The following is a 72,089-nucleotide window of genomic DNA, read 5'->3' on the forward strand; positions in this document are numbered from 1 at the left end:
ATTTGCTCCATACATTATGATGGAGCAGTCACATTACACGACAATACACACTCACGAGACATAGTTTGATTTTTTTAACACAAAGTTTGTATGAAGTTCACCTTATCAGCTGAAAATATTAAAGCCAGAACTTACAACATCAAAAACCTTCTACTTCATGTACAGGGTTTCCAAGAAAGTTTTATTGGATGCAACGGTTTTCCATAAACAATTTATTTGATGTCATGAAACCAATAGATTTGAACGGGGTAAAACAAATAACGAGATTGATTCTTGCAGTGCTTTTCCAAGAAAGTTTTATTTGATGTAATGAGTTTCCAAAATTATTTTATTCGATGTCATGAAACCAATAGATTTGATTCAAGTAAAACAAATAATTACATGGATTCTTGCAATGCTTTTCCAAGAAAGTTTTATTTGATGCAACGGTTTTCCATAAACAATTTATTTGATGTAATGAAACCAATAGATTTGAACGGGGTAAAACAAATAACGAGATTGATTCTTGCAATGCTTTTCCAAGAAAGTTTTGTTTGATGCAACGGGTTTCCAAAAATATTTTATTTGATGTAATGAAAAACATTACACTTTGATTCTAGTGAAAACAAAATTAATGAGTTTGATTCTTGCAATGCTTTTCCAAGAAAGTTTTATTTGATGTAACGGTTTTCCAAAAAAGTTTTATTTCAGATATATAAACCAATAGATTTGAACGGGGTAAAACAAATAACGAGATTGATTCTTGCAATGCTTTTCCAAGAAAGTTTTATTTGATGTAACGGGTTTCCAAAAATATTTTATTTGATGTAATGAAACCAATACATTTGATTCAAGTAAAACAAATAATTACATGGATTCTTGCAATCCTTTTCCAAGAAAGTTTTGACTGGCAACAACGCTCACCTGCTAAATCCAACAGAACACCACTGGGACCTTATGTTTCACTCCATCTGACTGTGCAGGAGCTCAGTGTTGGGTACACTGAAAAAAGGGATTGGCCAACTCTTGGATTTACGTAAGCATCTTGCGTGTATTTAACATAAGTGCATCATGCTTTAAAGTTAAGTGTAACTATATAGTCTAGAAACTACATGATATGCAGAGAGACTAGATTAAATTGTTCATTTCATGTTCGAGTGAAGTAAGTCAATAACTTTCAGTCTCGTGCGCTTTGGATCGTGGTTTCAGGAAGGCATCCATCTCAGTCAAATCGAGCAGCCGCTTCTACTTTTTTTTTTGGTATACCGAAAAAAGTAAATTGGGTGGTTGTTACATTAAAAAAGTCTAACTTGTAATTTAAACACAATAATTTCATGTTTCTATGAACATAATTAAATCATCAAGGATCTGTACGAAATTCAGCAACTAACCACTCTTACTAGATTGTATCATGTCATCTCAACAAGGACAAATTAAGTTGTTGAATTTCGTACAGATCCTTCATGATTATATTTCCAAACATAGATGCAAGCTGTGAGAGATGTAGAAATCCCTCTGCAGATTTAACACATATGTTTTGGTCATGTCCTACTTTAAAAGCCTACTGGTCAACAATATTCAACAGTTTGTCCGAAGCATTGAACATTGAGCTTCAACCCAATGCAGTTATGGGTATATTTGGTGTCACAGATAGAGGACATAGAACATTAAGGAAGAGTCATAAAAACATAATTGCTTTCACTACACTGCTTGCACGCAGAAGGATATTGTTGCATTGGAAGTCACAAAAGCCACCCAAAGCGGCTTTGTGGTTCAGTGACCTGACACAATTTATACAGCTGGAAAAGATAAAGTACGCTCTCAAGGGGTCGAAGGAGAGATTCTTTGTTGTTTGGGATACATTCCTAAAACATTTAGAGAAAATTAAAATCATACCCACCTGAAAGAGGCTTGACAGCTGCCAAAAATGCTTTTTTTTTTATTTTTATTTTTTTTGTGTGTGTGTGATTGGGATTAATTTTGTGCAAAATATCGCCCTTTAAGTGCACATCTTTAAATATGGTGAATTTCCTTGTACCTCATTTAAATTCACTTTATTTATTAATTAATTAAATTATTTTTATATTGTTTTATATATTTTTTTTTTTAATTTCTTTTCTTTTCTTTTTTTTTTTCTTCTTTTTTCTTCTTTTTTTTTGTTATTTTTTTATTTTTCTATTTTTTTTTTGTTGTTGTTGTTTTTTTTGGATCGGTGTCCGGCATGTTTTTGGGGTGGGATAAATATGTAAAAAAAAAGGAGCACTGTGGCCTTCCTATATGTATATCTCTGTATGACATTGTTGATGCTCAATAAAAAAAAGTTAAAAAAAACAAAAACAAACAAACAAAAAAAAAAAAAACATAGATCAACCCTGTTTTTGGCATTAGGTGTTACATTGTGACCGTTTCAATAAAGCTGCAAGTTCTTGCATTTATATTGGAGAGCAAAGAAAAATTAATTGCTACTTGTACTATGGAAAATCAGTTTTATAAAAGCTACATAAACAGACCTGAAGAAGACTGTGTTTGTAAAACTAGCGGCGGTAGCTAACATTCTTTAATCAAGAGAAAGAACAGAAATCAAGCTTGGTGAGGGACTGCCATCGCTGGGGCAGAGGGTGAGCATGGCTCTCAGTTAAATACCTCCTACAGGAACAAAAGGCAGTACACAGCTGTTTTCACACCTTTGGTCTTTCCCCCAAAGAAAGTTTCACACTCCCTTGCTATCTCTTACAGTGGAGAAAAGACAAAAAGACTCTTCCTGTGGAGTTGTCTGCTTCCCCCAACTTCCTTACTAGACCCCCACCGTGTGTCTAACTGTTTGAATGGAGTATGAGGCAGACATGCTAAAACAGTGACCTAAAAGCATTACCAATAAACAAAGTGATCAATACATAAATGAAAGAAATTCCTCTAGAAGGTGATTGCCAGTTTGGTTGGGTTTTTTAGAGGCACAGAGATCCTGTTCTGCATTACTTTAAAAAAAAAAAGGGGGATTTTCAAAGCTGTTGATATATGAATCAGTGTTCATAGAAGCATGGATCAACCCTGTTTTTGGCATTGAGTGTTACATTTGTGACAGTTTCAATAAAGCTGCAAGTTCTTGCATTTATATTGGAGAGCAAAGAAAAATTAATTGCTACTTGTACTATGGAAAATCAGTTTCATAAAAGCTACATAAACAGAGCTGAAGAAGACTGTGCTTGTAAAACTAGTGGTAACGTATGAGAACTATAAGACAGACTGTTTCTGCTATCGAAACAATTTGTGTTGTTAATCCTGAATGATTGATGGTGACAACATCATAAGAAGAAGGTTATTTTACTCCACACACACACACACACACACACACACACATTTGGAAAATCACATAGTTTGACCATAAAAATTCCCAGCATAATTAGTATTTGAGATTGCTGAAGCAACATCACTAAAGAAAAATATCCTTGCATGTCACTTTCATTTAAAAATATAAAAATGTGAAGTTTTTTGTGTAAAACATAAAAACAACAAAAACTTAAGACCATAAGAATCTCCTGATGAAATTTGTGAATATCTAGATCATTGGTGTTTCCATGTGAGAGTCTATAGGGCATAGACTGAGGCTGGGTATTAGAAATACATGATGGTAACATGAGACATGTTAACTTTGAGAACACTAACATCTAGATTAAGGTGTGAGAAGTAAATACATCACAGAAGCTAAAAAGGAGTTCCTTGTCTCTAGATTAGTTAATATGAATTGAAAATAAACTGATTTGAACAGGTTTGATGCATTATACAAAAAAGGTTGATGAAATTGTTCACATGATCTAAGCAAGAGTCACTCGGAATCTCAAATGTTAAAGTACACTTACTGATTGTACTTTTACTACATGAGCTAATGTAGATGCTCTAAAAGCACGCTGACTGAAAAAGAAGCACACATTTGGAGAAACTGTGCTGTAACTTCTCATACTGTGAAGTTTTCTGACAAAAGTGAATTGAAAACTTATGCTGTACAGCTTACTAAGGGGCTTTGTGATGGGCCATGTGCAATTACACAAAAGAACAAGTTTAAATTTCACCATAACACTGAGTAGAGAAAAGCCAGTTTGGAATTCTAATTGACATTACAACTGTTGCACATTACTGTAAAATCAGTGCTGTGATAGTTAGTTTAAGATCACAACCTGATTTAAAACACAGTCTAACATGAACATTGTTGTCCCTGAAAATAGGTGAGGATATTTTCTTTCGTTTCATTGGAACAGTAGAGTACCATAACAAAGAAATTAGTACACCTTTGTAAGAACAAATATCCCAGATATGGAGTTTTTCATGTTTTACATAAAGACATAGGGCTGCTAGTTTCCTAGTGGCAATTTCTCATTTAAACCTTGGTGACTTAAAGTTTAGCAGCAAGACACTTGTTTACTTTGTTCCATCAAACATTTCTTTCAGCCATCTGTGTTTATCAGAGCGATATGTGACTAATTTTTTATTGAATCACCAGAAAGTACACAAATACAGGATTAAATATTTTATTTATTTATCAAAGATACATAATTACACATTGATACAATGAACAAGGTGTGAATGAAAATTACACATGGTGTAAGAAAAACATTATAACATACAAATAAGTGTTTTATGATAATCTGACATAGTTTAAAAGCATAAGAATGAGTGTTTTTAAAAAGAACATGTTCTTTGATGATCACATTACATGTATCAAATTTTAAAAGCATAACGTAGGGAGCAAAGTGTTCACAAAAAACAGTTTTAGAAGACTTACACACAATTACTTTTTCCACAGTGCTTGTATGCCTCTTGCAAAACTACTCACCATAAGACACAATAACTCACGATTATCTAAGACCAGCCATGAAATGTCCGTCGCTTCATTACAATCATTTGTCCCCGCTGCTGCCCTCAGATCCAGTCTTGTGTACTGGGGGGTAAAATGGCTCTTTTTGGTGGTTCATAAAAAATATCTCAAAAAGGCGATGTTGGTGAGGGGACCAGAAACACTGGGTTGCAGAGCAGTTGATAAGGACTTGTACATTTCTGGAGAGTCTGCAAAAGCTGTCTTGCTCGTTGTCCTGATTGGATATGTGGAGCCCGGCTCTGATATCTCACTGGTGGCAGCTAAAGGTAGGCACGCCTTGGAGGCGGAGTTGGTCTCCGGCGCAATCTTTCAAACGAGCCTCACGGCATTTCAGGCAACCTCAGGCCGGAAACAACATCCGGTCACTCGCGGTCAAAATCCACGGAGAGCTGGTGTTTCGCAGGGATCAGGTTAACACATCTGCCTTAAATCAGAGTCTAAAAATATAAAGAAAAACAAAAAGAGTTTTAAAACATGCAAACTAGCAAAATATCAAAGGAGCATAACATGATACCTGATGAGGAAATGATAGGTGATGTAGAGATGTAATGTATAAGCTTTCACGGGAGTTAAAGTCGAGCTTATATATATTTTTAAAGTGTATTGTACGTGGGATAGGCTCCAGCGCACCGCGTGAGCCTGAAAAAAGGATAAGCGGAAACGATTGGATGGACTGATGGTGTATTGTACGTGTTACAAACCATTGTGATATTTTTTTAAATGAAAGGATTGAAAGAATCGTAAAAAGGAAAGTACAAAAATGTAGTTAGAAAGCAAGAGTAACACTTACCGATTGATATGCACATAGGGAAAGTGAGGCGAGTTGTTGTTGATCCCTGGTTCACGGTTGTTGCGAGCTCGTCCCGCAGGCTCTTCTGCACTTCGGGCGTAGCGATGAGGCTCAAAACATCCCAGTCAGACGAAGTAAAGGCGATCCGCGGTGTTAATGGGCCAAAACCTTAACCCGCTTTTAGCTGGTAGAAATAGATTTCTCTAAGGCTGAAAGCATAGCCCCAAAACCCACCGGTGTTGAGCCTGAATCTCTCCTCCAAAGGGATAGCAGATGCAGGTTGGACCCGGCAAAGATGCATTCGTCTGAGTTGCGCTGGCGTGGCAGAGGCTCTGTAGCTGGTTACGGGGGTCTGAGAGACCACAGTGAGGTTGGTAGGTCTGGTGGCCATGTTGTTTGTGAAAAAAGGAGAAAACTTGTTTTTCTGAGAGAGAAAAACAGTTAAATTTAGGCCTAAATGTTAAATTATTTAACCTGAGTGAGAGCCAGCTGTCCATGCTTCCGAAGTCAGATGGCTTGTGAGACACCGTTGCAAGTTTTAACATCGGCGGGAGATCATAAAAATCCGAGCTGAGTGCGATTGGCTAACCGAGGTGCGAGTGGAGCCGCCCCTTTGTTATGTGATTGGCAGCGGGGCAGTAAGGTTTACCTGGGGAGGCGGAGTGGATCTCCGGCGCAAATTTCAAAGGAAGACCCAGAATCATTAAGCAGTAGATGGTGGAGCGAACAATAAGGAAAAAGAGACTGCTCTGGTTGCGGGCCGGTGCGGCTCGGAGCGAAGGGAGAACTTAGACTCTGAGCGGAATTTGAGAAAAAAGACTAAGGATTTGGTTTCAGGATTTTCCCCTGTTATCGAGTATAAGGTTTTGGGTATACGGGGGTTCCCTACAGGTTATTTCTAGGGGTTTTTTGTTTTGTTTTTCAGGAGGATTCGCCGGTTATGTGCCTAAGGATCGCGAGTAAGAACTTAGACACGGAGCTAGTGATAGGGCTGTTTTTTGAGAAAAAAAGACTAAGGATTTGGTTTCAGGATTTCCCCTGTTATCGAGTATAAGGTTTTGGGTATACGGGGGGTTCCCTACAGGTTATTTCTAGGGTTTTGGAGAAAAAACGCGGAGGGTTTTTGAGGAGTTTCTCCCTGCTAATTTGCCTAAGGATCGGGTGGGACCCGCGGAGATCGCGAGTGTTTTTTTGTAACTCTGAGTTTGATTTTAAATTTCTTTGTTTGGATTAAACAAATGCATATAAATTGAAATAAACTTTTCCCACAAGGCATGCACCCTGTATGTCTGGCCATACTGAACATTACAAAAGCACAAGTTAAACTAAGCATTTTTACTCTGTTTTAACACATTTTCACACACAAACATGGCACGGTCCGAGAAACACACAAGCACGACCCAGACACAGGCACGCGCACAATTGCGCACAGGCGCAGGGGTGCGCGCTCTGCGCACTCATGCGCTGTCATGCGCTGACCCACCACCAGATGGCGTTTCTTTAGGAAAAAAGGAAAAGTTTTTAACGGATTAAAAATAAAAGAATGCTATTTGATATAAAACTTTTCTAAAATAATCAATTAGTTCTTATTTTGGGGGGAAGAAAAGCAATGAACTAGCATATTTTGGATGAATATCATAATTTTATGAAAATCATAATTTTTATGAATATCATATTTTTATGAATATCATAATTTAATTATTATCATAATTTAATTACTTCCTGAGCTCATGAATAATTCATTAGAACCTAACACTCAAAAAGCTCATGAATATTTTTGACAGAAGGGGTATAATATCACTCTCTACGGTCCCACGGTAAAATCATAACCTTAGTTTGGTAGAAACTTCTACCAACAAGCTAGGCTGCCCCCCCCCCAGTCTCCCCCTAATCTGAAAGGCCACATGGGATTAGACAGGGACGGCTAACTGCAATGCCATGGGGGAAAATCCTCAACGTAAGGAATGATGATAGACGGCGTATCCTTTACTGCAGGGTTAGGTTAGGGTTAGGTTGAATTTTTATCCACAGTTAAATTAAATGCAAATGCCCAACATATTAATTCTCTAAAAAGCTGTGGAATCATCACTGATGATCTACTTCACAGGTGTCGAACTCCAGGCCTCGAGGGCCGGTGTCCCTGCAGGTTTTACATGTGTCCTTGAACCAACACAGCTGATTTAAATGGCTAAATTATCTCCTCAACATGTCCTGATGTTCTCCAGAGGCCTGGTAACGAACTAATCATGTGATTCAGGTGTGTTGACCCAAGGTGAGATCTAAAACCTGCAGGGACACCGGCCCTCGGGGCCTGGAATTGCCCACCCCTGCTTTACTGCGTGGAGATGCACGATCTGGCCATGACCAACACATTCTTTAAGAAGCAGCCATCGCACCAGCGGCGGCCATGCGACTCCGTTTGATTATTGGATATTGTGGCGGCGAGACCTATATGGGATGACGGACACTAAAGTAATTCTGTATGAATCCGTGGCTCCCCAGCACCGCCTAATCATCATGGACATGAACATTGCCAAGCCAAAGTTGCCCAGGCCAAAACAATTCAAATGGTGGAAGGTGAAGGAGCATACGGAGGATCTGACAGTTGCACTCATTTCACTTGCAGCAAACACCGACCAACCCGCCGAGAAGATGTGGACTGTCAGTGCGCCCCAGGGTGGCTGTGGCTACAACGTAGCTTGCCATCATCAGTGTGTGAATGTGTGTGTGAATGGGTGGATGACTGGATATGTAAAGCGCTTTGGGGTCCTTAGGGACTACAAAAGCGCTATATAAATACAGGCCATTTACCATTTACCACTGAAGCGGCGGTCGAGCGAATCCATGAAATTGTGGAGGACACACTTGGCTCGACAAAATCGGGAAGAAAATACATTGACAAAGAAGTGGAAGGAGGAGGTACAAGAAGCAATAAAAGTGAAGGAGCTGGCCTTTAAGACTTGGTGGCGGTTGCGAACACACAAACACTTTGCTCGATACCACTCGCTGAAATTGGCAGCAAATAGGGTGCTGGCCTCCGCAAAAATCAGACAAAATCAGGGTTGCACATAACGTGAGCCTATCAGAAACAAAAGACCGCCCAGACTTGCAAACCCAAACACAAGCGTGGAATGATCGTCTCTCCAAAAATGGCATGCGCCTGAACAAGAAGATTTAGTACCTCCAATGAACGACGGTACCATCACCATTGACGGCGAGCCACTGACCAAAGTCACTCAATTCAAATACCTTGGGTCCCTCATCACCTTGTACTGCGAAACCCTGTACGTTGAGCCCATGTCAGCGTAGTGTGGATGAGGTGGCTTCAGGTCACTGGAGTCCTGTGCAACAAGAGAATTCAAATCTACCTCAAGGCGAAAGTCTAAAAGTCGATTGAGCGTCTAGTGGCATTCTACGGGTCAGAGTGCTGGCCAGTGATGACCAAGCATGAGCAAGTTCTTCACACCATGGAGATGAAAACGCTGAGGTCCCACATGACTCGACCGAGTAATGGATGAAGACGTCAGGAAACAATTGGGAGTGGTGCAGATCACGGACAAGATGCAAGAGGTACACTGAACAGCTCAACAATTAGACCTGGGTGGCAACACACCACAAGGAAGACCAAAAAAAAAGCACTGGATGGACCAAATCAAAGACAATATGAAGGCTGTGAAAGTCACACCGGAAGGCGCTCTGAATTGGAAGAAGAGGAGAAAAGCGTGCAAAACAGCGGACCCTGCATCGAACAGGACATGAACCGCTAAGAAAGAGAGATGTGTTCAGGATGGTAATGATCGGACTTGGAAGACTGTGAGTGTTTGAGAGAAGAATAATAAAATATAAACTGAAGAAGAACACATTTATACAGATTACAGAGAACATAGTAAGGAGGAAAAACTACTCTCTGCTTAAAGTATCTACTCTGCTTATCAACCCAACATAAGCAATGTTAATTGTGTGGATGCCCTAAAAGGGCTTCCACACTATTGAGTTCCTGTTTTAAACTTTATTCTTCAAGTTGCTGCCCCGTTTTTTGGCACTGAACTACTCCCTCAGTTTTCAGCCGATTTTCTCCGTTCAAACTCTAAACTGTTCTGCTATTTCTGCTAATTCCGGCTATATCTTTTGGTGTTTATTACTATTATACTTTTTAAAATATTACACTTTTTTCCTTTAATTTGTCCCATTGAAATGAATGGGAAACTTCCACAATTCTGCTAAAACTTGCTTGTCTTTGAAACTTAACTACGTCCTCATGCTTTCACCTAGAAACTCCATTCAAACTTTAAAATGTTCTCAGATTATTGGGCTAATCCTGTCTGATTCAGCTTTTTCAGATCTTCTACCGTTTTAATCTTATCTCTCTTTAAGTTTTCAGTTGCAAAATTGTGATTTTTCAGAAAATACATGCGTTGCTATGGTTGCTATGCAATTAAGTCAGAGTGAGTGCTGGTCCGTTCTGAATTTTCTCTTCATGTCTAAACAACTTCTTGCTACTCACTCAATTTCCACTCAACCCCCACAAATTATACATCAAAACGTAGGTATTTTTGCTGGCTTTCAGACAATGTCACTATCTTTATTGTGAGGTTTACCGTTTTTTCGCAATTTGCCTCGGAGTGACACAAGGTCTGACAAGTCCCCATTCAAAGTCTATGGGGAGGTTTTGAAATTCAGAGCTGAAATTCTGTAACGGGAGGCATTTTCAAATTGCCATATCTCTTTAACAAAGCAAAGTTAGGACATGAGGCTTGTGCCAATATATCTTCAGACACTGCTGACACTCACAGTGGAAGCAGTTTTTACAATTATCTTACCGTTGAGCAATGAATTACGTTTGTTTGAGGGGTGGAAATCTGTCCTCTCAGTTTTCAAACTCCGAAAATGAAGCCGTTTCTTCTCTCGTCATATCTCCGTGATGGAGGCACAAAGAGCTATGAATATCGCAGTGAAAGTACACCAAAGTCCGCTGATTCACCCAGTACAAGAATTATGCTGCTAGCCCTCCTAGTTTTTGAGTTACACGACGTTTTGTAACTCCAAAAAACGGCGTTTTTCGCCTCTCACCGCGATCTATTTTCTGACTGCCCAAGTATCTGTCTTTCATACCGCCGCCCCCTTTCCAGCTGGCGCAATCGGTAATGACACGGCTCTGCAGCTCAAAGGTCGTGGGTTCAATCCCACCTTGGTCCACATGTTTTTTTTTCACTACAAATTTATACACTATCACAGACCTGTAATTTATATTGCTAATTTTTTTCACTACAAATGAGTAGTGCAAAAACATACTATGTCTGCAACATCGCAGTATATCTGTTATGTTATAGTATTACTACTAAATCACAGTATTTCTGCCAATTCAAGGAGGCTGACTGTTACTAAGTGCATCAGTGTACATAGGTCATCTCTTGTGTTGGAGTGCCCTCTTGTGGCGCCTTTTGGGTAGTGCCTTAGTAAACGTGAACACTGCAAAGAAGTGGTATCAGACTGGTTTGTAGTGGAGGAATTTGTTGCCAGTTTCTTTCATCTTTAATCCGTATTCATGTTGTAATGTAGTAGTACCACAATATGGCAGAAACACTATGTTTTGGCACAAATACTTTGATTTGGTATACTTTAGCTTCTTCACCCCTTTTCAGCAAAATTTTCATTTTTTTCACCCCTCTTCAGCACAAATTCCAGCTTTTTTGGCTGTTTTCAGAAAAAAAAAAACACTCTTTTCAGCAGAAACTCTGCTGATTCATCTCTTTTCAGCGCAAGTTTTATGATTTTAGCAGCTTTTCTAATATGGACCTCAGATTCTTGTTAACGCTCCATGGCAGAAATACATACAAGTACCCACCTGATGAAGCAGACAGAGGCAGTACCTCTGATTGGTGAATTTGAGCAGAAACAGGTTGTTTTGCCTCTTCTTCAGCAGCAATTTCTTTTCAGCAGAAATTCTGCTGATTCACCTCTTTTTAGCGCAACGTTCTGCTTCTTTGCCTCTTTTCTGCAGAAATTCTGCTGATTCACCTCTTTTCTGCAAAATTTTCAACCATTTCACCTCTTATCAGCGCAATTCTCAGCAGTTTCTGCTCATTTCACCATAATTGTCAGTCTCTCCATCGATTACCTTGTGAGAGTGAATTTGGCACAGTGAGATGAGTAGCTGCTTTGCACCCAGGAGGTCCAGGTTCAAATCCTGCTCAGGGTGACATTTTTTTTTTCCACCACCATACAACTTTTTGCAACTTTTCATCTTTTTCAGCTTTTCAGCAGACAGCTTCAGCGTTAAGGCATCCACACAGCATTTTCGCAGGAAATGCAAATTTTTCTAGTGTTAAGTTATTGTCACAGCTGGGGCAGCAGTTGTGTGGTGGAGTGAATGAGGACCCAAGTAGCAGACAGCGGCGGAGGTGCGAGTGAGTTTTATTTACAGTGAACAATAACCAAGGTTAGGGCAGAACTGAACATAAAGCTAAACTGGGGAAAACTAAGAAACAAACCTGAAAACATAAGGACAGCAGGAGATACACAGAGATGACAGATGAAGAAGGCTGGGCAGAGAGACACGGAGAAACACTGACTGACACGGAGTAACACAGAGTAATGCAGACGATGCGACAAGGAGCACAGACTGACACCCACTATATACACACACACACACACAAGGTAATCAGGAAATGGCACACAGGAGGGGACACAGCTGGAACTAATGGGCATAACGAGACACAGACCTACAAAGTAAAACAGGAAACACACAGACTGTTTTACAACACAAAACTCGGGGACACGAACAGAGCACAGAGGGAAGACACGGCTAAGGATAAAAAGACACAAGAACCAAACCCAAAGAATTAGCACAAAACATAAGCTGACACCAAAATGAAACACAAAACGCTCGGTCAACGACCCAGGACCATGACAGTCATATTAACTAAACATTTAACCATTGAACTGAAATTCTTTAAATATGTGATTTATTCAAATGTTAGGCAGGTGGTTATAGATGTAAGACTAATATATACGGAAGTGACGGGTAAGGTCAGCGACCCATGTTGTAGGTGACGTCAGACGCCGGAGATTTGGCGGAAAAAAAGCGAATGGTAGCGTAGAATTTAACAAAGTTGCTTTAAGCTTCAGGATTACCAAATATACTAATCAATTGTCATATAACTAACAACATCTGTCCTATCATCTCTAACACCCTGGAGGACAATGGGGAGAGTTTAGACGCTCTCCAAGATTACATTGACCAGTGTTTCCAAGATTTAGTCATGAAGAAGGCTCAGAGTGCATCTTCCCCGGCCAAAATTGAGACACCGTCATTGAAGAGATGTCGCCCGGCAGACTCACAACATCACAACGTCATCGCCTGCCGGCAAAGACATTGCAGACATCCTGGAGTCAATCGACAAGCGATTGTCCAGTTTCGATGCGAGGCTGTCCCTGGTGGAGATTTTACACCGGGAATTTAAATCTCTGCGAGAATCCCTGGAGTTCAGCCAGCAGCAGGTGGAAACGCTTGCCGCTGAAAATGCCACGCTACAGGAGTCGGTCAAATCTCTCACTGATAACGTGACCCAGCTAAACATAGAAAATTAAAAAATAAAAGAGTCCATTATCGATCTACAAGCCCGTAGCATGCGAGACAACCTTTTGTTTTCTGGTATTCCAGAATCTGCCGGAGAGGACGCGGAGGCAACGGTGAAAAGCTTCATTAAAATCCACCTGAAGCTGCCGGAGGACACCGTGAAGAGCATCGACTTCGATAGAGTGCATCGCTTGGGGGCCGTGAGGTCGCCGACCGGGAGACCACGTCCAATTGTGGCCAAATTCGATCAATTCAAACAGAAGGAACAGGTGAAGAGTAGTGGCAGGGAGCTGAAAGGAACGGACTTCAGCGTGAACGACCAGTTCCCCAAAGAAATCCTGGAACAACGCAAGGTCCTGTTCCTAGCTCGACGTAGCTTCATCCAGAGAGGCTCCCGTGCTGTCATCGCCGTGGACCGGCTCTACGTGGACGGACAGCTCTACCGCAATCCTGGCACCACTCCGTGGTTATATTGATTGCACTCCAGATAAGAACCCGCTACACTCTTTTCATATTCACTCACACTCTCTCCTTTAACATGTGTTTAACCTAGTAATATCAGTATGATGTCATAGCAGATATAACACCGTCACCCTCCGTCATTGCTTTAATTGGAATGTTTCCATTTCTTTTCTTTTTTTTTGTTGTCGCTCACAGTTCACGTGGTTTCTTTCTTTCTCTTTTCTTTCACTGCTGTGATCACCTACTTCCCCACTCACCTAAAAACAACACCCTCTATTTCTGCATATTCCTACACCACGATCACGCAAACACTTGCGCTCAACGGCAGCACATTTACAACAGCCTCACAGCGCACACAGACTTACAAGACACATACGCAAGCCACGCTTGTTCATATTAGTTAATATATACACACATAGTCAGACTTATGGAGCCTCTCACCACACATTTTTTTTTACTCTTTCTATTCACAAACAAGTGATGTTTCCACATTCTCTTCACCCGTCTAAAGGAAACACCCAGCGTACATCGTTAGACATACACACACAATTATGGGCACACTAAGGTTTGTCACATGGAATGTAAATGGAGCTGGCACCAGAGGAAAGAGGTTAAAGATATTTAACCAGCTTAAAAAACTACAGGCAGATGTTGTTTTATTACAGGCGACTCACAGACCTGTCACAGGTTTAAACGAACTAAAAACACCTGAGTTTCCTAATGTGTTTGCAGCCTGTTATAATTCTAGCCCTCTGATGCATAGTGGTCACTGGAGTGGACAGCTACTAAAACGTACATATCTCTTTAATGCATTGGTTTCTATGGTGGAACTGCATATTAGCCTCTAGAGTGCTCTCTGCTGCCATGCTCCATTGAGGTCAATTCAGTTGTTCAGTTAGTGCAACTGCAAGTAAATTTCCTCTGAATCAAAGATGGCAGACAAACTGTCACCCCTGCCGACCACTGCTGGCATATCCTGTCAATCCTTCAATGCTAAAAGAGCCCAACAGGTAAAAAAAATATGATGATATGCAGTAACATCTAGGGAAGGATATTATCTGTTTGGAACAAGAAATTGTTATGTCTAATATGTAGAAAACTACGATTAACCATGTGTCCAATGAAGTGGACATCATGCATTACCCACTATATTTTTTTAACATAAGTCATAAATTGCTTCACTGTTTCTTGGGAATGTTTTGGTTATAAGTAAGCATATAATTGTTAAATTTATAAGCTACTCATTTAAAATATATATTTTTGTGCAGATCAGCTGTAGTTTGAGTTACTATAATAATTATTTTATCATATTTTGTAGACTTCAAATGCAGCAAAGAATAAGGCAGCATACAGAATAGTCCAGGAAATTCCATCCAACTCCAGTGATGATGATTTCATTGATGAGTGCAGTGATGGTGAGTTCAGTGATAAGTCCAGGGAGTGAAGGTATGGGTGAGAGCAGGAACCTCAGGCTATATGACAGGCTATATGGTTCAACAGTTCTGTCATCCACATGGTCTCGTCCTGTGCTGGCCAATCCCCTGAAGATGCTTCCAACAGATGGGTCAAGAAGGAAAAAAAGATGATGATGATCCAAAAGCCCTTCTCTGTGGCCCTTTACAATCAACACATGGGTGGGGTTGATCTTGTTGACCAATGTCTGGCAATGTACCCCCACAGACGTCGAAACAAGAGGTGGTACATCTGAGTGTTTTTTCATTTTTTGGATGTGACCATTGTAAATGCCTGGGGCTTCTACCAGATGTCTGGTTTGGAAAAGATGAGACTCCTCTTCTTCAAAGCATCTGTGGCTCATGCACTGATAAATAGTGGCAGCCTCCAGCAATGCAAAAGAGGAAGACCCAGTGGGACCCCACAACCCGTGAAGTGGAGAGCAGTCACCAAAGTAGCCTGTGAGGTCAGGTTTGCCACAGGATATCACTGGCCCCAACTGACTGAGGTGAAAAATGCAAACAGATGCCATGATGTTGCGTGCACACGGAAGACCAAATACATCTGCATGCAATGCTGTGTGCTATTGTGGCCTGGATGCTTTGTAAATTTTCACACAGCCTAGGTATGATGAACATAGAAGTGTTCGGAGATGCAGAGACTAAGATGTCAGTTTGTATTTTCTTCCAGCATGCTAATAAGGGCTTGGTAATACTGTCCTGCATCGTTATAGAACTGTGTAGTGTTAGGATGCCTGGGTCATTGACCCAGGGTTTTGAGTTTATTGTATTATCATTTCTATTCTTTGGTTTCTTTGAGTTATGTCTTATGGTTTGTCTCTGTGTAATCCTTAGTGGCTGTCTCCCCTGTCTGCTATATCCCCGTGTCCAGTCAGTGTCTGTGTCTGCCCTGGTCCCACGTCTGTTTCCTCAGTTGCAGTGCCTGCGTGTGAGTCTGTGCCTTTAGTTCAGTCTGTGTTATGTTTCCTGTTTTATTTTGAAGGTCCATGTCTGATGTTATTGTATCTGGTTTTGCTTCCCCTTGTCTCGTTAGGCCTGATTTGCCCCAGTTGTGTTTCCCTCCTGTTACTCATTCCCTGATTGCTCCCTCTATGTATTTAAGCCCTGTGTTTTCATCCGTCCTTGTCGCGATCTACCCTTATCTAGCTGTGTGTTCTGTCTGTGTAAGTGTATTTTGTATTCCTAGTTTTGTTACACTTTTGAGTTCAGCATTAAAGCTGTATTTAAGTTCACCTTTCATCTCTGAGTGTCTGCACTTTGGGTCCTCCTTGCCACCACTCCTGCCTGCACACAGCCCTAACCTAACAGAAGATCGCGACCAGAACATGGACCCAGCAGCACTCGCCCCGTCTGATGAGCTCAGGGAGGATATAATTTATTCAGTGGATAAATTATGTGACCTGTGGCTGAATCATCCAGGGGAGGAATTTCAGCGTGCTGTAGCGAACCGGCTACAGCGACTGGTTTCTGGTCTCCCCTGGCTTTTGGACTCACTTCACCCACTCATACAGGAGTTTTTCCTTAATGAGCTTCATCTGCATCCCCCTGTTGCTACCGCTCACCTACCCAACTCGGAGAAAGATGTGCTGCCCAGCCCGCTGGACTTGGAGTTGCCCGGCCCATTGGAGCCATCACCGAGGAGGAAGCGGCGGCCGCGCCACCGGCGTGTCACCCCACAGCCGGACTTCGGGATGTCAAAACAGCCGGCTGTGGTGAGTGAAAAGAACACTTTTTCTGTTTCTTCAGGCCATGGGACTATTTATTCTGGGGCTATATTTTTTGCATCAGCTGCCCAGCCTTTGTTAGTCTCCGCTGGAGGGTCCGAAGGGCCCGTCCAGCCTTCTGTTCCCGCTGGGGGTTCTGGAGAACCGCACCAGCCTTCTGCCTCCGCTGGAGGGTCCGAGGGGCCCGTCCAGCCTTCTGTTCCCGCTGGGGGTTCTGGAGAACCGCACCAGCCTTTGTTCGTCTCCGCTGGAGGGCCCGTCCAGCCTTCTGTTCCCGCTGGAGGGTCCGAGGGGCCCGTCCAGCCACAGCAACCAGCCTCCGCTGGAGGGTCCGAGGGGCCCGTCCAGCCTTCGTTGCCACCACCTGCAGCTCCCACGCGGTCGCCTGCAGTGCCACCATCTGTTTCGTCGCCTGCAGCTCCATCCTCGCCTGGTCCGGCCTCCGAGTCATCGTCCTCACCTGGTCCAGCTTCAGACTCTTCATCATTGCCTGCAACATTAGTCTCCTGCTAAAACCAGGCAGAGACCCTTTATTTCCCTCAAGCTATCGTCCAATATCTCTTATAAATGTAGACCTCAAAATAATCTGCAAACCTCTCTCGAAGAGACTAGAGAAAATAACCCCCCTCTTAATTCATCCTGACCAAACAGGTTTCATAAAAGGTAGGCACTCATCAACAAACACACGTAGATTACTTAATTTAATAGACTACTCACACAGTAAAAACATTGAAACCACAATATTATCTCTAGATGCAGAAAAAGCGTTTGACAGAGTTAACTGGAAATTTTTATTTGCCACTTTACACAAATTTGGTTTTGGAAACTCTTTCATAAACTGGAAAAGAATATTATATAATTCCCCAACAGCTCGTATCAGAACAAATGACCAGACATCCTCCAGCTTCTGTCTCCTGAGGGGTACCAGGCAGGGATTCCCACTCTCCCCTTCACTTTTTGCAATTTTTATCGAACACTAGCAGCAGCATTTAGACAGGCTACAACAATTAAGGGCATAAAATGTAAGAACGTAGAACATAATATCAATCTCTATGCGGATGATATGTTGCTTTTTCTGCAAAACTCACAAACCAACCTTTCTGAGGTAATTACTCTAATAAACTGGTTTTCAAGAGTTTCAGATTATTCAATTAACTGGCCAAAATCTACAGTTCTTCCCATTAACTGCTCCTTCCATAATTCTTCTTCTGCCCCACTACAATCTGGAAATATTAAATATTTAGGTATTAATGTCTCTCCTAAGCTTTCAGACTTAACTAAATTAAACCACATCCCACTTCTAAAGAAAGTAGAAGGCGATTTGACTAGATGGAAATCTCTACCTATATCACTCATGGGAAGGGTCGCCACTATAAAAATGATGATCTTGCCAAAGATAAATTGCTTATTTTTAATGATCCCTAACAAACCATCACAAGATTGGTTCAGATCTCTGGATTCATATATTTCTAAATTCCTTTGGAAAGATAAACCCCCGTGTATCAGCTTAAAAACGCTACAAAGAACCAAGGATAAAGGAGGATTAGATATGCCTAATTTTCAACAATACTTCTTAGCCAACAGGCTTCAGTTCATCTCAGAATGGTTTAAACATACCTTCTTAGATGAGCCCTGGCTAGATGTTGAACAGGCACTATGCAATGATCTAGAGATTTCAGATCTACCATTTATCAGCTCAAACATCAAAAGACATGAATGCTTTAAAAGCATCAACATCAGCTCTTCTCTGACAGCATGGTGGGAGTTTCTAAAAATAACGGAGTCTTCATTAATCCCATGCAAACGTACACCTATCTGGAATAACCCTGACATATTACAAAACAATAATATGATTAATTTTCCAGAATGGAGTGGTAAAGGAATTAAATACTTAGAACATATATTAGAAGGAACAGAATTTATTCCATTTGACAGACTAGTTACACAATATGGTATCAACAAGAAAAGATTTTTAGAATATCAACACATTAAATCCATAGTAAAAAAGAGATTTAACCTCAGTCAAGTTGAACAAACACCACCAAGTGCGGTACATTTTCTTACTCTTAAATCCCCCAAATTATTATCTAAAATATAGAGATGGACCGATCCGATATTACGTATCGGTATCGGTCCGATACTGACGTGAATTACTGGATCGGATATCGGAGGGAAATAAAAAATGTAATCCGATTCATTAAATATCAAAAAAGCACCTCAAAAAACTTGCGACATGGCGTAACTCGGCTCATAACCGTAGCGTGTTGGAGCGGCTGTGCGTATTTGTAGCCTCGCTAGCAATCCGGCATTTCATCTCTGAGGAAGTTATCCCAGAGAGAAGTAAAGCAAGTGTGTAAGTTCATCTCTGAATGTTTGTAAAGCATTCCCGCGTTAAGCTTAACAACCGATATATGGAGCGACTGCCTCTTCTCTCCCCCTCCCTCTCCTGCCGCTACTTCAATCATGAAACTGATCAATGATCAGCTGATCGGCTTTTCTGTCGCAAGTCCGTCTCTCTTGTTTGTTTATTGCCCACTTCGCGCCAGATAGAGGAAACCAGCGGCTGAACAACAGCAGCACGTTTAAGCTTGATAAGCTGTTGTTAGAATTTATTTAATATTGCTTTCTACACCAGGATCCTTTTCTATGTAGCGAACGGCTGGTAACTGTGCAGGGGCGGATCTAGCAAAGTTTAGCCAGGGGGGCAGGTAGGGCATGAACAGGGAAAAGGGGGGCACAAAGACATACTTTTCTTTCTTATTCTCATTTAAAATGTCTAGCTTTTAATAAATAATTATCCAAATCTTACACCCAAAGTTTTAATCTGATGTAAAATGTATAGAAGTCCATTACTGAATAACTGTTAAGTCTAATATACCCTAGTAAGCTATAGTACTTTTTCCTTTGGGAAGGTACGATCTGTGCAGTCTGCAATTCTGTTGAAGAAAGATGTTGAATCTATTTAATTATTCTTGAAAAATAATTGATTTCTGTGCATTTTTTTTCACACTGCATCAAATTAAAGTTGATTACGTCGATTAAGCATCACAAAGTGGAGGGTGGATGTTTTTGTTTGTTTTTTTTTTGCTGGGAGTTGTGTATACTGTTTGTGATTGCTGGTTTTAGAACCCTATTAGTGAGGTTGCTTACTCTTTAAAATACCAGAATAGGGAGGATGGTGTAGGTTTAAGTTTATTAGATTGATCAGTATTGCTGAACTATGAAATATTTTGGGTGCAGTGTATTTTTTGCATACAGGTATAACAGAATAGCTTTAGTGGGGGTTTTTTTAACTTGAGTATGAACTTATACAAAAAGCAACAAGATATAAAAAACAGTTTTATTAATTAAAAAACACACTATCGGATTCATATCGGTATCGGCAGATATCCAAATTTATGGTATCGGTATCGGACATAAAAAAGTGGTATCGTGCCATCTCTACTAAAATATACAGAACACTTTCTAAAATAGATGAATCAATATCCCTTCCTATTGCAAAGTGGGAAGCAGATTTATCAGTCAGCTTAGACCAAAGCTTCTGGTCTCAGGTATGCATAAAAACCTTTCATTTAATTAGAAATCCCAGTCTTCAATTAATACAATACAAAATACTACATAGAGTGCACTATACAGGTCATCGGATGTTCAAGATGGGCTTTACATCTTCGAACAACTGCTCACACTGTCAAGGCAATACACCAGACAATTACGTCCACGCTCTTTGGTTCTGTCCACCAGTGCAGAAGTTTTGGCGCGAGATATGTGAAGACTTATCAAAGTGTCTGAAATGTAAAATTCCAACCTCCCCTTTAGTGTGCTTGTTGGGAAAATTGGATGATGTCACTACAGAAACTAATACAGTCCACATGGTTTTTACTGCCCTATGCATCGCCAAGAAAACGGTCCTCATGAACTGGAAAAATAAAAATAATCTTAATTCTAGCCAATATAGAAACCATCTAATAATAATAATAATAATAATAATAATAATAATAATAATAATAATGGATTGGATTTATATAGCGCTTTTCAAGGCACCCAAAGCGCTTTACAATGCCATTATTCATTCACTCTCACATTCATACACTGGTGGAGGCAAGCTACAGTTGTAGCCACAGCTGCCCTGGGGCAGACTGACAGAAGCGAGGCTGCCATATCGCGCCATCGGCCCCTCTGGTCAACACCAGTAGGCGGGAGGGTAAAGTGTCTTGCCCAAGGACACAACGACCAGGACAGAGAGCCCAGGGATCGAACCGGTGACCTTCCGGTTACAGATGCGCTACAGAAGCGCATAACATTAGTTAACATTAGATAACATTAGTCTCGATACAGCCTCTGCCACCACATTAGATCAATCCCTCTGGGCTCCTTTGATCGGCTCCATCACCTAGCGGGGGTGGGGGGTCGTGGTTTGGTCCCGCCTTAGCTATTGTGGTTGATGTGGAGGTTGGGACGGGCTTAGGGCGTCTGGAGAATCCCTAGGGACGTTATCCCTGGAGGGCTTAACCCGGGGGTTGTGGTCATATCCTGGTTAGTGGCTCTGGTCGCTCTTAGAGGGTGTTCTCCTCGTGGCTGCGTGCAGCGGGGCTGGGGGAGGGTCTATGCTGGCGGACGTAGGTTACTGGCCTGGTAGCCTGGCTGCCCCTGAGTGGATCCGGGGCAGGCGTGGGGGCTTGGGGTTCGGGGGTGCTTCGCCTCCGTGCTGGGGCTCTGGCTGGGCCTTGGGGGCTTCGGTCCTCGTCGGTGTGCTGCCGAGGTTGTGGGCGGGCAGGTGCATGGGGGCTCAGCCCTGGCGCAGGGGGCCTCTGGTGCATCGGCCTAACTGGGGGGCTCTTCAACTGGCAGGGAGGTTGTTCCATCCTTGCAGGAGTCCACTCTGCAGGTGGGGGAGAGACATAGGAGAGGTGGAGAATAAACTTAACCTGGGTGTCTGTTTTCTTGTGTAGTCTGGGAGATGATTAAATGTTGGGGTGGGTACAGTTTCCTCTGCGGTGGGGCTTGGCGGGCTGCCCCGGGTCCTGTGGGGCTTGGCGGTGCTGCTGCCGTAGGCCCAGGTCTGGATGGGCCTGGGTTCCCTTGCCTTGGTGGGTACCAGAGGACGGGGGTGCCTACTGGCGTCAGCGGGGGAGCTGACCCCAGTAGATGCCCCTCCCTTCTTTTCCTCCCCATCCCCGGCTGCCTCCCTCTTCCTGCTCCACCACACCCACCCACACAGGTAGGGTCTTGGGGTGCGGGAGTGTCACCAGGGTGCAGGGGAGGCATCCCCCCCCCCCGTCCCCTTCTGGCCACCTGTGCCTCAATTTTATTCCACAACTTAGACATCCACATTACTCACACTCTCATAACACACACATATATATATATAGGGCCTTGAGGGTGGCCACGCGCCGGCGTCCAGTGGACGGTCTGTGTATTCAACCCTACCTCTGGCGCCGGTGCCCACCTCTCAATTTTAAATCCATGTAGACATTGAGGGTTCTTGGGAGGGGCCGTGCTAACACCTGATGCTCTCTGGCAGCAGCACCATGCCCTCCCTTGTTTTAAATGCACTTTAGAACAACACGCAGCAACACTACACATGAGCGGGAGGAGGGAGGTATGGGCTCTTCACACACCCCCGTTCTCTGCTAGCCACCGGGGCGGGGAGGAGGTGTTGGCTGTCCAATTGGCCTCCCTGCTGCTGCGGAGCCTGGGGCGGTCTGCTTGCCTCCACCCCGGGGGAAAGGGTAACATCTCCTGGGTCTAGGTGCCGTTTCCCCCTCTGGTGGCGAGGGTACCTGGACCCTCGCCACCAGAGTGTGTTTGTGCACACAATCACACTCCCCAATGTCCATTTGTGTCTATCTTTACGTTGGGTGAGTGCTGAGTATTTGTATATGCGTGGATGAGGGTGGGAATACATATTTGTGTCTGTGTGTGCCTGTTTGTCTGTGTTTATATGTCAGGTCGGGTCATAGACTCCACCTCTCTGGGAACTCCCAGGCCCTCCAAAGTGTGGAGGCCTATCTCCCCTCACCACACTCCCTGCCGGTGACTGATGCCCTCAGGGGTCGGTGCATTGGTGGTTCTTGGTGTCCGGGGCTGGGCGCTCAGGTATGTACCAGCTCACTCCCGGTGGCTACTTGGCGGGGCCTGGCGCCTGTTGCTCGGTCAATTCAATTCAATTTCAATTCAATTTTATTTATATAGCGCCAAATCACAACAAAAGTCGCCTCAAGGCGCTTTATATTGTACAGTAGATCGCACAATAATAAATACAGAGAAAAACCCAACAATCATATGCCCCCCTTATGAGCAAGCACTTTGGCGACAGTGGGAAGGAAAAACTCCCTTTTAACAGGAAGAAACCTCCGGCAGAACCAGGCTCAGGGAGGGGCGGCCATCTGCTGCGACCGGTTGGGGTGAGAGAAGGAAAACAGGATAAAGACATGCTGTGGAAGAGAGACAGAGATTAACCCTTTAAAGCCAGTCGGAGCGGGCACGCTCCGTTTTGCGTAACTATTTTTAAATCCCAGTAGCTCTGCAACCACGTAAGCTAGAGCAATAATTTTTTTTGCATATGAAACCGGAGGAGTTGTACTTACATCTTATGCCATCAGCTTGTCCTAGGTCACGGTTTCCTTCCACATATAGCTTTGCAAAAACTTCATAAAAAGCGCTTGCAGCAACAAAAACATAATATTCCAGAAACACGCTTTGCCGATCCGATCAGCTGTTCGTAAAACACTTCCTACGCTGGAATAGACGTCAGCGCGCCATTACCATGTCCGCCATTACCTGCCCGAAACCGGAAGTGACGTCATTTTCGTGGAACTGTAGTTTTTTTTTACTATCAGGGCCTCATGAGCCTATACTGGTGTTTTTAAAAGTTATCTTTGACTTTATGACTTTCTGTGTCGTTTCTGGGATGCTTAGAACTCAAATTGCACTGCTGGAAATAGTTTATTTTGATGCATATGCTGCTTTTTTGCAAATTTGCATTATAATATTTATTTTCGTTTTTCCTGCAGTATATAAACATTGGTGTATTTCAAAAATAAAACTATGAAGACACTCAAAATAAATTTCCTGTGGTGGGAAACTATTTTGTGCAACTTTTTTGTATTTACAGTTTTGAGGGATAAGCCTCTTAAATTTCTCTAACTAGAAATATATGTTAAAAAAAAACAAAAATGATTTTCAATTGTTTTGTAGTTTATTGCACTTTTTTGCAATTTATGTAATTACTATGCACTTAATGCATACATATTATTAAAATGTGGGCTATAATGGTTGTATTGATGTATATCAACTTGAAATGCTCCCAAAAATGGCACTACAGCATGTAAAAATATAATATAAGCTCTGGCGGACTTGGTTCTATGGTAGATCTTAAAGGGTTAATAACAGATATGATTCGATGCAGAGAGGTCTATTAACACATAGTGAGTGAGAAAGGTGACTGGAAAGGAAAAACTCAATGCATCATGGGAATCCCCGGCAGCCTACGTCTATTGCAGCATAACTAAGGGAGGATTCAGGGTCACCTGGTCCAGCCCTAACTATATGCTTTACCAAAAAGGAAAGTTTGAAGCCTAATCTTGAAAGTAGAGATAGTGTCTGTCTCCCGAATCCAAACTGGAAGCTGGTTCCACAGAAGAGGGGCCTGAAAACTGAAGGCTCTGCCTCCCATTCTACGAAGTGCTCTAATAGGGTGATATGGTACTACAAGGTCATTAAGATAAGATGGGGCCTGATTATTTAAGACCTTGTATGTGAGGAGCAGGATTTTGAATTCAATTCTGGATTTAACAGGAAGCCAATGAAGGGAAGCCAAAACAGGAGAAATATGCTCACTCTTTCTAGTCCCTGTCAGTACTCTTGCTGCAGCATTTTGGATCAGCTGAAGGCTTTTCAGCGAGTTTTTAGGACATCCTGATAATAATGAATTACAGTAGTCCAGCCTGGAAGTAATGAATGCATGAACTAGTTTTTCAGCGTCACTCTGAGACAGGATATTTCTAATTTTAGAGATGTTGCGCAAATGGAAGAAAGCAGTCTTACATATTTGTTTAATATGTGCGTTGAAGGACATGTCCTGGTCAAAAATGACTCCAAGGTTCCTCACAGCCTTACTGGAGGACAAGGTAATGCCATCCAGAGTAAGAATCTGGTTAGATACCATATTTCTAAGATTTTCAGGGCCGAGTACAATAACCTCAGTTTTATCTGAATTAAGAAGCAGAAAGTTAGCGGCCATCCAGCTCTTTATGTCTTTAAGACATTCCTGCAGTTTAACTAAATAGTGTGTGTTACCTGGCTTCATGGATAGATAGAGCTGCGTGTCATCTGCATAGCAGTGAAAATTTATGCTATGTCTTCTAATGATGCTGCCTAGGGGAAGCATGTATAATGTAAATAGAATTGGTCCTAGCGCCGAACCCTGTGGAACTCCATAATTGACCTTAGTGTGTGAAGAGGACTCTCCATTTACATGTACAAATTGGAGTCTATTAGATATGATACAAACCACTGCAGTGCAGTACCTGTAATACCTACAGCATGTTCTAATCGCTCTAATAGGATATTATGGTCAACAGTATCAAACGCTGCACTGAGGTCTAGCAGGACAAGCACAGAGATGAGTCCACTGTCAGAGGCCATAAGAAGATCATTTGTAACCTTCACTAAAGCTGTTTCTGTGCTGTGATGAGCTCTGAAACCTGACTGAAACTCTTCAAATATGCCATTCCTCTGCAGATGATCTGTTAGCTGTTTGACAACTACTCTTTCAAGGATTTTTGATATGAAAGGAAGGTTGGAGATTGGCCTATAATTAGCTAAGACAGCTGGGTCTAGAGATGGCTTTTTAAGTAAAGGTTTAACTACAGCCACCTTGAAGGCCTGTGTTGCATAGCCGATTATTAGAGATAGGTTGATCATATTTAAGATTGAAGAATTAATTAATGGCAGGACTTCTTTGAGCAGTTTTGTAGGAATGGGGTCTAAAAGACACGTTGATGGTTTGGAGGAATTAATTATTGAAGTTAACTCAGAAAGATCAATTGGAGAAAAAGAGTCTAACTTAACACTGATGGTACTAAAAGTAGCTGTAAATAATATTACATCTGTGGGATGATTATTGGTAATTTTTTCTCTAATGATAAAAATTTTATTTGTGAAGAAGTTCATGAAGTCATTACTAGTTAACGTTAAAGGGATGGTTGGCTCAGTAGAGCTCTGACTTTTTGTCAGCCTGGCTACAGTGCTGAAGAGAAACCTGGGGTTGTTCTTATTTTCTTCAATCAGTGACGAATAGTAAGATGTTCTGGCTTTGCGGAGGGCTTTCTTATAAAGCAGCAAACTATTTCTCCAGGCTAAGTGATGATCCTCTAAATTTGTGACACGCCATTTCCTCTCCAGCTTACGAGTTATCTGCTTTAGGCTACGTGTTTGAGAATTATACCACGGAGTCAGGTACTTCAGATTTGAGACCTTAGTTTTCACAGGAGCTACAGTATCCAGAGTCGTACGTAGTGAGGAGGTAAAATTTTTAACAAGATAAAAAGAGGTCAGGCCTCTTCCGGGGCGCGGGGGGCCCTCGGGCCTATCTGTGGAGCAGTTTCGGCGGTAAGCAAACTTTAGCGGGTCCAGATTCTGTGGAAGCTGAGTTTTCATGTGCCTCAATACCAACCTCTCAAAGCACTTAGTGATGATGGGCATAAGTGCCACAGGATGGTAGTCATTGAGGCAGGACACAGTGGACTTCGTTGGCACTGGGATGAATTTTGCGGTTTTGGGCATGCAGATACCACGGCTGAGCTAATTGATGTATTTAAGATGTCCATGAAGATGCCTGCGAGCCGGTCAGCACACTCCCGTAGCGACCGGCCAGGTATGTTGTCATTGTAAGGTCCTGCAGGCTTTCGTGGGTTTACTCTGCAAAGTGTCATCCTAACATCTACTGTGGTCAGACAGAGTCATTGGGGGAGGGGGGCATCCTCCTTGCTGGCTCTTTGTTCTCTGTCTCAAAATGTGCAAAGAAGTCATTCAGTTTCTCAGGCAGGGAGGGATCACTGCTGCATGCCGGAGGCATTGGCTTGAAGCCCGTGATTGTTTGAATGCCCTGCCACATGCGCTGAGTGTCCTTTGAACTTGTGAAGTGTGTGTTGGTCTTTTCTGCATACTCCCACTTTGCCTTTTGGATGGCCTGTAATAGGTCTGCTCTGGCTGTAGTTTTTCTAACTGTTGTTTTCATTGGGCTACATAGCTTTGCAGAGAACCAGGGTTTATAGTTTTCATAGGTGATGTCGGTCTTGAAAACAGTAACATACTCAATCCTTTTGCCGATGTAGCTGGTCACTGAGGTTGTTCCTCCAGGTCTATGGTGTCTGTGTATGTAGCAGCTTCTTTAAACATATCCCAGTCTGTGCATTCAAAGTTATCTTGCAGAACAGGTATGGCCCCCTCTGGCCATGTTCTCACCTCTCTGAAGGTTGGTCTGATCTGTTTGTTGATGGGTCTGTAGACTGGGGTGAGAAGTATAGAGATGTAGTCAGATTGTCCAATGTGGCGGACGGGTGACGTCTTATATGCATGTGTTTTGTGTAAACAATGTCTAACATGTTGTCCCCTCTTGTTGCAAAGTCAATGTTCTGATGAAATTTGGGAAGAACTGATTTAAGTGTGTTAAGTGTAATAAGTGTGTGTCTTCTAGCTTATCCGGCTGAGAGATCCAATCGCTCAAGTGAGTCCTGCATAAGCCTCACAGGCTTTCCCTGTAGGATTTCCCCAAAACACCTCACCCAGGAGACATCTTAGTCAGATGTCCAAACCACCTTACACCTCACATTAAAACATATTAAACACACAGAAGAAGAAGAAGCAGTTGCTTTACTCCAAGTCCGTCTCCGATGACTGAGCTCCTTATCCTATCTCTAAGACATAGCCAAGCCCCCCTTTGAACTCATTGCTGCTGCTTGGACATGTGAATTTATTCTTTTACTAACTACAATCAACAGCTTCGTTTTTATGCTAACTTTCCTCTTCACCACGACAGATTGGTACTGCTCCCTCATAAACAATATCCTGAGATACTTAAATGCCACCACTTGGGCAGCAACTCCTCACAGTCTTTGACGTGCTAACTCTGTTCCCCCCACTTCACACTTGGCTGTGCTCAAGCTAAAGATTACCTCCATCGTGGTGAAGAGGCAGCTTAGTGTAAAAGTGAAGCTCTCAATTTTATTTTTTTTTGGTCACTGTGGGTAGTGACCAAAAGAACGAGATTACGGATACAGGCGGCGGAAATGGGCTTCCTCTGAAGGGTGGCTGGCTACTCCCTTAGAGATAGGGTGATAAGTTAGACATCCGGGACAGGCTCAGAGTAGAGCTGCTGCTCCTCCACATCAAACGGAGCCAGTTGAGGTGGTTTGGGCATTTGACAAGGATGCCTCCTGGCTGCCTACGGGATGAGGTGTTCTGGGTGTCCCACCGGGAGGAGGCCCCGTGCCAGACCCAGGCCATGCTGAAGAGATTATATCTCTCAGCTGACCTGGGAACGCCTTCGTGTTCCCCCGGATAAGCTAGAGGAGGTGGCTTGGGAGAGGGAGGCCTGGGCTTCTCTGCTTAGGCTGCTGCCCCCGCGACCCATCCCCAGACATGCGGAAGAAGATCGATGGATATTTATGTGTATTTCTTTATGTTCAACATGACAGTGTTGCGAAATTTAGCATATTTAAGCCTCAGTGAAACAACATACAAATTCTGATAACTAGCACATATTTATGTTTAATATGTTGGGTTATATTTTGATCAGTGTTAAGTGATTACGCTATTAAGCATCAGTAAAACCACATATAAATTGTGGTTCTGTGTTAAAGAATTACACACTAAATGCTTATTTCCTGATTCTGGGTTATTCGTATGATGAGTTGGTGACACAGTATCTTCGTACATTCCTCCAGACAAAAAACTGTGAAGTTTTTAAGACCTTTTAACCTCTTAGCTAAGTGGCAAGGCAGTTAGGGGGAAGTTCTTTCTACCCCAGGTCACATGACATGTTTCATCCCAGTACAATATGATCACTTCTAGTTTTAAAGAAGAGAATGTGACTTAAGACTTGTTCCATCATCTGTGATGGAGGCCACTAAAGCCCAAGGAGCACATCATCACTAAAAATCAGGGATTTTTGTTTCTTTCAACAAGTCCACTCATTGGTTAAATCGTATGGAACATTGGCATTCCATAAAATCGAACAGCCACTGGTAAATAATCTGAACAGGCACAAACCATTATGTGTACCTGGAGTGCTTCTTGGTTCCTGAACCACCATCCCTGTTCTCTGTTGAAATCACAGGTTCAGAGCAGTAACATCACTTACATTTTTCAGAGCAGATTCAAAACACCTTTCCACTAAAAATCATCTTGTTTCTTGTTACAGGAACAGTCACAAAGTTTTATCTCTGTCTGATGCAGTTAAAGCAGGGGTGTCAAACTCAATTGCACGGGGGGGCCAAAACTCAAAGCACGCTTTAGGTCATGGGCCAAACAGGTTAAATATTTACTGAATACACTATAACAATGTTTTTTGGACATAAATATGAATAGAAACAAACAGGAATATTATTCCTGAATAAATAAACTTATAATAAAGAATAACTTTAATTTTAACTTTAAATATTTTGCTCTCCATAAAACTATATCCTGTCAAAATTAAACAAGAACATGCTGCAAAAAACCCCCAGAAAAAATATATAAAATTTGTGCTTTTTTAAACAAAGCTTGACCACCCACTGTCGAAGCTTTGAAAATCTTCTCATCCAAAGTTATTTCCTGGAAGAGGCGATAACTGGTTATGACTTTGTGTTTTTTCTTTTCTGTCCCCTTGCCTTGTGACCAATGTTTCCTTTGCTAGTGCAGTTTACAGTTGTGCTGTATATGTCTGTTATGTCAGCCAGAAACGCCAACAAACATTTTCACTTGTCATCCCGAAAAACTGTGGAGTCTTTTCCTTTACTGTCCATGAACTGACAGATTTCCTTGCTCTGCTCAAAAACTCTATTGAGAACTTTTCTTCGACTCAGCCAATGGACCTCTGTATGATAAGGAATGTCTGTAAACTCTGAATCTATTTCCCAAACCAAGAGAGTATGCAATAAAGTTTTTGCTTCTTTCACTCAACTGTGTTCTTAAATCAGTGGCCATCTCACAAACCTGATCAGCAACCGTATTTGTACTCAGGCTCACATTTGCCAAAATTTGCGCTTTGTCTAGATACAGGACGTCGGTACATGGCTGGGCTGATTTGGCTGTCTCCTCTGCTACAATAAAACTTGCTTTCACAACAGCTTCACTTTGTCATTTTGCTCTGGTGAAAAACGTCTGCTGAAATGTCAGATTCTTCTTTAGCTCTTCTACTTTCTGTAGTTTCTGCTCTGCATTTAGGTTTTTCAGCTTATCCTGATGTTTTGTCTCGTAGTGCCGTCTTAACTTAAATTCCTTCATTACACCCACATTAGCTCCACTAATAAGACACACGGGTTTACCAGCAATATCTGTAAACATATATTCAGTCTCCCACTGGCGCTGAAAGACTCTGTTTTCAGAATCAACTTTTCTCTTCGCCATTGTGAGCGGCTAGCTTCGCAATAACAGCAGCTTGACTTGACACGGGAATGTTCCCAGGTAGCCTAGCGTTCAACAAGGAGGCTGCAGCGCTGCATTGTGGGATCTGTAGTTTGTGTTGTTATTAGCGTGTCATGCATAACAACGATAATAAATCTATATAAATTGATCTTGCGGGCTGGATATAATTGTACGTCGAGCCAGATGTGGCCCGTGGGCCTTGAGTTTGACACATATGACTTAAAGAGTGTCTAGATTATTTTATTATGTATTATTGGAATCTAGCTGAGATAGAAATCTGCATCAGCTTCTCCAGAAATAAAACAGAACAGTTACAGCCACAAAAAACACATGAAAAGACTGAATTAACACAACAATAGAGTCCTAGTTTTGTTTTTTGTTTTTTATTAGCAAAAACGGTAAAAAGCAAAAAGAGTAAAATGAAACACTACAAATGTAACAACATCTTGAAATATTTAAACTGAAATAACACCCAGAAAACAAACAACCAAAGAGTCGTTCATGGAATGAAAAGTTCAATAAAGCTTCACAGATCAGAGGAAACATCTAATACATAAACTATTCGTAGCTTTGGTTTCATGACACTGTCAAAATGACTGTTACTGTCTTTGATCTCCACATGAGGATCAGTCTGTGTGGTTCAAACCTCTCAGAATGAGTTTGATCTCACAGATAACTGAACCTAAAGATGAAACAAAGAAGCTCACTGGTTCTGATTGTGTAACATTCTGGGCACTGAGCTCATGGATACTGACTGAAGAAAATAAGAACAACCCCAGGTTTCTCTTCAGCACTGTAGCCAGGCTGACAGAAAGTCAGAGCTCTACTGAGCCAACAATCCCTTTAACGTTAACTAGTAATGACTTCATGAACTTCTTCACAAATAAAATTTTTATCATTAGAGAAAAAATTACCAATAATCATCCCACAGATGTAATATTATCTACAGCTACTTTTAGTACCATCAGTGTTAAGTTAGACTCTTTTTCTCCAATTGACCTTTCTGAGTTAACTTCAATAATTAATTCCTCCAAACCATCAACGTGTCTTTTAGACCCCATTCCTACAAAACTGCTCAAAGAAGTCCTGCCATTAATTAATTCTTCAATCTTAAATATGATCAACCTATCTCTAATAATCGGCTATGTACCACAGGCCTTCAAGGTGGCTGTAGTTAAACCTTTACTTAAAAAGCCATCTCTAGACCCAGCTGTCTCAGATAATTATAGGCCAATCTCCAACCTTCCTTTCATATCAAAAATCCTTGAAAGAGTAGTTGTCAAACAGCTAACAGATCATCTGCAGAGGAATGGCTTATCTGAAGAGTTTCAGTCAGGTTTCAGAGCTCATCACAGCACAGAAACAGCTTTAGTGAAGGTTACAAATGATCTTCTTATGGCCTCTGACAGTGGACTCATCTCTGTGCTTGTCCTGCTAGACCTCAGTGCTGCGTTCGATACTGTTGATCATAATATCCTATTAGAGCGATTAGAACATGCTGTAGGCAGAGATGGGCAGTAACGCGTTACTTGTAACGCGTAATGTAAGGGATTACCATTGCAAAAACGGTAATTAGATTACCGTTACTTTCCCGTAGGAACGCTGCGTTACTGCGTTACTAAAACCGTGATTTTTTGCGAGAATGTCTCATGACAATGACGTAAGCGAGTGCGACGTTCGTGACAACAGCTGTTCACAGATCAACAATGGATAATATATCGAGTGCGGGAGAGAGTATGAGCGTGCAGCGTTTAAAGCGTGGAAGTACTGACCTTATTTTGAGTTTGATTCCATAAAAAGTGACAAAAACATTACTGTCCATTGTGCGTGGGAAGAAAACTTCTTTTTACAGCGAAAAAAACCCCTAAACTTCCAAGCAAGCAGCAAGTGCGCTACGACTGTAATGGGAAATTCACAGAGAAACTCGCGGATTCTTCCACTGACCGCTGCGGCACACCTGCACCAGGGTAAACCTCCGCCTACCCCAGTCCTGCTTTACAGGTGAAAATAGAGCAACAGGACCGCTAGTCTTTGACTTTATTTATTTTCTGCTGTGTTTTACTTGCATCTATTTGAAAGAGTGAGTGTAAACACAAAAAATATTTTATTTTATGTGCTGGAATGTGCAGAAAATAGGTTTAAATGTTAAACAAATTTCTTCCAGTCAGAGAATGTTGCATATAATTAAGTTTTTGCTTGATGCATAAAGTTAAAAGATTTAACGTTTTAAAAAGAGACGTTTCCATTTGATTACATTTTGTATGATGGATTATGCAGAAAAAGTAGAATTGGGCTGAAAGATCTATCGCTTTACCACCTATTCAGGTTGTAAATTGTGTTTTTAAAAAGTAACTAAGTAACTAAGTAACTAAGTAATTAATTACTTTTGAAAATAAGTAATCAGTAAAGTAACGGGATTACTTTTTGGAGGAGGTAATCAGTAATTAGTAACTGATTACTTTTTTCAAGTAACTTGACCAACACTGGCTGTAGGTATTACAGGTACTGTGCTGCAGTGGTTTGTATCATTTCTATCTAATAGACTCCAATTTGTGCATGTAAATGGAGAGTCCTCTTTATACACTAAGGTCAATTATGGTGTTCCACAGGGTTCAGTGCTAGGACCAGTTCTATTTACATTATACATGCTTCCCCTAGGCAGCATCATTAGAAGACATAGCATAAATTTTCACTGCTATGCAGATGACACACAGCTCTATCTATCCATGAAGCCAGGTAACACACACCAATTAGTCAAACTGCAGGAATGTCTTAAAGACATAAAGACCTGGATGGCCGCTAACTTTCTGCTTCTTAATTCAGATAAAACTGAGGTTATTGTACTTGGCCCTGAAAATCTTAGAAATATGGTATCTAAGCAGATTCTTACTCTGGATGGCATTACCTTGGCCTCCAGTAATGCTGTGAGGAACCTTGGAGTCATTTTTGACCAGGACATGTCCTTCAACGCACATATTAAACAAATATGTAAGACTGCTTTCTTCCATTTGCGCAACATCTCTAAAATTAGAAATATCCTGTCTCAGAGTGATGCTGAAAAACTAGTTCATGCATTTATTACTTCCAGGCTGGACTACTGCAATTCTTTATTAAATGCTCCATCAAGAGTCCTGACAGGGACTAGAAAGAGAGAGCATATTTCTCCTGTTTTGGCTTCCCTTCATTGGCTTCCTGTTAAATCCAGAATTGAATTCAAAATCCTGCTCCTCACATACAAGGTCTTAAATAATCAGGCCCCATCTTATCTTAATGACCTTGTAGTACCATATCACCCTATTAGAGCACTTCGCTCTCGCACTGCAGGCCTACTTGTTGTTCCTAGAGTATTTAAAAGTAGAATGGGAGGGAGAGCCTTCAGTTTTCAGGCCCCTCTTCTGTGGAACCAGCTTCCAGTTTGGATTCGGGAGACAGACACTATCTCTACTTTCAAGATTAGGCTTCAAACTTTCCTTTTTGCTAAAGCATATAGTTAGGGCTGGACCAGGTGACCCTGAATCCTCCCTTAGTTATGCTGCAATAGACGTAGGCTGCCGGGGATTTCCATGATGCATTGAGTTTTTCCTTTCCAGTCACCTTTCTCACTCACTATGTGTTAACAGACCTCTCTGCATCGAATCATATCTGTTATTAATCTCTGTCTCTCTTCCACAGCATGTCTTTATCCTGTTTTCCTTCTTTCACCCCAACCGGTCGCAGCAGATGGCCGCCCCTCCCTGAGCCTGGTTCTGCCGGAGGTTTCTTCCTGTTAAAAGGCAGTTTTTCCTTCCCACTGTCGCCAAAGTGCTTGCTCATAGGGGGTCGTATGATTGTTGGGTTTTTCTCTGTATTTATTATTGTGCGATCTACTGTACAATATAAAGCGCCTTGAGGCGACTTTTGTTGTGATTTGGCGCTATATAAATAAAATTGAATTGAATTGAATTGAATCGAATTGATGAGAACCAAACTATGAAAAAGTAATTTGCGTGTTCCACAGAAATGTAAATATGCAGGGCTAAGCTCACAAACACAAATCTGACATTCATTTTTCTCTACAGACTAATTTAGCTGCCTCAGACCAAACATACAATCAAATGATGAAAACCTGTGTGTGTTTGAAACATTTAACACACGTCATCAAAACTGAACATGACTACTAATCATAATAATTTACAATTGTCCAATACATCAGAAGCTAAAAATGCTCAGTGTTGGAACATAACAATGTATGTTGTTAACAATGCTAACAGTAACAGTGTCAGCTTTAGTAATTCTTTCAACATTATGCAGCATCTACTGTAAACTTCTTTACTACTGTAAACACCCTGTTGATTAAAATTTCTTTGATCCTTCTTGGATCATTTTGGGTCTAATTCCTTAGGACTCTTCCACAGATGCTGGAGGTTATGATTTTTTTTTTTAAATCTTAAATTGGATTGTCAAATTATGGTTAAAATAACCTGCAATTTAAATAATTGCAGTTTCCCATTTTCAGTTGATAAATTTGCTGCACCTTGTTCTCCACGTTTTTTCTTCTTTTTGATTATCTGTTATTTTTTCTTACTTGAGGAGCAATTAGCTTTTCTTTAACATTGTCTCTGCTGTGAAATCTCTTTGGAATGAAGCAACTCTTCTGGTTTTCTACATGGATGTGATTGTTTTAGTTTCTGAAGTCAGACCTCTGCTTTGTGCCTTAGTGATACAGGCATCTCTTACATCTTCAAACATGCTGCAGTTCAACAGGAGGCTGGTATGAATCCTGACTCTGCTGTTGTTTGTTTTCTGTAGACCAGAAAACCAACAACAGCAGCAACAAGCACAGCAGTAACACTCAGACCGACGATCAGTCCAACAGATCCATCCCCTGTGTCTCCTCCTGTCTGACCTGCAGGTGAGAAACAGGTGTGAGGTGTCAGCTGTCAGGTAGGTGATGAGTGAAGAACAGAACAGAATCCATTTCCTCTTCAAACTGCTGTCAGACATTATCTACTGCACTCTGATCACATCACTCAGACCAGCTGCTTTCTACAAAGTCTCATCAACAACATCTTTAGAAACAAACATCAACAACCAGGAAGCAGCTTCACCTCTGACCACACACACACTCAACTCTACTCACTCACCTGGAGGAACAACTCTCAGTGTGATGATGCTGATGGGATCACCATTTAGATTTGCTCTTTTCCTTATGTTTGTTCCTCTCGTGAAGACACGACACTCGTATGTTCCATTATCATTAATCATCACATCCTTCAGAATCAAAGACACGTCTCCATCCTTCATCTGTCTGTCCTTCAGATCCACCCGGTTCTTATAAGTTGGATGCTGGTTTTCTGGATCGAACCGCTCATCCCGGTACAAAAGCACATATTCTGTCCCAAGGTCAGCTCTGCTCCACTCTACACCGATGATGCTGTTATTATTGTTTGGAGCTCGACATGTTAGAGTGACGTTCTTCTGTCCAGGCTGAGCTGTGATGGTTTTATTGTCTGAAAGAAGAAACAACACAGAGCAGAGAGGTTAAAGGTCGAAGTACAATCGTCGCTTAGCTATGCTGTAATAGAGGCTGCTGGGGTATTCCCATGATGCATTAAGTATTCCTTCTGCAGTCACCTTTCTCACTCACTTTGTTTTAATAGACCTCTCTGCATTTAATCTTTAATGATTAATCTCTAGCTCTCGTCCACAGCATGTCTTTGTACTCTCTTCCTCCCCTCACCTCCTACTGGTCGCAGCAGACGGCCGCCCTTCTATAAGCCTTTTCTCTGTATGTATTATTGTAGGGTCTACCCTTACAACATAAAGCACCTTGAGGTGACAGTTGTTTTGATTTGGTGCTATACAAATAAAATGGAATTGAACTAAATTGAATACAGCAGCCATTCAGAGTGAAGACACACTCACTGCTTGTAGTATTATATAAAATAATTAAGATGAATGTAAGAAGCAGTGTAATATAAACATTTATACAGTGAAACATTTGCTGATAATAAGTGAACATAATGTGTGAGAGAAAGCAGCCTCTCATTCAGGGGCGATTTTAGCCCATTTTTGGGGGTGCTTCAGCACCCCCAAAATGAATCAAAGCACCCCCAAAGATTTTTTACTTTTTTCTGACAATATTTGCTGTTTGTGTGACACACTACTAAAAATATAAAAAGCATACAGTACTTGGTTGAGACGGAACATTTTAACAACAAAAGTATAGATAACCCCTCCCCCTCCCAAAATGGTTTGTTCCAGCTCGCCCCACTCTGGCTCTAGGGTCGTTGCTGCCAGAGCGATGGTAGCTGAGACGCAGCGGAGCGGAGGTGGAGTGCCTGGATTAAAACAGGACATATTAGCAGCATTTAACCTTCAGTTACTCTTTATGTAGTTAGATAGGAGTCATGTTTCTTTTTAGCTGAAAAACATTACACCAGGTAACCTGCAGTGTTGAAAACGTGTTTTCCAATGATGTTTGCTACCCTACAATCCGTCCTACTCTGTAGTAAATTCAGCGACATTTGACCGTCCTGTTGCTCCCATTGAAATGTATACAGCCTATTTAAAATCTAAAACTTAAAATTGTCTGTAGCCTGCTGTTGTTACCACTGTCCTGTTTGAAATGGATACTAACTAGCTAACTGACTGGATGCCCATTAACCTTATAACTCCTGTTGTGTGTGTGTTTGTGTACAGAGAGACAGCCAGGTTCATAATGGATATAAGGAAGTTTTTTCAAAAACAGGAGCCACATTCAGGTAAAACTGTAAGAACAAATGATCCATCAATAAAGGATAATGTTGGATCAGTGTTTCAATATTTTATATCTTTTATTAGATGTTCATGTAAGTACACTGAGAGAGGACTTTTCGTTAGTGATTTTAATAATTATTTTTTTCATATTAATGTAATTTTTTCATCTAATTGAATACAATCTATTTGTGTATGATTGTCAGTCCAAAGAGGGAGAGAGGAAAGAGGGGAATGTGAGGAGAAAGTACAAGGTCAGGAAGAACCAGGTAAGAAAACAGACAGGGAACAGTGACAGGCACAACAGAAACTGTTAAACTGACGAAGAGAAATTTCATAGTTTTTATAGTTTTTTATTAATATTTTGTAATAATTTATTGTGTTTTGGGAGTGTTTTTTATGTATCTGTATTATATTATATATACACATTAAAAGTGAATCTCTGTCCAAAACATGCACTCAGTTTACTTCTTACTCACTATGAGCATCATTTAAATAACCTTTATCAGATTTGATGGTTTTGTTACAGACTTCTCAAAAAAGTGTTTTGCTTTTCTTTCACAAATGTGGGGATTAAATTGTGTTAAAATGTACAAAACGGTGATGTCATGTTTTGTGACGAGGACCCAGGCAGAGAGAAACTTGATGAATTTAAGAATCTTATGATTTAATAAAGAAATTTGCAGACTTGCACAGAGATGGTAAAATTCTGATGACTGACAGCGGAGATGAAGACAACAGACGATGAGGACAGGGAGGAACAGGGGTTTAAATGCACCAAGGAGACAGTCAGAGGGAACTCGGGACAACTGGAGACATTTAAGGATGCAGGGACTGACAGAGACAGGGAAGAAGTCTCATCGTGACGTGTAAAGTTTATCTTGCCTGGCTGGGCAGCTCTCTGGGTGCTCAGCACCCCCAAAGCTCTGATCCTAGAATCGCCCCTGCTCTCATTATAAGACACTGTGAGTCTCTGCATGCTGCCTTTATGTAGCTACAGCTGTTTGTACAGGGAGTGCAGAATTATTAGGCAAATGAGTATTTTGTCCACATCATCCTCTTCATGCATGTTGTCTTACTCCAAGCTGTATAGGCTCGAAAGCCTACTACCAATTAAGCATATTAGGTGATGTGCATCTCTGTAATGAGAAGGGGTGTGGTCTAATGACATCAACACCCTATATCAGGTGTGCATAATTATTAGGCAACTTCCTTTCCTTTGGCAAAATGGGTCAAAAGAAGGACTTGACAGGCTCAGAAAAGTCAAAAATAGTGAGATATCTTGCAGAGGGATGCAGCAGTCTTAAAATTGCAAAGCTTCTGAAGCGTGATCATCGAAAAATCAAGCGTTTCATTCAAAATAGTCAACAGGGTTGCCAGAAGCGTGTGGAAAAACCAAGGCGCAAAATAACTGCCCATGAACTGAGAAAAGTCAAGCGTGCAGCTGCCAAGATGCCACTTGCCACCAGTTTGGCCATATTTCAGAGCTGCAACATCACTGGAGTGCCCAAAAGCACAAGGTGTGCAATACTCAGAGACATGGCCAAGGTAAGAAAGGCTGAAAGACGACCACCACTGAACAAGACACACAAGCTGAAACGTCAAGACTGGGCCAAGAAATATCTCAAGACTGATTTTTCTAAGGTTTTATGGACTGATGAAATGAGAGTGAGTCTTGATGGGCCAGATGGATGGGCCCGTGGCTGGATTGGTAAAGGGCAGAGAGCTCCAGTCCGACTCAGACGCCAGCAAGGTGGAGGTGGAGTACTGGTTTGGGCTGGTATCATCAAAGATGAGCTTGTGGGGCCTTTTCGGGTTGAGGATGGAGTCAAGCTCAACTCCCAGTCCTACTGCCAGTTTCTGGAAGACACCTTCTTCAAGCAGTGGTACAGGAAGAAGTCTGCATCCTTCAAGAAAAACATGATTTTCATGCAGGACAATGCTCCATCACACGCGTCCAAGTACTCCACAGCGTGGCTGGCAAGAAAGGGTATAAAAGAAGAAAAACTAATGACATGGCCTCCTTGTTCACCTGATCTGAACCCATTGAGAACCTGTGGTCCATCATCAAATGTGAGATTTACAAGGAGGGAAAACAGTACACCTCTCTGAACAGTGTCTGGGAGGCTGTGGTTGCTGCTGCACGCAATGTTGATGGTGAACAGATCAAAACACTGACAGAATCCATGGATGGCAGGCTTTTGAGTGTCCTTGCAAAGAAAGGTGGCTATATTGGTCACTGATTTGTTTTTGAATGTCAGAAATGTATATTTGTGAATGTGGAGATGTTATATTGGTTTCACTGGTAAAAATAAATAATTGAAATGGGTATATATTTGTTTTTTGTTAAGTTGCCTAATAATTATGCACAGTAATAGTCACCTGCACACACAGATATCCCCCTAAAATAGCTAAAACTAAAAACAAACTAAAAACTACTTCCAAAAACATTCAGCTTTGATATTAATGAGTTTTTTGGGTTCATTGAGAACATGGTTGTTGTTCAATAATAAAATTATTCCTCAAAAATACAACTTGCCTAATAATTCTGCACTCCCTGTATACACTGAACTAAAAGCTTTGTATCTGGGCTGGATGTAATGAAATGTTCTTAGCGTAGCATGGAAATCAAATGGAGTGGTAAAAGCAGAGGCATTTCTTTACACATATGCAGGTGTAACATTCTGTAATATGCCTTAAAATGTAGCTAATGCAAACTCAAGGGTGGATCAACAGAGGTGGCATGAAGTGGCATGTTCCACCCAGGTTCAAAGTGTTACTGCTAGCTTATTTTAATTAACAACAATGTCATATATAAAACTACGGTGGAACTCGGGGTGGCAAGAGATTTTATTAGGTTGGCACATGCCACTCCATGCCACCTTTGTAGATCCATCTCTGGCTGTATGCTGACTCCTGAAACTACAACACATCACACTGACACACACATTACACTTCTTTGTCTCTGTGCTGGAAACTGCACTGCTGACCAAGCGGGTAAATCCACACAGACACCACCAGACCTCGTGATCCCGTCACCAGTGTTGGTCAAGTTACTTGAAAAAAGTAATCAGTTACTAATTACTGATTACTTCCCCCCCAAAAGTAATCCCATTACTTTACTGATTACTTATTTTCAAAATAATTAATTACTTAGTTACTTAGTTACTTTTTAAAAACACGATTTACAACCTGAATAGGTGATAAAGCGATAGATCTTTCAGCCCAATTCTACTTTTTCTGCATAATCCATCATACAAAATGTAATCAAATGGAAAAGTCTCTTTTTAAAACTTTAAACTTTAAATCTTTTAACTTTATGCATCAAGCAAAAACTTAATTATATGCAACTTTCTCTGACTGGAAGAAATTTGTTTAACATTTAAACCTATTTTCTGCACATTCCAGCACATAAAATAAAATATTTTTTTGTGTTTACACTCACTCTTTCAAATAGATGCAAGTAAAACACGGCAGAAAATAAATAAAATCAAAGACTAGCGGTCGTGTTGCTCTATTTTCACCTGTAAAGCAGGACTGGGGTAGGCGGAGGTTTACCCTGGTGCAGGTGTGCCGCAGCGGTCAGTGGAAGAATCCGCGAGTTTCTCTGTGAGTTTCACATTACGTCATAGTACACTCGGTGCTTGCTTGGAAGTTTAGGGGTTTTTTCGCTGTAAAAAGAAGTTTTCTTCCCACGCACAACGGACACTAATGTTTTTGTCACTTTTTATGGAATCAAACTCAAAGTAAGGTCAGTACTTCCACGCTTTAAACGCTGCATGCTCATACTCTCTCCCGCACTCAATATATTATGATCTGCACACAGCTGTTGTCACAAACGTCGCACTCGCTTACGTCACTGTCATGAGACATTCTCGCAAAAAATCACGGTTTTAGTAACGCAGTAACGCAGCGTTCCTACGTGAGAGTAACGGTGATCTAATTACCGTTTTTGCAATAGTAATCCCTTACATTACTCGTTACTTGAAAAAAGTAATCAGATTACAGTAACGCGTTACAAGTAACGCGTTACTGCCCATCTCTGCCCGTCACACACATAGACACTCAGAAACTAAATGTTTGGGAAGTAACATGTAAACCAGACTGATGTTTATTCCTCTTTATCTCAGAGGGAAACACCGTTTGGTTTATAAACCTCACCTGCAGAGACAAACATGAAGAAACCGACAAACAGCAAAGTCGAGCAGAGCGATGCAGTTACAGCAGACATTAAATCTGAGGTTTAAATAAAGCTGAAACATTTGATTTTCAGCCACTCGTTCAAACGCCACACTTTCGATGTCTCTTAAGCAGGGGTCCCCAAACTTTTTCCAGTGAGGGCCACATAACTTTTTCCTTCTCTGATGGGGGGCCAGTGTCAGTTTGTAACAGAAAAAGTGTGACGATCGCAGGTTTGCCGAAATGTAAACATTTATTGTTTTCCAGAAAGCCACACATAACCAAATATTAATAACCCTTTCCAAGATCAAATAACCCTCTCTGGGTTCTTCACAGAAAAAAATTAACGTAGGAAATACTTAATAACACTATTTATGACATCAATAATAACCAAATAACCCTCTCTGGGTTCTTCACAGAAAATATTAACGTAGGAAATACTTAATAACACTATTTATGACATCAATAATAACCAAATAACCCTCTCTGGGTTCTTCACAGAAAAAAAGTCAGGAAATATATAATAACACTATTTATGACATCAATAATAACCAAATAACCCTCTCTGGGTCCTTCACAGAAAAAATTAACGTAGGAAATACTTAATAACACTATTTATGACATCAATAATAACCAAATAACCCTCTCTGGGTTCTTCACAGGAAGAAAGTTTCTGTTGTTTCACAATCTTACGCTTCAGTTGTCAGAGCAGAATCTTAAATGACACATATGAGCAGTCTCTCAAAGTTCTTGTGTTCTTTCCTTATAATCCAGTTTTGTAGGGGTAGCCTAGTAGACACCACTGTTTGCTCTCTCTCATCAACTTCCCTCTGAAAACCACAAAGCAAGCAGGGTGAGAAACCGAACTAAGTGATACAGCACCTACACAGCACAAAACATTCTCACAAGCTTTTTTCAGTGGTTGTGGAGATGGATTTTATCCCAGTAGATTTTATGATTATATTTGTTTATACTCAGAATAACTCATTTAAGTCACAAAAGTGAGCTTACCTTATGTATGTATGTTCATCAGTGTGAACTGTGGGCCTGCATCTGGCCGGTGAGAAGTTGAATGTCTGGTTCCATTCTAGTCACAGCCACTCTCAAACACTGATGCAGATGTTCATCTGTCAATCTTGATCTCATCGGAGATTTCATGAGTTTCATGCGTGAAAAGGTTTGCTCGCAGATATACGTGCTGCCAAAAAGTGTGGACATCTTCATTGCGTGTTTTTTTATGTTAGGGTACGTGTCATTTGGGAGGGCGGCATAGAAGTCAACGAGACTGTTGGGCTTGAATGCATCTTTCAGAACATCACAGTTCTGTAACTCGGCCAGCTCAAACTGATAAAAAGGCTGGGCTTCATCGATGTCGGCAACAAAGGGGTTTTGGAAAAGACGGATTTCTTTTGCATGAGCATGTAGTTGACGGAATCGCACACTGAATTCCGCCTTCAGCATTTCCAGTGCTTCCACACACTTTTCAGCTGGGAACGGGACCGCTGGGTTCTCTGCAGAAAGGTTTTGGGTAGCAGGGAGATGGGTGAAGTTGTGCTTTTTCACTTGTTCCAAAAGCAGCGCTAGTTTCAACTCAAATGCTTTTATGTGGGAATACATGTCGCAAATGAGTTTCCCCTGGCCTTGTAGCTGCAAGTTAAGGCCGTTCAGCATTTCCGTCACGTCTGTTAAAAATGCCAGGTGCCACTTCCATTCTGGGTCGATCAGCTCTGGGACCGTTTTGCCTTTTGAATGAAGAAATGCGTTAATTTCGGGTAGCAGCTCGTAAAAACGCCTCAAAACTCTGCCGCGGCTCAACCATCGGACCTCTGTGTAGTACAGCACATCTCCGTACGCAGATTCCAGTTCAGACAGGAATTGTTGGAACTGCCTGTGTTTAAGTCCATTTGCTCTAATGAAGTTTATGCATGACACCACAGCCTTCATGACAGAATCCCACTTCAACACTTTGCAGCAAAGCGCTTGCTGGTGAATTATGCAGTGGACTTGTAGAGGGGCGGTGAGACCCCGTTCTTCCATCTCCCGGTTCATGCGTCCTATTAGGCCCCGAGATGCGCCCACCATACAAGGAGCCCCGTCAGTCGTGATGCTAGCAAGCTTTGCCCAGTCCAGATCCAACTCTTTCATTGTTTGACATACTTTGTCAAAAATGTCCTCCCCCGTCGTAGTGCCTTTCAGACTTTGGAGGGCTGCCAGCTCCTCACACATCTCAAAGTTTGCGCTGACTCCACGAATAAAAATAAGAAGCTGCGCTGTGTCCTGTACGTCCGTGCTCTCATCCAGTGCTAATGAAAAAAAGTCAAATTCTTTCGTCTTTTGCTGCAGCTGGGCATATACATTACCCCCTATTTCTTCCACGCGTCTGGTGATTGTGCTTGCCGATAGACTCACAGCATTAAAGACATCTTTCTTATCGGGACACACCTCCTCCACGACAACATTCAAACATTTCTTGACAAACTCTCCCTCAGTGAAAGGTTTACCGTAGCTTGCTATCAGTTGAGCAACACGAAAGCTGGCCCGAACTGATGACTGGTTTAGCTGAGTTTGGCGTACAAATGCAGTCTGCTGAGCTAACAGTCCACTTTTTAGCTTTGAGATTTTGTCTGTTCGCATTTGGCCTTGCAAGCTATCATACTTGTCTTTGTGACGGCATTCATAATGTCTGCGCAGATTGTATTCTTTGAATACCGCCACCGTCTCTTGACAGATGAGACAAACAGCCTTTTCTTTGCATTGAACAAAAAAATAATCATGTGTCCACTGCAGGTTAAATACCCTGCATTCTGAATCAATTTTTCTCTTACCTAACCTTTTTGCCATTATTCCGTTCTTTGGGGTCACGTTCACGTTCTGGACAAAGTGAGGTCGTAGTAGCAAAAAAATTTTTTTAGTGTGTTTCACAATTCAAATCAAATGAGCTTTATTGAAATGAGGAAACATTTCCTGAGATTCAGCCGGGCAGGCCCACTACACCCCAGTGTTCTATGGGTGCATTAGTGTCGATTGCGTGGCCAGACTGAAAAATAATAATGCATCTCTAATATTGTTCAGGGGGCCGGGTCAAATGTGGAGGCGGGCCGTATCCGGCCCGCGGGCCGTAGTTTGGGGACCACTGCACTAAACGGTCTCTGTTGAAAGTTCAGACTGCAAACTGTGCACCAGTTTCTGTGTTTTATCGCTAGACTGTGCTCTGGAAAAATAATACTGGAAAAAGGTTGGAAAAAGGTTGCTATTGACAACAAGAAATAAAGCCAGGTTAGGGGTGGAGGGGTAACACTATGATATGTATACAGTCATAGAAATTAAATTAATTTATTAATAGTACCTAGGTTCAAATGGATGATGCTATCTTGTTTTAATAAACAACACTGTCATCTACAAAACTACAGTGGCACTAGAGGTGGGTGGCACATGCCACCTCTGTAGATCCGCTCTTATACTGACGCCTGACACTACAACACATCACACTGACACACACATTACACTTCTTTGTCTCTGTGCTGGAAACAGCACCGCTGACCAAGCGGGTAAATCCACAGACACCACCAGACCTCGTGATGCCGTCATACAAGCAGACACTCAGAAACTAATTGTTTGAAAAGTAACATGTAAACCAGACTGAAGTTTATTCCTCTTTATCTCAGAGGGAAACACCGTTTGGTTTATAAACCTCACCTGCAGAGACAAACACGAAGACACCGACAAACAGCAAAGTCGAGCAGAGCGACGCAGTTACAGCAGACATTTCCGGGTTCTCTGTTTCTGCTGATCTGACTCTTAGTTTGTTCTAAAAGTCTGAGTCTGTTGATATTTTCAGTTAATAACAAAACTAGAGTTTTAAAACTGACTACATGAGGTTAACGTTGAGGCTTAAATAAAGCTGAAACATTTGTTTTTCCAGCTCCTCGTTCAAACGCCACACTTTCGATATCTCTTAAGGAAGTCGCATTAAAGTGACGTCTGTTACGCTGCGCTGTACGATGACCATAAATAAGTGCGTCATAACTAAAGTGGTGAAATCTAAAGCAGGTCTGAGTGTTTAACAGGTTCAGTTCTTGAATGATCTCCACAGAACAACACAAACATAACCTCTCTCATCATCAATCATCAGCTACATACTAAAGACTAGGGATGCAACGATACCAATTTTTTCAAACCAATACGATACCGATACTTGGATCTGAGTACTTGGCGATACAGAGTACAAAAACCGATACTTCTACCACACACACACACACACAAATGCAATGAATTGGAAGACAGGTTTTATTTTATTCTCTGCCGATAAAAAATAAAATATTAATAAAAATGACCACAAAAATAAAATTTCAAGTGAAAAATAAGCACTTCTGTTAAATTATTGCGGAGTGTCCACATTGTAATTTAACAAAATATCACTGAACTATTGGGCACTGTCTTGAGCTTTCAGAATAATAAATAAACACTTCTGTTTGGAATACAAATAAATACAAATTAGGTTTGAGAATAAAATAAACTGTTAAATTATTGCAGAGTGTCCATATTGTAAACAAACAAACAAAATAACGAAAGTATTGGGCATTGACGAACAAACTCCTCATCAGTCCACTGTGCCATTAAACTGAAAACTGACATGGCGCACACACTGCTTGTCTTTACCTCTTCAGAAAGTTTTGGCACCATTATCTCCCTGATGTATGGGTGGTTCGGAATTTCATATCACGGCTCGAGTATGCTGAGAAGACGGTGCAATCCTATGTTTTCCACGACCGGCATTGGCTGGACATCCAGAGCGATAAAATGAGTCAGAGCCTCTGTTATTTTAACTGCCCGTGGATTTTCTTGTGACATTTTTCATCGCTTTTCCAAAACCTGAGTTAAAGTTGGCTGTTGTGGTCCACACTGCTGACATTTTGTTTAGCCTAGCTACAGCAGCCTCCAGTTTCTCTTTTTTATCTGGAGCCGCCAGTCTCACTCGCCTAACCCTGTGCCTGTTTAGCGCGGGATGTCCCCCTAGTGGGCAATCTAAAAAACTACAACAGAAATGACAAGGCACCCTCTGATTAATGAAATAAGTTGATATCGGTTCATGGTATCGGTTAACTTTTACGAGTATGAGTACACACACATTTTACAGTATCGGCCCGGATACCCGATACCAGTATCGGTATCGGTGCATCCCTACTAAAGACCATCATCAGCCAAAGGACTTCAAAAATGACGTCACTGTATAAAAATGTATATTGTACTATGGAGGAGGCAGCATTTAGCTGTAGCCTCCATAAAACCACAGACAACTTTGTCCACCTTTGTACAAAATACTCAAAATGTCAATTTAAACACTTACTGTTCTTCTGGATGAAATCTGTAATCCTCAAAGTCTTTTCTGATCATCATGATGGAATAAAATAAATGATTAATATAATAATAATAATAATAATAATAATAATCAAAATATTTAAAGAGCAAAAAAAAAAAAGTACAATAAAATATAAATAAAATTGGACCTCTGTACTAAACAGCCAGAGAACAAACTGAGCTGTGTTTCCTTATCAGCTGTTTTTATACAGACACACCTCAGATCTGTGACATCAGCGTCCACAGCGTCACCTTCGCAACCACATTCCTCCACCTATCAGCTGTGAGTTCACATATTTGACAAACAAAAACAAAGTCACAGCTGACTCTGAGCCCTCACAGTCAGCTGATCTTTCTGTCAAATAACTTAATGAAACCCTGAAATACAATAAATATTATCAGGTCCTTGAAGTACACACGGGTGGGGGCTGGAAGCCCACTCCACCTGTCACAGTCTGAAGACAGAATGTGATTCCTGTTCAGTGTGTGAGGATCAGTATGATGTATAATAATGTGAGTAAAGTTCAGCAGGTTCATGTCTGTGATGTAGAGAACAGGAACAAGCAGAGGTGCCCTGGATGTTTGATCTGTGCTCTGATAATTCAGCGTATCACCATGTGGGACAGGAGACTGTCCAGTACAAGTTACAGCCTGTCAGAGTGTCGCTCACATTTACTGACAAACAACAGATGCATCTGTTACTGTTTCTGTCTGCTTTCATTCCAAGAAGGCCGATGGAATTTTCCAACATAATGTCTCCTCACCTGTGTGTGTGTGTGTGTGTGTGTGTGTGTGTGTGTGTGTGTGTGTGTGTCAGTATCCTGGTCAAACTGGTTCAGCAGTGAGTGCTTGTTTATTGTACAGATGGACTCTGTGTGCTTTGTTTCACATCACATGATCTGTTGGTATTGACATCAAAAAATTAAAACACAAAGTTTCTTTACTTCTTCATTTTTATTCTGTGTTCATGAAACATCTGACAGCGACGTGACCTCATGTGTCAGTAAAGCTAACAGAGCTGGTTAGGTGTTAAGAAGATGGTTAACTCAGCTGATTTATTCTTGTACCTCCATGCCACCGTGGCCGAATTCTTCACCCCAGTGAAAAGGTGATAGTTTTATTTATCATTTTAATAAATTGTTCAATTTAAATTGGTGATTCAGTAAAAGGACTAGATGTTGTAGTCCCTGATAATGCATTGCTTTAAATGGCGAGAATCTTGCAGAAGTGACTGAAAGATTAATTGGCTCTGTTTTGAGTTTTGTTAAAAAAAGAATGACTTCATATATATAATATATATATCACATATGCAGGACACCTTAAACTACTTTTTTTAATTAAGCAGCAAGGCAGAACAAAGTCGGGCTGTATCAAGACACAGGGACTAAAGCCCAATTCAACCAGACCCAGAACTGATCCAGAATTAAAACAGGACTACAACAGTTCAAAATCAGGACTACTTAGGACTTAACCAAGACAGAACCAGAATCAGAACTAGATGATAGTAGCACTAAAAATCATCACAGACCTGCACTACACTTATTTTTTAATTCTACCAAAGTCCACTATTTAGATTGAGAAATGTTTATATAATTATTTAGCCTTGTTGTGCAAACAAGCCTGCATAACTTAATAAATATAGAATTTGAAAAGTAACAAACCTAAAAAGATACATGAGTACCTATGATACGGTGATACTTTTGGTAAACAAACATTTGACTAATATGTGTGTCTCACCTGCTCTTGTTCCATCTCTGTTCTGTCCTCATTCTCCATCTCCCTCTCTGTTCCTCTCTCTCCTCTCTGTTCCTCTCTCTCCTCTCTGTTCCTCTCTCTCCCTCTCTGTTCCTCTCTCTCCCTCTTTGTGCTGACAATCATCAAATATACAGTTGAAACCAGATATTTACATACTCTTCAGATCAAAACACAAACATTGTAACATCAAATCAGACTAAATGTTCATTTTTTTAGATTGATAAATATAAAAAACATATTTGTTAACTTTAAGAGTAAAGAGAGAAACTATCTTTATTTCTTAAGTGTAAATGGCACCAAATTGTATTAAAAATTGAGACACACTTATGGAGCTCCACAATTCTTTTCCTGGTGTTTTGGTTGACATCTCTTGATTTTCCCATGTCAAAGAAACAGGCTCTGTGTGTTGCCTTATATGCATCCACAGGTGTGCCACCAATTTACTCACATGGACTCTACCAACCTATCAGAAGCTTCTTCAGCTCAGAATGGAATCGTCTGGAGTTTTCTTATTACAGTTTTTCTCGATTGCTAAAACACATTTCTTGAAACTACGCCTCATATCCGCACAACAGTAAACACAAATCCATAACATCTCACTCAATTCCCCAAACATCCTATTTCCAGGTCAAAATGAAGCTCTACACCCAAAACTATTCACTCCTGCTGAAAAACCGAACTTTGCCCTCAGACATCAAACACAAGCCCTCAAAAACACACACACTACAACAGAGTTTTGCACACTGGTACAATTAATTCAAAACAATAGTTCCAAAACAATTAGGTTGCTTATGGTTCTCCCCTTCAAAACCCTTGTCACATGATAAACGCAAAAGACACAACCAATGTATTTACAGTGGCACATTTTTATTCATGTACCATACAGTACAACTCACACCAAAAACATTATTCCACCTCAGCATCCTGTCTTTGTTTTGAGTCAGCCCAGAGAATGTCATCCACATCACAGGCTATATTGGCCCTAGCCAGGCAGCAGGGGTAAAATCCTCAAGAAAAGCAAGGAGAAGCATAGTGTTATAGGGTGCTAGAATGGCATGGCAGTGCAGTACCCCTCGTTGGCTGATGGCTGCGCACATAGTGACATTCCCTCCACGCTAACCAGGGACATTTACAATAGCCCAATGGCCAGTTATGTTCCTCCATCTCTACCTACTCCTCCCCTGGTGTCCTAGACCTCCTCCTCCTCCTCCTCCTCGACCTCTTCCTTTGCATGACTTTGGATCCATTGTTTCAAACCTGAATGAGCTGACTTTGGCCCTTTTATTTATCCATTAAATTTTTCTTATTGGTGTGTGATACATTTTGACTGCTAGTGTTTCCACTTTGTTAATTGTGTGCTAGTTGAGCTAAAGCTGTGCTGATGTGAGTTAACATTATTGACTGCTAGTGCTTTCTAAAAGGCCACATGGTGTAAGCACTGACAAATGTAGGGATTTGTGTGAAGAGTTTTGCAGTAACAGTTCACCACATCTGACTCATGTGTTAAAGCAGGTGAAAAGTGTTTATAGTTCAGGGAAATGGGTGTGCTTTTTGGAAAGTGGCATTATGGTTTTGAAATTTGGGTTCACAAGATTGGTTATAGTGTTTAAGCAATCGAGAAAAACTGTAATTAACAATAAACTTAGTGTACATGTACTCCTAAATTTGATGAAAGTGATAAAAATAGACAGCTCTGTCTCTCTTTATTCTGACATTGAACTAATTCAAAAGATATTTCAATATTTATTTATCCAAAACAAAACAAGTTTACTCTAAATTGATGTTGTACAGTAAAAAAAAAAATGTTCTTGTGTTTTCCATAAAGTGTATGTAAATATCTGGTTTAAACTGTGAATATACTGCTGTGTATTGAAGTTCCTCTTGTTTTGCATAGAAATATACTGAACAACATACAAAGCATAATATATAAAATAACATCTACCAGAGTTTTTTCTTTGAAAGAAGCTCCTTATGTCCATTCTTGTATATCAGTACATAACTGAAACACTATTTAGCCGTGAAGGGTAACAACTGAAAATATGAAATAAACACATGTAAGCTAAGACTCTCTAAAGAAACAGCATTGTTGTTGTTCGGCTTTTCATTTCACCATTTGTTGATTCACTTGAAGAGCAAGTAACGTAATATGGGTCAAGTGATCAGTTTGATATCAATCTTTCGTGACACACCGTCATATTTACATTATTTTTACAGTACGAATGATTTGCTTTGGTACCTGGTCGAACTTAAGCTCTCCTCTGTCGGCCTGGCTCCGTTTCTCTCAGCGCACTCGCAGGCAGCAGCTCCCCCGCCCCCTCGCTCAGTCGCTTAGTGCCTGAGCTCGGATCATACCAATATTAGGGGGGATTTAGGCACAGTCGTAAATTCCCACAGTGTGCACTATGTGCTTCGAATATTGTGTGTAGTTTTTTGTTTTATACAGTTGTCAGCCAGGCATCTAACTATGACAAAATTACACTCCAAAAGACCCCGGGCTTCTGAAAAAACAACCCGGGCTTAAGCCCAGTAAGCCACCCCCTCGCTCCGCCACTGCCTACCTCCAGTTCAGAGCTGCACCTGGCCCCATTTCTCCAAGCTAACACCACCCAGTTTTTGCCAGCCATAGCATTCTTCCTCTCAACCCACCGGCCCCAAAGCCTTCTCCTGTATCTGCTAACCTTCGCTAACTAATCACCGCCGGTAAACATGTGGATTTGGCTGAGCTCATTCCTCCTCCTCCTCCTCTCACGCAACCTGCTCTTCCTAGGGTGACCGATGGCCATGGTGGTTCCATTATTATACGTGGTGCGGCCCCTTCTCAGTTGAAAGAGGTCTCCCCAGTTCAGTTTGCTCTAGCCTTCTTGTTATACAGAGATGTCCTCTGCACTGCTTTTCCCTCCCGAAGACCAGACTTCAACTCCATCTGACCATTATTCTCAACCTCGCATTACGATTTGGCGGCACCGGATTCTGTCAGTACCCATTCAGTTCACTTCTCAGGCAGCTGCCACACAACAGCTCCCGCAAGTTGTGTGGCGCCCCGTCACTTCCCGCTTCCACCTGCATAGTCTCAGCCCAAAACGATTCAGCCCTCGTGCCGTCCTTCTGTTCTCTCCCGTTTGACCCCAGCTCCCGTACCAGAACCTCTAAACCCGCAATCTCCACCCCAGCATCCCTTTGCCTCACGGTTCAGACAAGTGGGGCAGGCCCTTCACGCACCTCAGAGGCCGCACCATTTGCCATGATTTTAATGACTATAGCTGTTCTTTGCCTCAATGCTGCGATCTTCACTGCTGGTGGCCATTCCCGCCCCTCAACCCCACCAGCCTCCACCCCCGTCTACATTCCGGCACCAGAAGTTGCCTCATTTAAACAACAACAAAAAAAAAAAAATAGGTGCTTCACCCCTTGATGGCTCGCAGTCATACCCCCTCCCACATCACCACCAGCTCATGGATTATCTACTCCGAGGTCAGTCTTCTCCGAACTCGGCGCCCCTTCGTCAGAAGAGAAAACGCGGGACCTTTAACATCCCCAGAGTTCCTCGGGATAACCCTTGACACTGAACGTTTCCAGGCTCCCCTGCCCATCGAAAAGCCCAATCGCATCACCCTTCTCCTCCAAAACTTCCTCCTCGCTCTCTCTTGCTTCAAACGACGGCTGCTCTCCCCTTTGGGACGCCTAAACTTATCCCTCACTTGCTTTCACCCGCTGCATCCAAGCCGCCACTCCTCGACTCCGCCATGCTGCATAGCTCTCCCAGGGCCGAACTGCATCTCTGGCAAATTCTGCCCATTAACTGGAACGGCATCACCTTCTTCTACGATGACCAGCTGCGCCACCACGATGATGTCCTGCTCTCCACAGATGCCGCCCCTTCTGCCGGCTTTGGGGGTTATTACGGCCGAAGACATTCAGAGCCTTGAATGTCCAGTATATTCTAATCAGTGCAATTTAAGCATTCACTGAACCTACAGTATCTACGCCTGTGTGGCAAATGTGTGGTAAAGACACAGATAATGAAATTTAATTATTAATACAATATACATCATGAGAAACAAAAGCTGAAATTGATTCAGTTTAGTACTTTTCTCTGTATGCTCTGTGATTATGAAGGCCTTAAATTCTGTGATATATACTGTAAATGATTTTCACAGAGGTCTTAAAGTACTTAAATCACTGCTGATAGTCTGGTTGTTTATATTTTCACGTTTTTGTGTCTGTAGGGCTGTTTGATGACGATTTGGACTCCTCTGGGAGATGAGGACACACTCAGATCTGTTCCATACTGCAGCCATTGATGGTGTTACAGCTCTGAGTCAGCTTCGGGCCATCAGACGCACACACTGGAAAACCAGCACTGGAAAACCAGGAATGGAAATTTCACAGTCTAAGAAGGCTAACCTTTTCATATCCTCCCTGGTGATGACACATCAAATTCACCAGGGAGGATATGAAAAGTGGCAGGTTAGCCTTCTTAGACTGTGAAAACTGTGAGATTTCCATCAGTAATGGGGGACATCTAAAAGCTGACGTGTACCGTAAACCTACACATACGGATCAGTATCTAAGGTTTGACTCTCATCATCCACTGGAGCACAAACTGGGTGTCATCAGGACGCTACAACACAGAGCGAACACCATCCCCACTGACACGGCGGCCAGGGAGGCAGAAGAACAGCACATCAAGAAGGCCCTGAGTAAATGTGGTTATCCCAGCTGGACTTTTGTCAAAGCTGGAAAGGCACCTAAAGAAAGCTCCAGCCGATCCAGGAGAGAAGGACAACCGCTGCCCAAGCGAAAACCTGTAGTGATCCCATATGTGTCAGGAGTATCAGAGCAGTTGAGAAGCATTTTTTCTAAACACCAGGTCTCTGTGGTTTTTAAACCCCAAAACACGCTGCGCCAAAAACTGGTCCACCCCAAGGATCAGGTCCCCCGACACAAACAGAGTAACATAGTGTACGCTGTTAAGTGCCAGGAGGATTGCCAGGATTTATACATCGGGGAAACCAAACAACCTCTGGTGAAGCGGATGGCACAACACAGAAGAGCTACCTCGTAAGGCCAAGACTCTGCAGTCTATTTACACCTACAGGCCAGTGGACACTCTTTCAACGATGAGGATGTACACATCCTGGACAGGGAGGAACGCTGGTTTGAGCGCGGAGTCAAGGAGGCCATTTACGTGAAGAGGGAAAGACCATCTCTGAATCGAGGAGGGGGCCTAAGGGTACATCTGTCACCATCTTACAATGCTGTGATTGCAGCCATTCCCCAACTCTCTGTGAATGGTACTCATGGCCATTGATCAGTGTTCTTTGATCAGTGGGTTTTGGTCAGTGGTTGTTGATCAATGGTCATGGGAATTTGCATAATTATGATTAAGGAACTGACCTCACAGCCCTTTGTTCCTTCAGTGGCCTGGTTTCAGTCATTATGGAAATGTACTGTTTATAAGATTTGGGGAAACCTGCAGTCAGCTGAGACTGAAGAAGTCACTTGGATGAGTGACGAAACATTTCTCCCACAAAACGCTACGTCCAGATGAACAGATTCAACTTTTGGAGATTTACTTTCCTGGATGATTGAGAATGCATCAAGACGTACTAGTTACCTACTTCTGAGAGAAATCACAGGTCAAAAGGAGGCCTACCTGTAGCAGTCACACGATCCGATCGTATCGGTAAATTAACCAATAGGCCAGCATTTACTGCTGTGTCATACCAGAAGCTCGGGAGGAATGATCCAACAAAAAAACAGCTTCCCTTTATACAGACAAACACTACCCTGTAATCAATATGCAGGTGGGTTCCTAATTAGCCCAATCACATGATACAAGGAGCGAGTGCAGCGATAAGGGGCCGAGGATGGTAGAGAGAGCGAGAAAGAGCAAAAGAAAGGCGAGTAGCCCATCCGGCTACATTAACATCTCAGCACACCCGCTCTCATTCACCGAACATAGTTAATTCTCTTCCGGGCACAAATGAAGCTAGCACTTCCATTAACAACGCTTCCTCGCTCCTTTCAGCCTCACCCAGCCAGCTACAGCCACAGTTCGCCACCACTCAGCATGCTCCCTCCCCAGCTGCTCCTCCCACCCAGCATGACACTTGTCTAGGGTTGCCAGTTCTGCGTGCCTCTATCCCCCTTTCGCAGCTCTCCCCACAAACCCTCTCTGCGCCGAGTTGCCAAACCCTCAGCCACGTATTCCTCCTTTGCTAATGTTTGCCACCAACCTCGGCACCGGGATGCCAAGTTTTCAGCCACCTTTTCCTCTGCTAAACACCACAGGTAACCTCAGCACCGGGATGCTAGGTTCCCAGCCATTCATTCATCCTCCGTTAAACGCCACAGCTAACACCTGCAGAGCGTTGCCGGGTCCAACATGCTACTTTATTCTGTTTCTTTTAACATCTCAGCGCTCCCGCTCCCATTTACCGAACTCAGTTAATTCTCTTCCGGGCACAAATGCAGCTAGCGCTTCCATGAACAATGCCTCCTTGCTTCTTTCAGCCTCACCTGACCAGCTATAGCAGCAGCTCGCCACCTCTCCGCACGCTCCCTCCTCAGCTGCTCCTCCCACTCAGCGTGACACTCGTCTAGGGTTGCCAGTTCTGCTGCCCCATAAGCCCCTTCGCAGCTCGCCCTTACAAACCCTCTCAGCACAAAGTTGCCAAGCCCTCAGCCACACATTCCTCCATTGCTAAACTCTGCCACCAACCTCGGCACCGGGATGCCAGGTTTTCAGCTGCCTTCTCCTCCTCTGCTAAACACCACAGGTAACCTCAGCACCGGGATGCTAAGTTCTCAGCTACTCATTCCTCCCCTGTCAAACGCCACAGCTAACATCTGCACAGCGTTGCCAGGTCCTCTCACCTCTGCTACTTCCCACCGTATTTCAGCTAACATTCCTCAAACCAGCCGTCTGACTGCTCCTACCTCCAGAGGCGGAGGCAAACATTTGAAACACCCGGGGCTTAGCCCTAAAGGGTAGTATGCATGTGGGATTCGGGGGTGGAGGGGGTCAACCAGACCCAGAAATGATCCAGAATTAAAACAGGACTACAACAGTTCAAAATCAGGACTACTTAGGACTTAACCAAGACAGAACTAGAATCAGAACTAGATGATAGTAGCACTAAAAATCATCATAGACCTGCACTGCACTTATTTTTTAAAGTACCAAAGTACACTATTTAGAAAAGTTTATATAATTATTTAGCCTTGTTGTGCAAACAAGCCTGCATAACTTAATAAATATAGAAATTGAAAAATAACAAACCTAAAAAGAAACACTAGGTACGAGATACATGAGTACCTATGATACGGTGATACTTTTGGTAAACAACCATTTGACTAACATGTGTCTCACCTGCTCTTGTTCCATCTCTGTTCTGTCCTCATTCTCCTTCTCCCTCTCTGTTCCTCTCTCGCCCTCTCTGTTCCTCTCCATCTCCCTCTCTGTTCCTCTCTCTCCCTCTCTGTTCCTTTCTCTCCCTCTTTGTGCTGACAATCTAACCAAACACCAACATCATCAAATATACAGTTGAAACCAGATATTTACATACTCTTCAGATAAAAACCTCAAATCAGACTAAATGTTTTTTTAGACTGATAAATATAAAAACATATTTGTTAACTTTAAGAGTAAAGAGAGAAACTATCTGTATTTCTTAATTGTAAATGGCACCAAATTGTATTCAAAACTGAGCCACACTTATGGAGCTCCACAATTCTTTTCCTGGTGTTTTGGTTGACATCTCCTGATTTTTCCCATGTCGAAGAAACAGGCTCTGTGTTTTGCCTTATATGCATCCACAGGTGTGCCACCAATTTACTCACATGGACTCTACTAACCTATCAGAAGCTTAAACAGTTCAGAATGGAATCGCCTGGAGTTTTCTTATTAATGAACAATAAACTTAGTGTATATGCACTCCTAAATTTGATGAAAGTGATAAAAAATAGACAGCTCTGTCTCTCTTTATTCCGACATTTAACTAATTCAAAATATATTTCAATATTTATTTATCCAAAACAAAAAAAGTTTACTCTAAATTGATGTTTAACAGTAAAAAAAATGTTCTTGTGTTTTCCATAAAGTGTATGTAAATATCTGGTTTAAACTGTGAATATACTGCTGTGTATTGAAATTCCTCCTGTCTTCTCTGACAGCATGGTGGGAGTTTCTAAAATTGACAGTCTTCATTAATCCCATGCAAACGTATACCTATCTGGAACAACCCTGACATATTACAAAACAATAATATGATAAACTTTTCAGATTGGAGTGGTAAAGGAATCAAATATTTAGAACATATACTAGAAGGAACAGAATTTATTTCATTTGACAGACTAGTTACACAATATGGGATCAACAAGAAAAGATTTTTAGAATATCAACAAATTAAATCCATAATAAAAAAGAGATTTAAACCGGGTCAAGTTGAACTACAAACGCCACCAAGTGTGGTTCAATTTCTTACTCTTAAATCCCCCAAATTACTTTCCAAAATATACAGAATGCTTTCTAAAACAGATGAATCAATATCACTTCCTATTGCAAAATGGGAAGCGGATTTATCAGTTAACTTAGACCAAAACTTCTGGTCTCAGATTTGCTTAAAAACTTTTCATCTAATTAGAAATCCCAGTCTTCAATTAATTCAATACAAAATACTACATAGAGTGCATTATACAGGTCATCAGACGTTCAAGATGGGCTTTACGTCTACCAACAACTGCTCACACTGCCAAACCAATTCACCGGACAATTATATCCACGCTCTTTGGTTCTGTCCACCAGTTCAGATGTTTTGGTGCGAGATATGTGAAGACTTATCAAAGTGTCTGAAATGTAACATTCCAACTTCCCCTTTAGTGTGTTTGTTGGGCAGCTTAGATAATGTCACTTCAGAAAAGAATATAGCCCATATGGTTTTCACTGCCCTATGCATAGCCAAGAAAATAGTCCTCATGAACTGGAAAAATAAAAATAATCTTAATTCTAACCAATATAGAAATTATCTATTAGATTACATTAGTCTTGATACAGCCTCTGCCACCACATCAGATCAATTGCTCTGGGCTCCTTTGATCAGCTCCATCACCTAGTGGGGGTGGGGGGGTCATAGTTTGGGTCCACCTTCACTGTTGTGATTGGTGTGGGGGTAGGGACAGGCTTAGGGTGTCGGGGGGTTCCCCGGGAGCATCTTCCTTGGGGGGTTCAACCCAGGGTAGTGTCATGGCCTATTAAGGGCTCTGTTGGCTCTTAGGTGATGGTTTCCTCGTGGCTGCGTGCAGCGGGGCTAGGGGAGGGTATGTGCTGACGGACGTGGGTTACTGACCTGGTAGCCTGGCTGCCCCTGGGTGGGTCCGGGACGGGCGTGAGGTTCTGGGGGCGCTCCGTCTCTGGGCTGGGGCCCTGGCCGGGCCTCGGGGGCTTGGGTCCTGGTTGGTGTGTTGCCGGGGTTGTGGGCGGGTGGGTGTATGGGGGCCCAGCCCTGGCACAGGGTGCCGCCAGTGCATCGAGCCACCTGGGGGGCTCTTCAACTGGTGGGGGAGGTTGTCACATCTTGCAGGAGCTCTCCTCTCTTCAGGAACTCACTCTGCAGGAGGGGGAGATACAGGAGAGGTGGAGGAAGATCTCAGCCTGGACGTCTATTGTCTTGTGTAGTCTGGAAGATGAGTGGATGGGGTGGGTGCAGTTTTCTCTATGGTGGGGTCGGGTGGGCTGTCCCGGGCTCTGTGGGGCCGGGTGGCACTGCTGAACTAGGCCGGATGGGCCTGGGCCCCCTTTCCCTTGCGGGTTGCAGAGTATGGGGGTGCCAACTGGGGTCAGCGGGGGAGCTGGCCCCAGGGATTGGTCACTTGCCCCTCCCTTCCTTCCCTCCCGATCTCCAGCTGCCTCCCTCTTCCCGCTCCACCACAATCACCCACACGTGCAGGGCCTTGGGGTAAAGGTGTGTCACCAGGGTGCAGGGGAGGCATCCCCCCCCTCTGTCCCCTTCTGGCTGCCTCTGCCTCAATTTTATCTCACAACTTAGACATTCACATTACTCACACTCTCATAACACATACATATAGGATCTTGGGGGGTGGGCACGCTACACGGACTCCAAAAGACCATTAGGGTGTACACCTCACCCCTGGCGTCGTTGCCCAACTCTCAATTTTAAATACACATAGACATTGAGGGCTAGCAGGAGGGGCTATGCGCTTACCTGCTGCTCTCTGGCAGGTAGCTCCATGCCCTCCTGGGTTTTAAATGCACCTTAGAACACACATGCATCAACACTACATATGAGCCGGCGGAGGGAGGTTTGGAGTCTTCACACACCCCCGTTCTCTGCGGCCTGCTGGAGTGGGGGGGCTAGGAGGAGGAGTTGGCCGTCCGATTGGGGTCTGGAATGTGGGGCCTCCCTGCTGCTGCGGAGTCGGGGCGGTCTGCATCTCCCCACCGCAGGGAAAAGGGTAACACCACCTGGGTCTGGGTGCAGCTTCCCCCTCCAGGGGCAAGGGTACCTAGACCCAGGGCTTAGAGTACGCTTGGGGAGTGTGATTGTGTGTACAGTGTCTCTCTATGTCTGTCTCCATGTTGGGTGAGTGTTGAGTAATTGCATATGAGAGCATGAGGGTGGGAATTGATGTTTGTATCTGTGTGTGCCTGTATATGTCTGTGCCTATATGTCAGGTCAGGTATCAGACGCCACCTCTCTGGGGACATCTCAGGCGCTCCAAGGTATGGAGGCCTATCTCCCCCCACCACTCCCCCTGCCGGTGGCAGACGCCCTCAGACATTGGTGCGTTGGTGGTTCTTTGTGTCCGGGGATGGGCGTCCAGGTACACACCGGCTCACTCCTTGGTGGCTGCTTATCGGGGCCTGGAGGCTGTGTGGGGTCTCTAAGGATGGAGGCAGCTCTGCTCTGAAGTCTGCGATGGTAGATGCTCTGCAGAGAGGGCAGCGGGGTCCTGATGATCTTCTCCGCAGTTCTTATCACTCTCTGCAGGCATTTGTGGTCCATAACTTTAGTTCTCCCGTACCATGCAGTGATGCAGCTGGTCAGTGTGCTCTCCACGGTGCAACTGTAGAACCTGCCCAAGATCTTGGCCGACATACAAAATTTCCTCAGCCTCCTCAGGAAATACAACTGCTGCTGAGCCTTCTTGATCAGCTGTGTGGTGTTCAGTGTCCAGGTGAGGTTCTCACTGATGTGGACGCCCAGGTATCTAAAGCTGCTCACCCTCTCCACTTTATTCTCCCTGATAAACATTGCTCTGTACACAGCACTGACCTACCTCAAACAACAGGTTGCTATTCATTGACTTCAGCTCAGCCCTTAATACAATAACACCGGACATCACCAAGTTAGCCAACCTGGGGCTCCCCCCATCCACCTACTCTTGGATAAATGGCTTCTTGGTCAACAGATCCAGGCGGGCGAAACTGAGTCCTCACCTCTCTTCCCCTCGCACTCTCAGCACCAGCTCTCCCCAGGGCTGTGTACTAACCCCACTAATCTACTCCCTCTACACATCTGACTGCAGTCCTGCAGAAAACATTATTTTCAAATTTGCTGATGACACAACAGTGATAGGGTGTGGTGGGGCGTGGCCTGCGGTGCCGTGCAGGGAGGGCGGAAGCACCTGCACGGCATCCTTAATCACGCCCGCCCAGTTAAAAACATGGGGACTCAGGGGTTGGTGTGTTGTGGTGTAAATAAAATGGCCCAAAACACTGATTCCTGGACCAGCCGTGCTTTATTCACACATGGGGCTGATCACAGGGGGAAATGAGGTCCTGAAACTGGGAGAATGGTGTGCATCAAAAAACCTGGCACTTTACATCACCAAGACCAAGGAACTCATCCTGGATTCAGGTGGAACAGAACTACCCCTGCCCCCCTGCACATCAACGGAGAATGTGTAGAGCAAGTGGAGTCTTTCAAATTCCTTGGTGTCCACATCTCTGCAGACCTGTCCTGGTCAGATAACGCCATGGCGCTAGTCAAAAAGGCCCAGCAGTGGCTACACTTCCTAATAGTGCTCAGGAAGAAGCAACGAAATGCCCAACTGCTGGTGACCTTCTACAGATCCACCATCGAGAGCCTGCTGACCTAAGCAGTGACAGTGTGGCACGCCAGCTGCACGGAGCCAGACAAGAGGAGACTGCAGAGCGTGGTAAACACAGCACAATAAATGATTGGCTTCCCCCTGCCCTCCCTGTCTGCCATCTACAACTCCCGTTGTCTCAGTAGGGCATTAAAGGACAGTACCCACCCTGGCTACCATCTTTTCAACCTACTGCCCCTCTAGCAGGTGCTTCAGATCCATACGGGCCAGATCAATTTTGACCTCTAATTACAAATTATTCCAACTCACTGAAATCAGAAATAGCATTTTTTTTCTTCATATATTTAACAAACAGCTTTTGAATCCACTCTAAAGCATTTCCCTCTTAAAGCCATGAAACTCTGACATGTTGAAGAAAACGTGAACAGTACTTTGCATGGTGTGGAGGGCAAAATATTAATGAATTCAGTGTGACAACACTGCCACCATGAGGTAAAAGTTAAACATTGTACATTTACATACAAATTGGTTTAGTACGGCTGTTATGCTGCTATGACAGAGTATTAGGGCCACATTAATAAAAATAAATAACATTATCAATTTTTGAATTGAAATTTGGCCCTCACAGTCGCTTCCAGCCGAACAACTGCCACAGTGCTGATACCATCTACAAACTGTCTTCTGTAGATGAGTCAGTGAAACACATTGGTCTTATTGTGACTTGTGATGCAACACACATTGCACAGGACTGTAAATAACCATATTTCCACTCCCAGCTATTTCATTTAGCACAAATCTGGCTAACTCTTCCATGTTGTTGTGTTTTTCCCTTTTAACCAGATGCATCTTTCTGCATCATTTCTTCTGACTTTTGTTAGACTTATCACCACAATGTGTTTGTTACTGAACACATTCTGACGTATGATATCACTAACTAATCTTCACTGGTGTATGGTGTAGGCCCTTTGTACATTACTCATTTAGCCTCGAATGTAAAATATTTAATATTCTGATAAAGAAATACACAAAAAATGACATAAAACATGTAAAAATGTGTTTTATCGTTTTTTCCCTCTGGTCTGAGGTGCTGGGAAGACCAGTTAGAGACCAGCAGCTGGACGTCACTGGTTGGACTGGTGGACTACTTCAGTGAAGAGTAGACGACGTCTGGCTCTGGTTTAAAGTCTGAACACAAACACACACAGTTCAAACAACAGGAAACATGATTACAAGCTTTGTAGTTTGATCAAGACCTCCAATCTCCACCTCTCTGCATCACACACAGTCCCAGTTCAACTGGGTCAGAGATCTGAATTTCATCCAGGATGAGGTTTGATCAGCTTATCTTAGCATGATGGATGCAAACAGGGTGAGCAGCTAGCTTGTCTCTATGCAAAGTTAAAGATAAAGAGCAGCTGTACCTGGGCCTCCTTGTTCTGATGATTGTTTGTCCATAACTGATGTCTTCACTTCTCACCGCTGAGTAGACCACAACTACAAAATAAATATCTGCAAAATGAAAACAAAAATCATTGAAGGTACAACAAGTACACCAGTGCAGCTACACACAGCAAAACATTTTTACTGTTTCTAATGTTTCATCACGAGAGTCCCTGACAGTGCAAGGGTCACATTTGTAACCAGATGAATTTGTCCCCCCAAACACTGTTTGTGTGACTTCTCAGTGGAGTTTTATTGTCCAATACAGTGAAGAAATTACAAGAACATGTATAACTTTCTTTCTGTTCTTCACACGGTTCAGTAACCTGAGAACTGTGATGGGTCATGAACAGGAGGAGCTACATGTCACTGATGTTCTGCTTTATAAACCGCAGCGTCTTCTTACACTTTTTTTCCTCATCTTAACACCTCTGCTGTGAAACACTGAGTGACCACAAAGAACTGGAGGCTGTTTCTGAGAAAGATGCAGGTGGACGACCACAAAGCTGCCATCTTTTTCCACTGCAGACTGACACTCTTCACCACAGAGCAAAAAGCAAACACATTCTCACAACATGATCACTGTTATTAGACAAACCAGTAAAACCCTCGGTGAGAATGTTCATCTGTTATAGACGAACTGTAATCAACTGTAATCACATTTTTTTTCCGCTTATCTAGAGCCGGGTTGCAGGGGCAGCAGCCTAAGGAGAGAAGCCCAGAACTCCCTCTCCCTGGCCACCTCCTCAGTTCCTCCTCCGGGGAACACCAAGGCGTCCCCAAGGCCAGCCGAGAGATATTATCCCTTCAGCATGTCCTGGGTCTGGCTTAGGCCTCCACCCAGTGGGCTATCCCCAGAAAACCCCAATGTACAGGCAGCAAGCTGAAGGGATGCTAAGATACTCAAACCGGCCCGCCACCTCTCCTGACTGTATCTGTACTCCATTTTCTTTTAATTGTTGCCTTTTTGTGGTGGAGGGGTTTGTGTGTCCCAGGGATCCCAGGGGCTATGTTGTTGGGGGCTTTTTGTCCCTTTGTTAGGGTCTGCTGTAACAAATTGGTCCTGGGTGAGGGACCAGAGAAAGAGCAATTCAACAACTCTTATGAACTGAGGTCCATGTGGGCTGGCTGGGCATAGCCCAAAAAAGAGACACTGTTGTAGGCCCGGCACCCACACAAGGAGCTGTACGGATTAGGTATAGCTGTGGGGGCGTGGCCAGGAGTGGAGGCCCTGGTCGACCCATCCCTGGCTATCGAGACTACCAAGTTCATCTTTGACACAATAAGATATATCCAGTACATCTCACATCTTTCTGTTAAGTATGTGTTCCAGTTTCAGCTGCTGACTGGCTCTTTCTGGGGCGGGGCAACCATGTTGTTGCAGATTTAGATTCATATGAAATTTTCCTTGAAATGTTTCTCTGTTTACACATTTTTTAAATCATTGTTATTTGTTTTCAATACTTCCTTTATGAAAGTCTTTACAGGATTATTTATATACTTCCAAAAAAATATTAAAAACAGATCTTTGACCTCACATGAAAGGGAAATGACCCACAACCCATCATAAAGAAAAAAAATACTACCTCGTCTTTCTTTGTCAGATTGTTCTCGATGAGCTGATATCTTGATGATGACACGAGTGATGAGGTCATCTTCTTCACTTTCCTCTTGATCTACTGAAATGATCCAAGCTGATCAATAATATGAATTAAATATCTAAACAGAGATTTGACCCAAAATAAATCTCAGATATGTGGTATTTCACCAGATACGTTCTCTTAATGTCATTATCTTTGCCTCCAGGAACACTGTGAGAAACCTTGTAGTTATTTTTGACCAGATTATATCCTTCAGTGTCCATATTAAACTACTTGCTTTCTGCCATGTCTGTCTCAAAGTGGTGCTGAAAAACTAGATTACCGTAATGCACTAAGTGTTTCAGTGTCAGTCACCTGTTTCACTCACTATGTGCTTATACTCCACTTTTAAATATTTGCCATTATGAATCTTTGGCCGTTTCTCAATTCTCAAGTACGCGAGTACGTACTCTCGTTCTCGGTGAGTACGTACTCGCCGAGAACGCACGGGAGTACGTACCCGCCGAGAACGCGAGCACGGACTCGCGATATGTACAATTGGAACACCAGCGTACGTGCTGATGTCACAGGTCCGGAGTTTTTACTGCCGTCCCCTCCTAATTTAACTGTGAGTAACATGTTATGAAGCTTAACTTTAATCACAGCCAAACCGGTTTACTCAGGAACAAATAAAACACTGAAATAAACCAAACATTAACATTTAGAAGTGATCTAAGTGACTTATATATCATTTTTAACCTCAGTAGTGAAACCTCTATTAATAAAAAATAGTGTACATGTACATACGTGTACATACCTTAATAAAAACAAGCAGGTGAGATGTTAGAACGCTTTTATTTCTATTCTAGTGGACACTCAATACTATAGACAGCTGCTGGGGTTTCTTTAACCTGAGTAGTGAGAAGACCGCGAGCGGGGGGGGGGGTTGAAAACGATGTGCCGGGAGTCCGCTGTTGAGTTTTGGACGAAATGCATTCTGGGATATTTAGCTGTACCAAGTCCACACCGATGCATGCTCGATAAAACGGGCGGAGCGAGAACACATCCGGGACTTTTTCGCGTTCTCGGCTTGATGCGTACTTCGAATTGGAACAGTACTTGGTCTCCGACTGATGACGTATCACGAGTACACGAGAACGCAAGTACGCACAAGTACGCATATTGAGAAACGCCCTTTGGCTCTCTTCTACAAGATGTCTCTGTCCTTTCTTCCTCCCCTCATGCCAACCAATCACGGCAGATGGCTGCCCCTCCCTGAGCCTGATTCTGCTGGAGGTTCCTTCCTGATAAAAGGGAGATTTTCCTTCCTTTCCCCAAAGCTTTTGCTCACAGGAGGTCATATGACTCTTGGGTTTTACTGTTTGGTTTTGGGTTTTTTAAAATTTCCATCCATCCATTTGCCTCCGCTTATCCGTTTCAGGGTCACGGGGGAGCCTATCCCAGCTGTCTTAGGGCGAGAGGCGGGGTACACCCTGGACAGGCCAGTCAGGCTCAGGGCTAACACACAGAGACAGAAAACCATTCGCACTCACATTCACTCACCTATTCACATGTATGGGCAATTTAGATTTTTCAATTAACCTATCCTGACCTTTTTTTATTTGTTTTGTTTAATGATCATAATGAATGTGAACTTTATTCTACTAAACAAACTCAGACATGAAAGATCAGGAAGTCTGAGTCTCACCTTCAGGTTTCCTGTGAACACATCGTCTCCCCAGCAGAACCAATAACACCAGTAGAACCACAACACAGACTGATCCAACAAATGAAAGCACAGAGAGAACAGGAGGAGAGAGTGATGGAGGAACAGCGATGGAGGTGGAATCAGGAGGAGAGGTGGATGTAGGTGGGGGTGTGGATGTAGGTGGAGGTGTGTTGGTGTGTTCCCCTAAAATAAAGCAAACACGGTCATTAAGTTGTCGTCACATTGTGAATGTTGAAAGCTGCAGAAACACAGACAGGTGAGTGTGTCACCTGTGACAGTGATCCAGCTGGATGGAGACTCTCCATGACCGCTGATGTCACACTTGTAGAGGCCTTCATCAGACCTGGAAACATGCTGGATGGTCATGTGACCTGTAGGCTGCTTCCTGATGAGGGAGCCATCTTTATAGAAAGCAGCTGGGAGGTTGGAGGGAGTGGTCTTTGTTTTACAGAGCAGAGTGACGTCATCTCCCTCCATCACAGGGAGGACAGGACTCTGCAGGATCACTGATCCACCTCAACACAGAGACAAACTACAGCATTTCATCCATTTACACACAGCTTCATCAACACTAACTCCACACACTCAGCTTACCAGTGACTGTCAGGTTAACCATGTTACTGATGGGACCCTCTCTGGACTCACACCAGTAAACTCCACTGTCATGATGCATCATCATGCCGATGTTACAGGAAGAATCTGCTGGTTTTCCCCATGTACTTCCACACTGAGTCCTCTGTTGTTTGCTTGTGTTTCTCCTCAGAGTCCATCCAGCAGAGCTGTCGTCCTCCTCACAGCTCAGAGACACAAAGTCTCCTTTAAAGAACTGAGAGCTGCTGGGACTCACAGTCAGACGAGCTGTGAGGGTTAAAATGAAAAACTGATGAACAGTCAAAACCATGGCAAAATTATTCCCTTATGTCCTAAGTTTTATATGTTAGTTTCATTGTGAAACATGAACCCAATCAGGTCATATCAGTGAGCATTTATCAGGTTTAAACTGTGACAGAAGAAGGTTACTGACCTTGGTTTGTTGTGCAGCTCAGCAGTGAGATCAGAACTAAAGAGAAATGACACTCAGGTTGATTTGAGGTGAACATAAAGAACAACTCCACACAAATATCACACTTTTATATTTCTGAACATTTTCAATTTGATGACACTCACGTGTTTAAGTAAAATTTGAACAAAACCTTGAAAAGTCTGTAAACTTAAATAGCTGCCATCAATCCATTCCAGTTGTCAAAGGGTTTGCCCATCACAGACTAACATTTTCTTCCTCTTCTCCAGTTAGCTTTTGTTCACCTTCCTGTGTCTTCTCTCCCGGTCTCCGTTTAAACTTAAACCTTTTTGTCAAGTTTCACTTTTCGCTCTCTGCCTGCACACACACAAAAACAACTACAGCTATCTGTCACATGTACTTTCAAGTCCGATATCTTATATTGATTTTATTACCAATTCTCACCATATCCATGCTTTTACTGTCATAATAATATTCAGTGTGGACTCCTATTGCTCCACTTCCCTAGTTTTTATCTAAAAAGCAGCTCTTACTGTGATGATTACATTTACTACTTTACTGTGAGTATATACAAAATATTCTGTGAATTTAAATAACACAGTAAAGTCATGTGTCCACTGTGCAGCTGTGTTGATATAATGAGTGAATGATTTGATCTTTTCACTGCCTGCTGTGTTTCCTCGACTCCTGAGCAAAGATAAAGAGTCAGTTCAGACCTGCAGTTGGTCCTCGTGGTGTTTTGAACTTGAATTCAGCCTGATTTGTTTTTCATGTCTTCTCCTCCATCATCAGTTATCAGGAGAGCAGACAGTCAAAGTACAAGAATTCAAACAAACACAGAGATTCTACTTACAGAGCAGACACAGCACAGATGTTTCCTTCATCGTCCTTCTCACTCATTTGAGCTTTTTTTCATTTCTCTCACTGACACCAAGTAAAGCCCGCCCTCTTCCTCTGAGCATTTCTATTGGTTCAAACACAGAGACGAGAACTATTTCATTTCATGTAGTGGATGTCTCCCTTCCCCTTATGGCCACTAGAGGTAGATGTTGGACTTTACAAGCAGATCATTAGTTGATGGTTAAATAACATTTTTCTGTGGGTTGAAAGTGTACATTTCTTAACAAACAGACTTGTTTTGTGAAAGTACTGCATGATCATTAGTTGGAAAACATGATCTGATGTCAAATAAAGATCTTGTAGCTACAGAAGTTATCTTTGCGTGCCACATGAACTCTAACCACAAGCTACTGAAGTCAATATTATCTTTTCACAGTAGAGAATAAAAGAGAGAGAGAGGCGGAAATATTTGGCTGCATTCATAACAACATGCCTCACTCTGAGGGACAGTGAATGAGCCTGACACACAAACACATACTGAGATTAACTGCAATGAATACTTGTTCATATTATTATTTATATTATTATTATGTAACATGCCCACAGAGAGAGCTGCTTTCTTGAAAAAAAAACAAAACACAGGTAAGATTAAACAACTGACATGTCGTGTGAGGTCACGAGGGAGCATAGCTCCCTTGTGGCACAATTTAGGATGGTACAACAGTTAGTATTTTAACAAAGCTTGTATAAACACTTGTATTAACTTTCATCTAGACCAGGGGTTGGCAACCTTTCTGATTATGAGTGCCATCTAAAATTTCCTCAGAAGTCAATCTGCCATATGATTGCATTAGCAATAAATTTAATAATGCTCCATATTAACAGTTTCACACTATATAGAACAACTTTATAGAATTATATTTGTTTGCAGATGTTGGTTAGTTATACTGTAGTTATCAGCTATTTTGAAACAAAACGAGACACTTTAATCCATAACAAAAACTCCATAACAGCAAATAACTGTACAACAGAAAATACAAATGCTATTTATGGTCTCCTCACAACAATGATAAGAAAAATAAGCTGGGCCATTATGGCGTGTTTGTTAATACAGAGACACACATGTTAATGTGATCTCTGGTCTCCCACTCAGAGACACAGGTCTCAGAGTGTCCAGCATTCAGACGGCTACCTGAGGACACTCATGTGAGAGAAAATCTGCTCACACAGATATGTAGAGCCAAATACTGTCAATAAGGCCTCTGCAATGTTCTGAAGACACTTAAACATGTCAGGTAGTGATGTCCAGCAGGTGAAAATGCAAGCTCCATGAACAGCACAGCTATGGATTACAGCTGCGTTTATAGTTCTGCAAACTTTGACCCCCACAGAGTCGAGGTTTTCAGTTCAATCAGCTGCATTTCGATGTCCTCTGTGTCCAACCAGTTAATGTGAGACAAATCCAGCAGCTCATTAATGTTTTCTGGTTTGATCAGAAAAGAAAACATTGGTCCATACACCTGAAAGTCCCGAAAACGCATTGTGAATTCTGTCTCGAGTCTATGGATGTATTGCTGTAAACAGACCAAACATCAGTCAGGAGAACAACTGAGATAATCCATCCACAATATGAGGTTAGTCATTAATATACTGTTGCATGGTCTGGGCTATATTACATCGCAAGGTTTTAAAAACTGAGCTTTAAAATGAATAGCGGTAATAAAAACCAAGAGAGGCCGACAGTGATCACTGACTGTTTTAGGTGGTGGTTGAGATTAAATAGAACAAGATACAAAGCATTAAAACATGTTAAAAACACAACAGCCCTGTTAAACCCAGAGTAGTTTTGGGCCCGGAAGCAGGATTCATCACATCATCATTTAAAGACCCAATTGAGCTGCCTTGATTTAGCTGATTAATTAACACTCCACCTTCTCATCTAAAAATAGTAACTCCTCTAAACAACATGGCCTAAAACTTAGTGTACTGCTTTCCATCTCAGTGTCAGGGCCTGAGTCTGTGACCCAGCAATTTGATTTTATTTTGGATTTTGGAATTTTCTCATGTTTAGTTTGTGACAATAAGTTCTTATGTTATTATTATTTAGGGTCTAGTTGAGTGTTAGTGTAGCCAACATTATCATCCATGCCCCCTGGTTTATGTGTCATGTTTCCTGTCCAGTCTGTCATGTGTTTCATGTCTGTGTTGTGTTCACATCAAGCTTGTGTGTCATGTCTATGTCTCTCTGTATTTCCTGTTTATTTAAAGAGTCTAGTGTTTCCATGTTCAATGTGTTTTCTTTTACTTCCTCCCTGTGGCATCATGTTCACGTGTGTCAGCTGTGTCTCCCCATGTATTTCCACTTTCCCTGATGTCCTCCTGTGTGTATTTACTCTGTGTGTATTCGTTCATTTCTGGTCAGGTTGTCTGTTTTCCTTGCCCCATGTTATGTCAGATTCCAGTTACCTCATGATTCTGTTCAGGTTATGTCATGTTTCATGTTTACAGTTTATTTGTCATAGTTAGTCTTGCACTCCTGCTCAAAATCATGTTCATTTCTTGTTTGTCAAAGTTTCCACTGTCTGACTTTTCCCAGTTTAGGTTTTAGTTTTGCCTCTGTTCATTTTTGCCTTGTTTAGTATTCATGTTCTTTCATGTGCTAAACGGCTCACTTTTTGTTAAACTATAGTTTGTTTCTCCTGTGTCTGCATTTGGGTCCACTTCATCATTACACCTGCACCTCCAGCTGTGACACTCAGACTGCAAACGTGCAAGAAAAAATATGATGAAATAATTTCATTTCACAGGGGCAATAAAATTCCTTGCTCATAAATTCAAAAGTCATGTGCTTATAATTCAGCAGCTGTATCCACAACGATTTCTGCTTTGCATGCGATGTTGCAGTTCCACACTCTCGCGAATAGCTCTTGGAGGGAAGTCCTGCTCATGCCAATCAACTTATTTTTGATTGTTTTGTGGCATAGCCCAAACAAAAATACGGTCCTAATGTGATTGGTCACTTTAATGGCGTGTGTGTGTGTGTGTGTGTGTGTGTGTGTGTGTGTGTGTGTGTGTGTGTGACTCAGTGACCTGGTCAAACTTGTTCAGCTGTGAGTGCTTGCTGTTGGACTGACTGTGATGCCACATGAAAGCTAACATAGCTGGTTAGATGTTAACAAGGTGGTTATCTCAGCCTGTCTAATAGTGATAAAACCACATAGTTCAGAAATCTTACAATGGAACATTATTATTATTATCTACACTTAGACTTTAGTGACGTCACAAATTCTATATCTTGCCCGCACTAGACATACAGAGATTAAATGTAACATACAGTCAGTTTTTAAAGAGATAAAAACGAAATAAACAGACAAAAACTGCCGCTTCCTTGAATGTAAATGTTTATTATTCTGCTCCTGAGGTGATGACAGAGACAGAGATATGACTTAAAGACATTAGGACACATGACTAAAAAGCATGAGAGAAGAGAGTTGGATCAAATCAAAATCATCAAAATGTTGATTATTCACTGTGACAACACTGCCACCATGAGGTGAAAGGGATAAATTACAATTGCAGCTGTACATACAAACTTATGCCTCAATCAAAACAATATTGTAGGAACATAAAATCTCAGAGCCTTTTATACAAATGCCATTCAAGTGTGAAAAGAAAAGACTAACTCCCTTCCGGTTGAGTGAACACTGGTGTGACTTGCTGCCGCTACCTCTACGGCCCACCGATGTCTCTGTCTCTGTCCGGTTGTTCCTGTCCGTGATGTGGCCTCTCAGGATCTATGCACTGTCTGTGTGGGTCTGGATCTTTATGTCATCGATCTACCGACTCGGCACTGGGCTCCATCAGTATACAGCTGATGAGCTCCTCCGGCTCCGCTTCTCCCTGGCTGCTCCACCGCTGGCTGCTCTTCATCTCCACACTGACATTGCCTTCCTCCCTCGCCGAAAGTACGTAAATCGGGGCTCCCGTCGGTATTTCCATCAGGATAATTCCAAGTCAATTCAGTCTTCTGGTCCACCTCTGGTCACTCTCAATGGAACCCCGGCAGGTCTGTTGACCACAATGTTTTGGCTAACCTGCCTAGGTCGGCCAACACTCTCATCCAGTCTGACAGTACTTCCGTCAACTTCGGCCTGCTTAATATCCGTTCGCTTACGAACAAAGGACATCTCATCCAGGATCTCCTAACAGACCGCAAGTTTGACTTTTTCTGCTTGACTGAGACATGGCAACAGCCCAATGACTTTTCGCAGCTCAACAACTCCACCCCCCCGGGGTTTGTTTACACCTGCCAACCTCATGAGTCCGGCCGTGGTGGTGGCCTCGCGGTAATTTATCGCAAGAACTGGAAAGTCTCACCACTGTCTGTCCCTACCTACAGCTCCTTTGAATCTGTTGTTTGTCAACTTTCAGGACCTGCTCCAACTGTCATAGCTGTCATTGACCACCCCCCAAAATTTTATTCTGTTTTTATAAGTGACTTTGCTGATCTGCTGACCAACCTAGCTACTGTTTCCCCTAATATAATATTGCTGGGTGACTTCAACGTCCACGTGGATAACTGCAATCATCCTCCTACCAAGGTCCTTTTATCCTGCTTTAATAGCTTCAGCCTTAAACAATACATAAACTTCCCTACCCACACTTTGGACCTAGTCTGTTGTTCTGGACTTACCCCCTCCAACTGCACAGCTGACGAGCTGCTAATTTTCGGATCATCTACTTCTCTCCTTTAATGTTCACATGACTTTCTCTATAATTAACAATCCTCGTATTATTTATTTCCGGAATATCAAGAGTATGAATCTTGATATCCTTTCTTCTGCTCTCTCTAGCTGCTTGTCTCTTAACAAT

General features: G+C 42.3%; 1 protein-coding gene and 2 long non-coding RNA genes across 3 annotated transcripts; all 3 read right to left on the bottom strand.

Moving 5' to 3' along the window:
* Window positions 1–34,492: 34,492 nt before the first annotated feature.
* LOC112846083 (uncharacterized) lies at window positions 34,493–46,860 on the bottom strand. Its single transcript, XR_003218902.1, has 3 exons — window positions 46,767–46,860; window positions 35,629–35,994; window positions 34,493–35,390 (listed from the first exon to the last, which is right to left on the bottom strand). It is a non-coding gene; the product is annotated as an uncharacterized LOC112846083 (long non-coding RNA).
* LOC106098656 (general transcription factor II-I repeat domain-containing protein 2-like) lies at window positions 41,951–44,441 on the bottom strand. The gene is made up of 2 exons (XM_019356858.2): window positions 42,431–44,441; window positions 41,951–42,249 (listed from the first exon to the last, which is right to left on the bottom strand). Exon 1 carries the CDS (start codon window positions 44,258–44,260, stop codon window positions 42,449–42,451), a length of 1,812 nt encoding a protein of 603 aa, XP_019212403.1. The 5' UTR covers window positions 44,261–44,441; the 3' UTR covers window positions 41,951–42,249; window positions 42,431–42,448.
* Window positions 46,861–61,434: 14,574 nt separating the features above from the next.
* Window positions 61,435–64,058, bottom strand: LOC109201277 (uncharacterized). The gene is made up of 3 exons (XR_002061307.2): window positions 63,634–64,058; window positions 62,029–62,116; window positions 61,435–61,792 (listed from the first exon to the last, which is right to left on the bottom strand). It is a non-coding gene; the product is annotated as an uncharacterized LOC109201277 (long non-coding RNA).
* Between the last annotated feature and the right edge of the window lie 8,031 nt (window positions 64,059–72,089).

This window comes from Oreochromis niloticus, linkage group LG3 (genome assembly GCF_001858045.2).
Source record: "Oreochromis niloticus isolate F11D_XX linkage group LG3, O_niloticus_UMD_NMBU, whole genome shotgun sequence".
Lineage (NCBI taxonomy): Eukaryota > Metazoa > Chordata > Actinopteri > Cichliformes > Cichlidae > Oreochromis > Oreochromis niloticus.

Excerpts from the sequence above, each read along its gene's own strand:
- LOC106098656 (XM_019356858.2), bottom strand. The coding sequence starts at position 44,260 with ATGGCAAAAAGGTTAGGTAAGAGAAAAATTGATTCAGAATGCAGGGTA.